This window comes from Spinacia oleracea, chromosome 5 (genome assembly GCF_020520425.1).
Source record: "Spinacia oleracea cultivar Varoflay chromosome 5, BTI_SOV_V1, whole genome shotgun sequence".
Classification (NCBI taxonomy): domain Eukaryota; kingdom Viridiplantae; phylum Streptophyta; class Magnoliopsida; order Caryophyllales; family Amaranthaceae; genus Spinacia; species Spinacia oleracea.
Genome location: NC_079491.1, coordinates 47082519 through 47154607, shown reverse-complemented (window position 1 = coordinate 47154607; position 72089 = coordinate 47082519). Strand labels below are relative to the sequence as shown.

Below are 72089 nucleotides of genomic sequence, written 5' to 3'. Positions count from 1 at the left end.
GTATGGGGGCTACCCACCTATTATTGAGATAACTATATATGTCACAATTATGTGGAGGAATTCTAACGCATTAGTAACTATTAAATCAAATTGTGCAGCGTCTTGTACCACGAAGGACATCCAAAGGGACAAAGTCTAGGGACGACCTCCCCCATATGTTCACTCTAGGTGTATACGTTCCAAGAGCTTTGAAACTTATCCTCTTTCACTTTACGCCATTAATATTTTATTCAAAGGCCGACTCACCACTCAATTAAATAAAACAACCAACACTCAAGAACATAAAAATTTCCCTTTATAATATCCTTTAAAGAGCTGTGATCAAATAAACACCTTGACTTCAATTAATTGTTTAATCTTCCTTGGCTTAACATGATTAGATTAACATGAAAGTTATGCCAAAAAGGCACAAATAAATCTTGTCTAATCTCCTTGACATGCTTTTAATTAAGAGTACAAGACACGATTATTCTCCTTGACATGCACGTAATTAAAAGTACGCAACATGATTATTAATATACTTGTAATTAAAAGTACAAACATAATTCAAACCATGATTGTAATTAAGAGTACAAACATGATTACTATACTTCACATGATTGTAATTAAAAGTACAACATGTATTAACTTGCTGGCATGCATGTAAATAATAGTACATACATAAATTAACTTGACTAATCATGCTTGCTATTAAATTCAACAAACATAATCCATTAATCAAGTAAACATGAATCACAAATTCAATCCACACTTAAACATGTACGACAACATGTATTATAATTCTCCCTAGACATGTACGTACCTTGAATAGGTAATGTAAGGGGACACAATTGCGATTCATTAATCAACTAGAAATCTCCTCCTATCATCAAATAATAAACCTTAATTAATCACCTATTTAATAAATTTCCAGCAACATTATTTAATTTCAAACCATCATAAATAATCTGAAATTATTAGTTTTAATATAATTAATTAATCTAATTGATCTCTTAAAACCCCATCATGAAAATCCATTAAAATCATACATTAAAACCCTAAAAATTGAAGCTTTTATACTTCAAATGTAATCTGAAATTTTAATCAATCACCACAATTAAAATATCATTTCAATCATGCTAATTAATCTATCCCAATACTTTAATTGAAATCCTAGAATAAAACATTATTAAAATTCAATTTAAAAGCTTAAATATCCATGCTTTTATGCATTCAAAGTAATATGAAAATTCAATCTAATATTATAATTAAAAATCTTAAATATCATGATTAGAAAATCTGATTTTTAATTACATTTAGAAAAAATAATATTTTTTAATAAAACAAGTAAAACAAATTAAATAAAAATAATAGGGAGAAGGAGAAAACTGATCGACCACTTGCAGGGGCACGACGGCGGTGTGAAGGGGCTGCGAGCCGCGGCGAGGCAGCAAGGACCACAACTTGGTTGTGGGGCTACTCGGCTTCGACGGGAGAGAGGGAGAGTCGCACAAAGGAGGAAAGGGAGAAAGAGAGAGTGAAAATATGGTTTTTAGTTTGTGAAATTTTGTGTGGGAATTGGAAAGAGGACTCTTGTATTTATAAGCTTAGGGAAATTTCATTAAATGAAGGAAAAGACTAGAGTGCTCTTGATCTAAAGTTTAATGACATAGCTTCTAAATCTAATTTAAACTTGCGTATTAAATTCTTTTCTCCTCCAAAAATAGAAATAACTCGCCTAAACTGTAATTAAAATACTTTTCTCCACAAAATAGAAATAATAAATTTTTCTGGTTAATAAATTACATTTAAATAAATTTAAATGCAACTTTAATTTAAAATTCCTTTAGAACAATTTATAAATATAATAAATATATTTATAATTTAATAAAAATAAAGGGTATTAGAGAGATGACACTATACACCTTTCGGGGTATGAGGGCCCTACTTACCCCCGGGCTAGTGTATCATCTCCCAAATGGAGAAAATAATATGGACGAAGGGAGTATAGTTTATGATTACTTTGCTCAATTCAATATTACATAGATAGCTAAATACATGTTTGTGAAATAGTGTATGATAATGATTTAAATGTTTTGTACAATGATATAAAAAAACCTTTCTATAACCAAGTACACATTTTTTAGGCATTCGTGAGTCATTTTTTCTCTGTTTCAAAAATATTGCAACACTTTCTCTAGCATGTTGACCGAGATATAATTTTGACCATAATTATCTCTAATTATCTTCTTTATAACCTTAAATTTAATTTTATGAATGTGTATAATAAAATCAATTCAAAGACAATTTTATTGATTGACATTTGCTTTTTAATAAATTAATAAAAATATATGGTCAAAGTTGGTGTATAAATAGTGATAAAACTAAAAGTGTTGCAATTTTTTTTGAAATGACTGTAGTATATGATATGAGGAGAAATCACGCAAAAGAAAAAGTTGAGTAAACAATGACTTGGATAATAGAAACAGGCAAAGTTTATTTTTTTTGGTGTGATAGGAACGGAATGTATTTATCAATAACCGTGATTTGTGAATAATGCAAATAACATGAAATTTTCGTAATTAAACTGGTAAGGAAAAAAATAACGTGGAAATAAAAACAGAAAAAAAATGAATAAAATGAATAAAAAATGAGTTTAAATGAAAAAAAATTGAGTTCAAATTTTTATCTTGAATTTTTTTTTTTTTTTTTACAATCGTGCCGTGTGATTTGTATTATTCACCAATAACAATTACTCCCTCCGTATTTTTTTAAGAGATACACTTGGCCGGACACGGGTATTAAGAAGAATAATTGAATGAAATAAAAATAATAAAGCAAGTGGGGTTGGATAGATATTTTAATAATTAAACATGTGGGGACCATGTCATTTTGGTGGGTGGAGGGTGGGGTGGGTTTATGAAATTATTTGTTTAATAGGATGGTGGGTGATAGGGTAAATTAGATGTATTATTTAATTAGATGGTGGGGTTGATAAGTTACTAAAAATGGCAAGTGTATCTCTTAAATAAATACGGCCGGAAAAGGCAAGTGTATCCCTTAAATAAATACGGAAGGAGTATTGATTTGGATAGAAACATACGAAATTTGTATGGATCCTAAGCTCGACTCAAACTCATAATATATCTCAAAGCCAAACTCGACTCGACTCGAAAACTCACGAGTTCAAAAACTTCAAAGTTGACTCGAGCTCGAAAACTCAAACTCAAGCTCGAACTAAACTCGAAATTCACTCGAAATCAACTCAAATACTCAACCTCGAGCTCGACTCGAAAATCAACACAAATTCCAATCACATCAAAATTTATACGCCCAAATGGAAAGTCAAATTAAAGCCTAATTGGAGTGATTTGTAACATTCTCAAACCCAAAGAGTTATATTTATAATCTTTTCATTATGTGCTTCCGCTTTTTACTATTGTGGGACAAAATGTTTCTTTAGTTTTGTCTAACTTCCTTTCTTCTTCTTCTCTTTTAAGTACGGTCATTTTTTTCTTTATATAAACTCAAATGTGATCAAACATCATAAAGTACCTGCATATTGCAAAGAAATAAAAAAGCATAAAATCTTGATCGTTGTTATGTGTGCAAATTCGATGAACTCTTTAGGAGGGTTGAAGGTAACTCATTCTGGGACTAATGTCATTAGCACTTTCTAATTTAACTTTCTTGCAAGAATTAGATTTGAGTGGTTTCCTTAGTTGTTTCTTTACTTTCTTTCTCTCTATTACACTTAAAGATTACGCACTTAACGATTATGCAGAAGATATCAAGACAATTGAAATTTTCAATTGTATATTAGTGCAGGAGGATATGTGGCTTGTCAAATTTGTATTTTCTCAAAATACTTTAACATGAGATATTTCACTAGAAGTTATCTAAAAATAATATATTTCGTATTAATATTTTTCTATAAAAATGAAGGAAAAAAGTCAAGTTCGCGTAGCTCGCGAGTTGGATGGTCTCATAAGTCATAAGCACACTAGAAACACATATCAATTATCTATTACTATATACTAAAAGAGACAACCACGTGCAGTGGCGGAGCCAGAAATTCAACATTGGGGGGGGGGGAGAGAAAAAAATGGAACAAAAAATAAGGGGGGCGAGGAAAAAAAATAAAACTAAAAAGAAATAATATGGTATAAGGATTTGAATCCTAGATCAAGGAGTATAAATGACTTATTAAAATAGAAATAACCATTGAGACAAGTAGTATTTAGTAATATATTTTAGTATTTATTACTATATATTAGAAATTTTTAAAATTCTTGGGGGGGCGGCCGCCCCCACCCGCCCCCCTATCTCCGCCTCTGCCCACGTGTCAATTCTTGGTGCGATTTTTTCCCGCCAAAAATCACTTTTCAAAAAAAGTGTATCTGTTTTATTTTATTTTTATTCTCTACCTTTTTTTATAAACTACTCCTTATTATTGTATGGAAACAAATTTTTGTTTATAAATTATGGCAATAATATAGATAGGAAAAATTGCTTTAAATAATCCAACCTTTTGACGATTTTCGGATAATAATCCAACTATTGGATTATTATTTAATAATCCAACCTTTGCACCCCATTAACTTTTATTGAACCCAAATGACTAGTAACCGGCTAGAAAGGTTAACTTTTTAATTTTTCTCTTTAAATTTTTGTTTTCTACCTCCTCTTTCTTCTTCATTTCTACCTCTCTACAAATTTCACATTTCTAACTAAACTTGTTTGGATGAGTCAACTTACTCACTCCTTCACTTTTATAAGATCCAGTCTCCACCCACCATCTCCGAATTCCTACTTTCCTTAAAAATGAGTCATTTTCCATCACCACCATCTCATCGCCACCCTTCTTATTCCTCACTCTTTCCTTAGTCCTGTGTCCTGCCCCACCTTCACCACCACCGATACACCCACCAACCGACGCCCTCCTAAAAGAGGTCAAAAACCTCAAATCCCCCTTCCCCAATGGTGTAATCCGCCTCAACAACAACTTCCTCGTCGCATCCTCTCCCACCCCACCGCGACCTTTCTTTCTCCTTCTTTAATCAATTAATCTCATACATTGTTGTAATCCCCCTACCCCAAATAACGCCTCTACCCGACCTCGAAAATCACCGATACGTACACCACCTATTTTGTCCTCGAATGAAGACGACCCTACGCCGTCGTCCTTCTCTTCTATCACTTCTGAATACTTCTCCTCATATATTAAGTTGAATTATTAAGAATTTGGTTGATTCTAGTTGAAAGACCTTGGTGTATTGTGAAGTGACATTTAATTTCTATTGATATTATAATTTGATTTATGTAGAGGGAGATTATAGATGATGACAGGGGGTTAATTTGATGGAGGGATCGATCTCATCAATATATGATTTAATCTATATAATATATTAAAAGGCGTTGTGAAAAATGTATATGTGGCACGTAGTACTCCCCCTTTACGCCACATCATCCACTCACCGAGTGTTATGCCATGTCATAGACAACCAAAACTAATGCAATGAGATTCGAACACAACACCTCATGTGTAGATGATAAGTTTCATTACCATCTTAACCAACCACTAATTGTTGTTTATTTATTCACATTAATTTATAAATAAATGTTAACATAAGTCTAAACACAACTAAATTTTTACATGACATTTTATTTTCTTTGGACTATTTTGAAAAAATTAATAATAATTATAGCATTAAAACAAGAAAAACATGTTGACGTAAACTTTATATATATATAATTTGGTGTTTAATAATTTGAAGAACTTAGTTCCACTAGAAAAAAAATTATACAAATGGTAAAATGATCTAATTGAAAAATTACTTAGCATGATAAATGACGTAGTGTGTCTTTGTAATTGACGAACTTCATGGATGTTTTCACTTTATGAAATACATGTATTTTGGTCAAATTTTGAGCTCAAGAAAAATCTAAAATTTTAAGTATTGAATGTAGTAACCGGGGAATCGCCCGGGCTACACACTAGTTTTGATGATTAATTGATGCTGATGATAATGGCAGGATGGAGGAGGGAGGAGGGAAAGAGGGAGGAAGGAAAGAAAGAAGTAAACTAAAAAAACCCAGAAAGAAGAAGGAAAAAAGAAAGAAAAAAGAATTAACAATAAATAAATTGTAACAAATGGTTGAATGACACGTGTATAGGTTACCTGTTGTATTAGGTTGATGACCGGTTGGGTGCAATGGAAGTTAATGGGTATCAAAGGTTAGATTATTAGATAATAATCCAAATGTTGGATTAATAACGGAAAATCGTTAAAAGGTTGGATTATTTAATGTAATTTTTCCTAATAGATACGACGTAATAATAATAATTAGGAAAATTTGTAATTATTAATCCAACCTTTGCCCGGTTTTCTTTAATTAAGCCTACCTATGCGATATTTCTAAATAATCCAACCTTTATGACCCAACTACTATTATTAAGCCTGGATGACCGGTTACCTGCTACAAAGTTAAGGAAAATTTGTAATTATTAATCCAACCTTTACCCGATTTTCTTTAATTAAGCCTACCTATGCGATAGTTCTAAATAATCCAACCTTTATGACCCAACTACTATTATTAAGCCTAGATGACCGGTTACCTGCTACAAAGTCAACGTTAAAAACGTTGACAACCTAAAGTTGGTTTCCCTCCTAAAATATTGGACACGTCATCATCACTTGCCACCTAAACAAGGATTTCATTTTCTTTTTCAAAAAATCCTTAACCCTTCTCTTCTCTGTACCCTGTTTCAATTCCTCTCTCCTCCATTACTGCTGCTTCAACCACAATTGTACTGGTTCATGACATCATCTGCGATTTTCTTGTGGAAATAGGTGACTTCATCCATGCACATTCAAATTTCGTCTCCAAAATCGTACAATTGAAGGTGAACTTACGAGCCTTAGCGTTTTTGTTCCTTTTTTGGTAAATTTTGAATTTTGTGCTTCCTTGATGGTCAGTTCGTAAAAACCCGAGCTGTTGCAATAATATAGTTTTTTTTTATGTTGTGGGATGTTGGTTATTGTGGTCTTGTTGAAAATTTAGAAAGAAAAAAAAAACCTTGAATTTGAAGAAGATCCAGATCTAACAGGCAATTGCTTTACCCCAGCCATAGCAATTGCTGATTATTTTTAATGAACTTCGAATGGAGAGGTATGACCGTATGAGGGATCGACAATGGTGGAGAAGAGGCAGAAGAGAAATAATGGAGAGGAGTGCAGAGATGAAGCAGAAATTCCCAGAGGAGAGAGGAACGAAAATTAAAATAGCAATTAAAGAAAATAAGGGGAAAAAAAATTAAAAAAAAATTATAATTGTTATATGCCACGTAAGGGTGAATACCGCCTATAGCAGGTTAGTAACTTGTTAGGCTTAATAATAGTAGTTGGGTCATAAAGGTTGGATTATTTAGAAATATCGCATAAGTAGGCTTAATTAAAGAAAATCGGGCAAAGGTTGGATTAATAATTACAAATTTTCCTAATAATTATAAGTTGGTAATATTTTAGTCAAATCGCTATATTAAAAATGGAAAATATATCACTCAATATTTTGGTCAAAATTTTCATATTAGCATTTTAAATATGCATATTAGATGAATAAATTTAAACGAGTATGTTAAAAAATTTATAACTATGTAAAAAATATCAAAATCCGTGCGTGTTCGGGATCTAATACATTTGTTATACGGAGTAATACAAAACTCCAAATAAAAAAATTAACCATATTGAAAAAGCTGCGTTTGAGAGGTTTCGAATAGGCGATCACCTTCTTCGTCACCATGGGAAGACCTCGGAAAACACAGCCCAAATCTTCTGGAAAGAAGTCGAAGAAACAGGATGAAGCTGTAATTCCTAAACCACACACTCGAGCAACTGTTAAGAACCACCAAGCTCCATCAATGGTGGAGGATGATGAAAATTCTGGAAAATCGATTGTAGACCCAGATGATTTGATTTTCGAGGAACACGAAATTCTTACTCCAAAATCATCATTGGTTGCTCTACAACAACGTTCACAGGTTCGAAATGATTTCAATGAATGGATTAATGGCCTTCAATCGGGTAATGATGCTCGTACCCTTTTTCATTCAAATGTAAGAATTGGCGCGAACACCCATATTTTGCCTGCGAAATCAATTGATCATAATACTGCAACTAATGTGCTGCCTGATGTTGAGATTACAACTGATAATGAAAACCTAATAACCCCTGCAATTATTGAACTAGATGATATTGAGGATGAAATTACTTTCTGGAAATCAGCCATTGTTTGTTATGTGTTGGGAGCTAACCCTCCCCAACATGTCATGGAGGGGTATGTGCATCGAATTTGGGGGAAACTGGGAGTAGACAAAGTAGCAATGGTGGGGAAGGGATTGTTCCTCATTAGATTTACCACTATGGAGAATTGCCAGAAGGTGATCAATGGAGGTACTCAGTTCTTTGATTCCAAACCAGTGATCATCAAGCCATGGTCTGAAGAGATTAACTATGCTAAAGACCCAATCAAACAGGTTCCTGTGTGGATTAAGCTGCCTGGACTTGAGGTGAAATATTGGGGAGAGAAGAGCTTGTTTAAGATTGCAGGACAAGTTGGACAAGCCATTAGAGTTGATCAAGCAACTAAGAATAGGGATAAGCTCATGTTTGCAAAGATTCTAGTTGAGGTCACAATTGGTCAACACTACCCTAAATGCATTCAGTTTGTGAATGAGAAAGGGACACTAATGGAGCAAAAGGTGGAATATGACTGGCTCCCCATTGAGTGCACCCATTGCAGGGGGATTGGGCATGCTAGCCATGCTTGTTCCAAGAACAACCCAAAGCAGAACAAGGTTACCAAGGTGGTGAGCAAGCCTGTTAAAAAAGTGTGGCAACCCAAAGCTGTTCAAAGAACACAGGTGATAGAAGAGCAAGTCAATGAACAAGTTGTCACTACTCTTGATGCTGAAGGGTTCATGCAGGCAACTTCTTTCAGCAGGCAACAATGTCAGCAACTGAAACCAGTGAACACAAGGAATAGATTTCAGACACTGGGGTTCCCTGATGATAATGATGGTGAACATGACTCTGATACTGAGGTGTTTGGGGATGGTCTATTAGATCAGGGGTTGACTGCCCCTGGGTCTAATGGATAATATCCTTTGCTGGAATGTGAGGGGACTGAATAGAAGAGCCAAACAATCTGAAGTGGGGAGGTTTATCCATTCTCACAAAGCTAAACTTTTCAGTCTCCTTGAAACAAAGGTCAAGGCACCAAAAATGGGTGACTTGTACCTCAATATCTGTCCAGGGTGGAATTTCACTACCAACCTTAGCTGTTCCTCTGTAGGAAGAATAATTCTGGCATGGGATTCTTCTACTTTTGATGTGGATATAGTGTCCATGAGTAGCCAACACATTCATAGTGTTATCAAACCAAAAAGAACTGGTGTCAGGTTTCAGTGCACATTCATATATGGGATGAATTTGAAAAATGAGAGATTGCCCCTTTGGAACTCTCTCTCTCACATTGCTGATAACTGTAAGCAACCATGGGTCATTATGGGTGACTTTAATGCACTAATGGAGATTGAGGATAGAATTGGTGGGCCTGTTAGGCTTGGTGATATTCAGGCTATGAGGAACTGTATGTTCCATTGCAATCTCTCCACCATTAAGACTGTGGGTAGACAATATACCTGGAACAATAAGCAAGAAGGGGAGGCAAGAGTTTTTTCAAGAATTGATAGAGTTTTGGCCAATGCTAGCTGGTTGGATCTATTTCCTACTGCAGAAGCAAACTACCTCCCTGAAGGTGAGTTTGACCATAGCCCTATGTTGCTTTGCTTTCACAAAAATGATAACTTAAAAAGGCCTTTCAGATTCTTTAATATGTGGGCTAATGCTGAGAACTTTATTGATGTTGTTCAAACCAACTGGGAGAAACCTGTGTTTGGTTGTACCATGTACAGAATCCTACAGAGACTCAAGTGGTTAAAGGTAGACTTGAAGCAAATGAACAAGGAGGGTTTTAGTAATGTTGAAGCTGAAAACACCAAACTCTACTCTAATTTACTTCAAATCCAAGCTAGATTACATGCCACCCCAAATGATGGAAGCTTGGCTGATGCTGAAAAGCTAGCTGCAGCTGATTATAAACAGGCTCACAATGCTTATATGTCTTATCTCCATCAGACAGCCAAGATTAATTGGCTAGCTTAGGGGGATGAGAACACTAGAGTTTTCCACCAGAGTATCAAGCAGAGAAGAAGACACAATACAATTCACTCAATTCAGAACATGCAAGGTGACAGAGTCACAACAATTGAAGGGGTGAAAGATGCCTTCACTCAGTTCTACTCTGATTTGTTCTGTACTCAAATGGAACACAGAACTCATGTCAATCCTGTGATTATTAGAAGAGGGCCAACACTTAATGAGTCTCAGAAATCTTTGCTGGATTGTAATTTCTCAATGGATGATGTGAAGAAGGCTTTATTTTCAATTCCTAACCACAAGGCTCCTGGAATGGATGGCTACAATAGCTATTTCTTTAAAACTGCTTGGCATGTTGTCAAAGATGATCTCTATAAGGCAATCACTGACTTCTTTACCACAGGAAAAATCCTCAAAGAAGTTAATGTAACATCAATTACTCTAGTTCCTAAAATCCCAGTTCCAGCTGCTGTGGGTGATTTCAGGCCAATAGCTTGTTGTTCTGTCATCTACAAATGCATTTCCAAACTCATCTGCAGTAAGCTCAGTTTGGAGCTTCCTGAGCTAATCTCTCCCAATCAGGGAGCTTTTGTTTCTGGTAGATCAATTCTGCATAATGTTTTGATCTGTCAAGATATAGTTAAGATGTATAACCAATCTCACACCCCCCCCCCCCTTGCTGTCTGATGAAAGTTGATATTAGGAAAGCCTATGACACAGTAGAGTGGGCATTCATTGAGGAAATGTTGACTGAGCTTGGGTTTCCTATTTTCTTCACCAAACTAATCATGACTTGTCTTTCAACAACAAGTTACTCTCTTCTCATTAATGGTAGCCCTTCTGATCTTATCCAGCCTAAAAGAGGACTCAGACAAGGGGATCCCCTCTCCCCCCTCCTCTTTACCCTTTGCATGGAGTATTTCTCCAAAGCCATGTCTACAGTTGATGAACACCCTCAATTTCATTTCCATACCAGGTGTAGAACTATTCAGCTGAATCATTTGTGTTTTGCTGATGATCTCTTGATGTTTTGTAAAGGGGACATTACTTCAGTTAGTTTGCTCTTGGAAAGTTTTAACCTATTTTGAAACACTACTGGCTTGCAAGAAAATCCCTGCAAATCCTCAGTATATTGTTGTGGTATTTCTAATGCTGACAAAGAAGGAATCAGTGTTGTTTCTGGCTTCAGCTTTGGAGAGCTACCTTTTAGGTACTTGGGTGTTCCAATCAGTACCAGAAAACTTCAGGCTGGTGAGTGTCATCAACTGGTGAACAAAATGGTTGCTAGAATTAAAATTTGGAGCTCAAGACATCTCTCTTTTGCTGGAAGAATGCAGCTTGTTAACTCAGTTCTAATGAGTGTCAGTGTGTACTGGTGCCAGATTTTCATCCTTCCTAAGAGTGTTATTAGGAAAATTAACTCTGTATGCAGAGCTTATCTTTGGCATGGTACATATGATGATAGCAGGCCTGGTCCAGTGGCATGGATTAACCTGTGTGTTTCAAAAACACAGGGTGGGCTTGGGTTCAGAAACCTTGCTATTTGGAACCAAGCAGCTGTTGGGAAACTGGCATGGTCCATTGCCTAGAAAGAAGATAATTTATGGGTAAAATGGGTGCATGCAGTCTATGTTAAACAGAAGAATTGGTTGGTGTACATGCCCTCTATTGCTGCTAGTGGGGCAGTAAAGTATATCTGCAAAGTCAAACTTGATTGTACCAATAGGCTGCATTCTGACTCTTGGCTGACAACCACAAAATATTCTATTGGAGACATGTATAAGCAATTAAGTGAGCAACATGCTAAGACCAATTGGTCTCATTTTGTATGGAATAGATTCACCATTCCAAAGCATAGAGTCATTCCAAAGCATAGAGTCATTCTTTGGCTGGCTCTGCAGGACAGGTTAAAAAATAAGGCCAGGTTGTTCCCTTATGGGGTTACTGATGATGATCTGTGTGCTCTCCGTGGCTTACATACAGAGAATAGCTCTCATCTGTTTTTCTCCTGTCACTACAGCACTGAATGTTGTAGGAAAGTTCTTCACTGGTTGGGGTTCAACACTCACAGAACAAGCTTGTTCATGATCCTCAAATGGGCTCATAGGCATTGTGTGGGTGGTTTTAGAAGGAGAGTTTGTTATGCTGCTGTTGCAGGGGTGGTTTATCAGATTTGGAAGGCAAGAAATTCAGCAATTTGGGATGCTAAGGTTCCATCTTTGGATAGCAGTGTTAACTGTATTCAGTCTGATGTTAGACACAGAATTAAGAGTATCCTAGGTAGGAAAGTGAGTACTAGAGATAATGATTGGTTATATTCCTTGTAATGTTTCTGGTTTTCTGCTCTTTTGAGCTTTGGTTTGCCTGCTAAAGTGGAGGGAGTCCTTCCTAGAAGGTTTGTCTCCCTTTAGTTGGGCTTAGTTTGTAATAGTTGGTTGATTAATATATAAAATCCTCACTTACTTGTCAAAAAAAAAAAAAAAAACTCCAAATAAAGCTGACAAAATCGGGTAAAGATAGGTACGGAGTATCACACACACAACACATCAGATTAAGTAATGTAAACTGAATCATCAATCCAATCCAAAAAAAAGAAATTTCCAAACTACTTGATTGTACAACTGTATAATTTATGACGATCAAATGCTCAAAATTCCACCATTTTTTTTGGTTACAACTTCTACCGCGTTTTACCCTAACCAAAAACTATGAGCTTATTCCGACAACTATGGCGGAGGAAGCCTCTCAATTCCGGCCACCGGTGGCTTTATTCTTACTCCTCTTCTCCTCTCTCTGTGTCGTCGACGGAGGCTGCTTCTCTGTTACGGCGTCCTGTTTTAGGGTTCCTTTCTCAATCGGCATTTTGTCGAGTAATTAAGCCGAATTACCAGGTTAGTTCATAATTGGTTGGTTAATTGGTTTATTTTAGATTTATTGCATTTATGAGCATTTTTTCTGTGTAATTTAGTACATGATATTTGTTTAACATTATTTTATATGTCGTTTAGTGATTTTCTGTATTTTTAGCGATTCTTACCAGCCTGTGAGATTTGAATGGGGAGGATTTTTGTTGTTTTGGTGTGTATTATGATATATTTTTAGCCGCAGCATAGTTTAACTGTGGCCAAACTCTGGTGTAATCAATAATGAGTGTGAAATGCATCAGACATTTTCAGCCTTTATGGCTTTGGCTCTCAGCATGCTGCAACCATAGGTTATTTGAGGGAGTAACTCGAAGCTTTATGGTTGGATAGTGTGGAATCAATGTGAACCGAATGTGATGTGGAGATCATTTTGAATTAATGACCTCTCTTGGGACTTGCTGTGCTGAATTATTGACTATTGTGTTTCTTATGTAAATCTCAATGTTGGTTATGTTGAGTTGTTGATTGATCGATTGTATGGCTGGATCCCAAAATCCATCTTAAATTTTTTTGGTTGGTTTTATACGATGGCATATTAGTGTAGCACCCTCATGATTAGTTAATATTTTTTGGAATGATTGTATACAAATATGGTAATTTTTGAGCTGTTTATTTGACATTGTGATATTTTTAACGAAATATGCACTATTTTGCAGAGTTACCTAACACGTGAGTATTAGATCCTGTACTATATGCAATTCGCTACCTAATTTATTAAATTGGGCAAACATGTTGCATGTTATTTCTTGGTTGGGTACATTGTGTGCTAGTGGTCTAGTACCATGCAGTAAACACCACGTCTTGCACAAACTTCACTACATCTGCGAGTATACGGGGTCGAGGTGTTATCTGCCTTACTCTGTTACAATATCGATGTAACAGAGACAAGAAGCTCCTCAATTTATTGTTACTAACACTGTACACATTTTTAAGATAATTATTTCAAAATTGAGCACCAAAACTAGAAAAAAGAACGGACCGTGAGTCTATAACAAATGGGAATCAACACAGCAAAATCTGCTGTCATGGAAATCCAAAATTGATGTTTAATGGTTTCTTGGACCAGGTTTGACTTTTAGTTCTGTTGGTAGTAGAGACTGCCTGTTAAAGTATTGGTTGTTGTAGTCCTGTAGATTCTTATTTGTATCTGTCAGCTGTTATATTTCCCCTTCTGACCGACAAACTACTCATCATGCTCTCTTCCTTTTTATTGATGTATTCTAGCTGAGTCTCCACTATTTCTTCAATGCTTCTTTCTTCACAACTCATGTTGCTGTTGAGCATTCATTGGGTGGATTGGTTGATGTACCTCTGGCGCAGACCGGTGAAGGTATTGCTGAATGTGAGCTTCTGAAGTGGTTTGTGCAGGAGGTAAGTAAACTCAATATATTTTAGCTGTTAGATTGGTGTTGAAATTGACTCAATGTCTAAATGACGGTTGAGATGAGTTCAGATAAAATAGGTTTTAGACAAAATAAGTTAACCAAACAAAGCCTTAATTCAATATTTGTTGATATGATGATCCTGAGCTCTTTATGCAGGGAGACCAAGTTGAAGAATTTCAACCACTTTGCGAGGTCCAAAGTGACAAAGCTACCATAGAAATCACGAGCCGATATAGGGGAAAGATTTCACATATTCTTCATGGTCCCGGGGACATTGTAAAGGTATGTGGTTTAGTTTATACTATAGTTTATCATCAAAGTACAGTGACATGGGGTGCCAGTAGACCATTTTAACCAACAAAATATGACTTGTTACGTAATTCATTATTGATGTCCTTCTACACAATCTAAAAAGGAAAGAGAAGGAAAAAAGTATCAAAGGGACAAGAAACATTGTGGCATGTAATGAGCAACTCATCGTAGAGTTATTGCAACGTTGAGCTCTTATTAAGTTGCTCTAATGGTCATGGATCGAAAATGCGGTATCGGTCGCGGGTTCGGGTGCGGTGTCTCGGTAACGGAAATGATGCGTTAGTCGCGGACCGGGTCGCGGTTGTCGCGTTAGGAATTTGATTTAATGACCTTTTAGGTGATTTTTTAAAGGATTTTAACCCAAAATTCTATTTAATTGTAACATTGATTGTAATACTACTTTTATCTTATGGTAATAAAATAATAATAATAATAATTGTATAAGACGTTATTGCTTCAATTTTTTTTAAAAAATTATAAATTGACATTTGAGAATACTAACAAAAATATTTTTTTTTAAAAAGTCAAGCTCTTTGCATGTCCTTTTTAGTGCTTTGAGCTTTCCAGTTGTCTTATAGAGTCATGGTCTAAGTAGAGTATTTCATTTCAATGAAACCCATCAGTCAATCACCCAGCCGCCCCTAGACCCTCTCCTTCCTTCTAACAATTTTCTCTCACCTTCCTCGTCGTCTTCTTCAGTCTTCACTCTATTTCAAATAGCAGTACTTCAAACTTCAAGAAATTCGTCCTCATTCTATTTCAAATAGCAGTACTTTTTTCTCTCTCCTTCCTCGTCGTCTTGCCCCGTCTACTCGTTGTTAGTCACAATATCAATAAAGCCCAACAACAACGCAAGTATGAAAACAAGACAAATTTTGGGGGTAGGAAATTTTGGTGTATACTCCCTATATAGGTTTATTTTGGATAAGCTAAAAATTACGTGAACTCGGGATTGACAGAAACACAATAATCTTATTTGAAGTTCAAAAACCTAAAAAAAAGTCATATAAACCTATGTATAAGAAAAGTACAAGTAAAGGAAGGTTGTATTTTGACATTCATCCCCCACTAAAGATGTCGACGTCCTCGTCGACTTATTTAATTCCAAAACATAAGCTAAAGTGAGTAATCAACATAGTGAAGCCGCTTCAATCTTCGGCCGAGGTGTTTGCGCGCAGTCAGAATTTGATGTTGGTGCGAGCGCGGATGTTGTTGTTAGAATCTTCTTTATATGGGTGGTACGGTTTGAGACGACTAACATGAAATACAGGGTGGATCTTCATCCAAGTGGGAGGTTCTACCTTGTATGTAATATTTCCAATCCGCTTAGTGATGTGGATGGGGGCTTCATATTTCTTAATGAGTTTTCGACCACCATATCACCCACATCGAACTCAACTGGCCTTTTTTTTTGATCGGCCCATTTCTTTATGCACTTTGATGCTATTTCTAGGTATTTTTTCCTCTTATTCTGTTGTGAAATCTTGAGCTTGACAGGTTCTTCTATCCTCCATTCCCGCTACCGTGTGTGGTAAAAGGGGTTGTTGGCCATTCGCTAGATCAAAGGGGCTTTTATTAGATGTTGTTCTTTTAGCGTTAGAAACAAAAGTTGTGCCACTTCCAAGAGTTTGACCTAATCTTTCTGGTTAACACTCACAAAATGTCGTAGATATTTTCCGAAAGCCCATTCAGTCTCTTTAAATATCGGTGTGAGGGTGGTGGCTTGACGACATGTTAAGAGCTGATCCCATGATCCCATGATTTGGAACAACTCTGACCTAAAGATGCTCGTGAATCTATGGTCTCTATCGCTGACAATGCTTTGCGGCAACCCCCAATACTTCACTATGTGTTTGAAGAATAGAGCTGCAGTTTCTTCGGCACCACATGTCTCTTTTATAGGAGCAAAGGTGGAATATTTGGAAAAACGATATATTACTATAATAGTAGAGGAGAACTGGTCCACATTTAGTAGTTCATTGATGAAGTCCATCGAGGCACTCTCCCATGGACGAGTGGGGACGGAGAGAGGCTCAAGTAGTTCTCATGATTTCTGTTTATCAATCTTATACTCTTGGCACACAAGATAAGTCTTCGTATAACCCATCACATCTTATTTCATTCTAGGCAGACTGAGAGTTCTCTACCAAGTTGTCATTACATTCTTTCAAGAGCATCCGGAGGAGGCCTCCAGATTTTGTTATGAATAGTTTGTAGCCTTTCGTATAGATGATGCCACTCTCTATCTAAAAGCGTCTTCTATTTCCCTCTTCTATCATCTTCTTCATAGTCTCTATCATAGGATCGCAGGCAAGGTGCTGCGTAACTTAGTCTTTGATGGAGGTAGCTATGTTTTTAAAGAGAATGGAGCAAGTCTGCGCAAGGGATCCAAGTCAGCATGCCGACTTAGTGCATCGGTCGCGGTTACTCACTCTAGTTCGGTATACGAACTGAACACGATCAAATTCTGGGAGTAGGTCCTGTCATCGAGCTTGTTTTCTTGTTCTGTGTTGTCAATGCGGACGATGGACTTGGACCCCACCAAGTAGTGTCTCCATATTCTCAGGCAATGGATAATGGCTAGAAGTTCTTTCTCTTGAGCAACATACTTCCACTCAGCCCCATTCAGCTTCCAACTATAGAATGCAACATGATGCCCTTTTTGGAGAAGCACCCCACACATGGAAGAATCTGATGTGTTTGTTTCTACGGTTTGTTGATGTCGGGGATAGCCAACACTGGTTCCTTCATCACTGCATCTTTAGCCTTGCGAAATGCCTCTTGATGAGTTTGTGCCCATTGCCAAGAGCTATCTTTTGGCAAAAAGAGTTATCTTTCCGCAATAATTCCGTCAGGGAGCTAGCTTTGTCCGAGTACCCCTTTATGAAGCGACGATAGTAATTGGCCAGTCCCAAGAACGAACGTAATTCTAATGTGTTCGTTGGAGTCTGCCAATCACGGATAGCTTGAATCTTCTTCAGATCATTTCTGATACACCCATCCCCACGAAGCATCCAAGGAATCCAATTTATGCCTGCGTGAAGGCACACTTCTCTTGCTTCACAAACATGTGATGTCCCCTCACTTCTCGAACACTTTTCTTAGGTGCTCGATGTGTTTTTCAAATGTCTTGCTATAGATTACAATGGCCCGCATGTCCTTACGAATGCCCTAGCGACGTTATGCACCCTCATGAACCAAATCTACACAAAATTAAAGGATTTGCTTTGTTTGACATGCAAGTTGTAACCAATCAAGGCATGTGGGCCATGTGGCCAATTATAAACCATTTGTTTTAATTTCATGAATAAAATAATGTTATATTTATACTAAATTACTACGTGATGCTTCATCTTTATAGGCTCTCCTTTCTCCCTTCTTTTATTTTCACCGGTAAACATGGACCCTCCTCCTTTTTCCTCTCCGATTCCCTTCTCCTCCTCTCTGCCCGTTTAATTTAAGCTTTGCGACGACTGTGAAACATAAATTCGTTCCCTATATCCCTAATTTAGAATCTCTATTTTTAGATTTTGTTTTTCGAAACCCTGACTAACGAGTTTGTTTTCCTCCCGTTCCGAATTCTGTGTCCCACGCCGTGTCGTGTCGACAGTGGTACGGCGGGGTGGTGGGGCAAGTCCGAGCATCACAGAGTACAAGTAAAGGAAGGTTGAATTCTAACAAATAGGCTCCGTTCTATTCAACTTATTTAGTCTGAACTTATCTTAACTTGTTTGAACTTATCTGAACTTGTTTGAACTTATCTGAACTTGTTTCTTGTGTTATTTTGTCTGAAATAAATTATTTTTGTGTGAAAAACTCTGAAAAGAAGAACATATTTTATCTTAACTTATCTTAATATAATTAAACTTATCTTAACTTATCAACTTATCTTAACTTATCTTATCTAAACTTATTTTGTCTGGAATAAATCAAAATAAGTTAGAGCCTTGTTGGTGTAATCAACTAATCTTAAATTGATGTGCAATGACATCTGGTGCTTCACAATTAATAAGAAGTGCAACCACTTTAATGAGCCATTTTGGTATAGTTTATTAGAATCCTAACGTCAAAGTGTAATTGACCTTTCAGTCTTGACCGAACTTTCCAGTATTTACAAGCTCTTAATTATGTTGTTCAAATTTAACACAGTTCGCTTAGAAACGCCTGTGTTTTTTCAAAGCAAGATGCTGCTTAGCATAGAGTCCACACCTCGGAACCAACCCAAACTTGGAACTGTTATATTATAATTGAACAAACAGCAAAAAACATTAGTCTATCGGGTGGCTATCTTAGTTTTCTCATGTCTTAAACCTATTTATTCCAGATTTAAAATGTTCTCTCCCCTGAATATGTATTTTCTCAGATTGTAACATATAGCAAAATCAATTCAGTGGAATAGTAAAATAAATTTCCCCAATATACTAACAGAGCAAATAATGAAAACAAGTAAACAATATCAGGAAGGGGGTCTAACCAGAATTTCCTGAATGAATAGAATAAAATAAATTAATAAAGACGTCCTTTTCATAAATTTATTTTTTCTAGGTGAAAAGTAATTTGAAAGGGAGTTATTAAGCTTCATTTTCCTGAGAGATGAATTTGCTGCTGGCAGGTCTAAGGATATTCTTACATGCTTATGACAGCCACTCCGTAATTATATGTTCTGAATACGAGATAATTTTCTTGTTGTAAAATGCTTGTGCCTTGCTCGTGTTCCCCAGTCCTTTATGCATATTCCTTCAATGATTGACCCTAAACACATGAAAAGCTACATACTATTCTTGACTCCAGAGTTGGTAACTTCTTATCACTAAACGTAAATGTGCCCATTACACAGTTAGGCAAAGCTTTAGTGTCTACCCCCCCACCCACACAGACACACCCCTACCCACCACACCCATACACACAAATGAAATTTTGTCAAGGCTCAACATAATTTCTTCCAGTACTGTGCTTGTAAGTTTTATGAAATTTGAGATCCTTTTTTTTTTCTTAAATATATGTTTTTGTTTCCCCTCTTTAGTCCTGTTCTTGACGGTAATATTCTGGTAAGCAGGTTGGAGAAACACTTCTGAAGATGGCTGTTGAAGAATTTTCACCTTCGACTGTGAGTGGTGGCTTCTCTGAATCCAACTTATCTGATCCTAGTAAAGAAGATGAGTCAAGTAGTCAAGTTTCATTCACAAGTGAGAGTAGGTTGAGTGCCATACTGTGCACACCAGCTGTTCGTAACCTAGCCAAGCAACATGCAATTGACATTAATGATATAAAAGGAAGTGGTAAAGATGGAAGGGTTTTGACAGAAGATATTATCAATCACGTTGTTGGCAAAGATGTTGATACTGAGCCTTCTGCATATTGCTCTGGCAGATCAGTGGCTGAGAGTTCACTGTATGAAGACAAAACTTTACAGCTAAGGTAATGTTTAATCTGCAGTACCTCGATTCGTTGGACACAATGTGCTCCTTGTTACCTAGTGTTATTCTTTCCCCTCCCTGATGCACAGTTATTTCCTTTTGTTAGAAAAATTTATGTTTATGAAACACTCTCAATAACTATGGGTTTGTATCTAGCTATTAAATTTTTACGAGTTACAATTTATTAAAAAATAATTGATGGCTAAGGTTACTTTTGATGTGCGACACCCTGAATCCTTGGACACAACATGCTCTTAGAGTTAGGTCTTAGGGTTTCAGTGACTAGTGTGTGGTGTGGTTTTAATGACTAGTGCATGTTGTGATTGCGTTTTCTCTTTTGGGTATCTTTAGCTTATTTCTTGGAGAATTACTAGTCTTACATAATTTTTTTTTCTTCGAGCTCAACAATCTATTTTACTTCTTAGTTCTTACTAAACATTGTGTATATGCAATTTTTCCCTGCTCGTGTTTGGGTTAAAGGCTTGTCATGTGATGGGGATACATTCTAGCATTATGTTATTGTCATTTGTTACTAGTTCCCTAAAATTTATGTACGAAGTATTTTTTTTTTTGTAGTGTGGGTGATGATTAAGCTGCAGCTATTGTATAATGATACTGAAAGTCAAAACGTGGTACTACTTGTTTAGCTTTACAAGCAGCAATCCCGTCAACTCCTCGTCTTGGACATTTATTCTTACTGTTCTGCTTGTTCTTTGACTTCTTTCTGTCTTTTGTGATTTGTGAAGAATGGGCTTTGGACAAATACGTAGAAAATCGTGTTACTTTAATGAAATTTTGAACTTCTGCCTTTTTGGTGAATAGATATTGGAGTATTTCAAGTTCTTTAATTACTCTATACTTTCTGAATGCATAAAACATGGTAATCTGAGATTGTTTTATATATTTTGCAATCCTTTGAAAATGTTAGTGACAGTTTTCCAATTGTTCATGCATATTTTGAACTGGACTGTTTTCTGCTTCAGGGGATTCCAACGCGCGATGGTCAAGTCCATGACACTGGCAGCCAGAGTTCCACATTTCCATTATGTGGAAGAAATTCATTGTGGGGGACTTGTAGAACTTAAAGCATCTTTTCAGAGTGAAAACCCAGATCCAAGTATAAAGCACACTTTTCTTCCGTTTTTGGTCAAATCACTATCAATGGCAATGGGAAAATACCCCCTTTTAAATAGTTGTTTCAATGAGGATGTTCATGAAATCATTGTCAAAGGTTTGTACAAGAAACTGGCAAGTATTTTCTGTGATAAATTTTTGCTGCCTTCATGATTTATCTTCACTTTGGCACTAGTTCATGTTTCTGGTTATTCCTGGCCTGGTTGTAGGAAGCAAGGAGAAGCTTATAGGATGTATCTGAGTATGCAATCTTGTCAGAAAAGAGATGCTCCTAATATGTGGAAAAATGAAAATTTGAAGAAATTAGCAAGTAAAAAAAAACAAAATAGAGCGAAGATGCTATTTTTTATGCTAAACATGGGAACGCAGTGGTAGTCAAATGTTTAACAGAATGACCTTTTTATTGTTTTTTATTTACTGGTTTGTTTTAGAAGTGACAGTTTGGAATTCTCAAGGGAGTAAACATTGGTGAGATCTAAATATGTCTGATCTGTCTAAGCAGTCATATGTCGCTCTAGTTGTTTGATTAATGGATCAAAACACATAGAATTCTCAAGTTGATAATGTATATCTACATTAGGTTTATTCAGGACTGTAAAATTCTAGAGTACATTAGATGCAAATAAACTTTGATTTAGTGGGATGGAAGTGGATTCCCATACACCTCTATGCTTCTTTGTCTTTTCAGATTGCCAATTAACTGTAAATGTATTTTTTGATTACTGAGTTGGCTATTTGATGTTTTGAACTTTCATACTGATAAATTATGATTTTTTGTTCCGTAATACAGGCTCTCATAATATTGGAATTGCCATGGCTACTCCCTATGGTCTGGTTGTACCAAATATCAAGAAGGTTCAGTCTCTTTCTATATTGGAGGTAAATGTTTCGTCTTTCTGTTCTTTTTATTCAGTCACTTCACTTTGACTGTGTTCTCCTCAATGAGCTGCCAAGCCTTTGGAAATTTTCCTTTATTTATGTCTTCCTTGAATTTTTTTTTGAAGCTAAGTGTAGTGGTAATTGAAAAATTTAAGTTTTATGTTTAGCGTACTCATTGTACTTTCATTCTTTCAATAAAATTTTGCTTGCCCATAGCCTCATAGTGATAAATGATTCAAAATATTCCTATTTGCAATTTTGTCATTCCCATTATCCAAAATGGTTTATATAATTCCCTTGGTTTTGTATAAGTTTATCCTCTACCCCCCTTTTTCTTCCATTCAGCCTATTGATCGTAGCTCAGAGCTCCCACAGGCCCCACTCCTATTTTCCCTTCTCTCCCTGACCCAACACCAAAGTGTCCCATTCTCTGTCCTCTGTCCTACTCTCCTGCCCTCTTTCTACTAAAACTTATGCACCTCTAGTTAGGGCCAAATGCACATACTAGATGCTAACAAAACTGTGTAAAACTTCCACAGGCTAAGTTTTCTTTATTTTCTCGGGTGAAGGAAATGGGATTAAGCGTTCTTGTTCTTCTAATCAACAACACAAAAAAAGTAGGTATTGTTCCTTTGTCGTGCACAAGCAGCACAACTCACATATCTTATTTCCAAGGTCACCAAAGAATTGCATGGCATGCTTTTATGGCAAATCATCACAAAGATCTCATTTTTATTGTATCAACCAAAGAATAAGGAAAAATTACTTAGAAGTTCAGCCGTTGAAGTTGGTATGTTTTGGGATAATTAATGGTGTAAAGACTAAGTTTGATCTTTAGGACAGTCGCAACATTGGTGAATGAACTGTGTGAGTATGACCAATGATAAGAACACTGGATTTGAACTTTGCATCTTGTTTGAAAAGTTTTCTCCCTTTGCTCATCCTCTGAAGGATTGAGCTAGCAAGCAAGGCTTTTCTCATCACTGTAGCTATATTTTCTTTAGAATTAATGCTAACTTCTTGCCCTTTATTTCTACAGGACCTGAACTAATTTAGAAGCTCTGTTTGGAGTTTTAACCTTAGAAGTCGAACAAGTCCTTGAGTTCACAAATTGACTTTATTGCTACTCCCTCCCTCCTTTAAAGATTGCCCCATCCCCAACTTTACTTGTTAAGAGTTGTATTGCAAACTTCGGTAGATTTGTCATATAACATTAACATAAAATGATGTGGAGCAATCATTTAGGGACGGAGCAGGTACATCGTACATATTACACTTCTTAGACAACCAGGCTACAATATCGAAGGAGTCCTTTTCATGTCTAATGTATGGTTCAAAACCACCCTCAAAAAAAGCAAGCATCTTGTGCTCAAACATTGACCCTAGTTGAATTCATTTTGAGATGAGCACTTTGTAAGTAATTTTTAGGTACAAAAAATTTGTCCGCATGTTTCTTCAATTTCTCCCAGAAGTCAATTTAGGTTCCCCACTTTTAATATAATTGTTGTTAGTAGTTCACCGACATTTAAAGAACTTGTGGAGATGGCGATGACTTTTTAGATCCGAAAAGTTGAGCTTGATATGAGGATCGTCCCTATGAAACCTCCATTGCCTCCTTCAAGCTCCCCTGTGAATGCTTGAAATTATTTCCACTTCTCCTTATTCTCAGTTTTTCGGTTAATAGAAGATTCACCACCCACCCTAAAACCACCATTATTGCTCATATCATTTCTACCCTAACCTTACGGGATTTGTGATTGAATAGTATGATCTTTAACTTGTTTTTAAAGTTTTGGTTTATTCCATTACCCCGTTGTAGAGTTTGGGCTGAGGTGTTTCCATGAGAATGAATCCATCCGAGGATTTTACAATTTTGTAGATTGATAATTGTTCCGTTTATAGGGCTTCCAAAGAAAAAAAAAGAATTTGAGGGGGGGGGGGGGGGAGGGAGGGGGGTGGGGTTTGAAATTTTGGGCTTCTGGTTAAGATAAGCAAGGTGAGATATGAAAGATTATGATATTCAGGGGTTCGGGTGTGGGCTTCTGCACAAAGCCGAATCAATGAGGAAGGAGGGAAGGGGTGGGAAGAATATGCGGAAAAAGGTTTCAACCATGGGATATGACTTGCTCCAGTTGCCATTAATCTTCAAACTCCATTTGAAATCCTTCAAAAATTGTTTCATGCAGGGGTCTCTTTTATTATATTTTTGTTATGGTATGAGGTCACCAAATACTGAAGTTTGGATTTCATGGGTGACTTTTAGTTAGTATTTGTAGGAAGAGATTAAACAGAGGGATTTACTTTTTCTTTTATCTTTATTTGATAAATTCTTTCAAAGACAAGGGTACTTTTATTAGGATTAGTTGTTTTTTATCACCTTACAAAATTGACAAATTGTTTTTTACCACCTTAAAATATAGAAATTGTATTTTGCCTTAAAAAATAAATTCTTTTACCACCTTTTAATGCCAAAGATCACATAAATGTTATGTGGGCCCCTTTCAACGGCTATATTTCTAGTATCTTTCTCTTCTTACACAATTTCATGTATATAATAACTACCGGTTACCCAACTTCCTTCTCTTCCCATTTATTCGCATAATTTGCTTCCCATTAATTCCCATTATTTCACATAATTGGTAATATTTCTCAAATTGATAGCGTCTTTTCTAACTTTGCAAAGGAGACTCAAGCTTCTTTAAGGGTATGATTTGTGATTTGCGTCAAAAATAATATCAGTAATTGAAACGATATGTTAATTGTGTTTGTAAACCAATTTGTGTGTGTGTTCGGTAACGTGATGTATGTTAATTGATTTGCTAAAAGGGTTCATAGCATAACGTTTCTGTGATCTTTGCCGTTAAAAGGTGGTAGAAGACAATTTTTTTTTGTTGGTAAAATACAATTTCTATTTTTTAAGGTGCTAAAAAACAATCTGTCAATTTTTTAAGGTTGTAAAAAACAATTAATACTTGAAAATTTTCATGTTTACTATCGACTTTTTGAGAAAGTACCTTAATGGAACTTTATTTGGGCTATACCTTAAAACTTATAATATTATTGAAAAGACCTGTATCAAATCAATTTTCTGGCTCTGACAAACATTTCCCTCCATTTTTGTTTGTGCATGTGAAACACCTAATCCCCCATACACCATAAATGTCACTCGCCTACTTCTAGTTGTCCTCACATCCATTATGCTTAATTGTGTCACCCAATTCAATGAAATCCCTACTTTTACACTTAAATTTTCTTGTGATAGACTGATGGTTGTTGCTGTGTGCATCTTTGAACATGCATGAATTAATAAATTCACCTCAGCTTTGGTTTTTATAAACTTGTTGATAGATTCCATCAAAGTGAAAATAATTCATAGAATTAAGGTTCTTTAATTGGAACTCAAAGATATACTGCATTTCATGTAATTTGAGAATTATAATAATTTATGCATAATTGGAATTTCAAATGAGGGAGGATGTTACTTTCTCAAATTGATTTTTCTTCCATTGGAGTCTTACTTGTCATGAATTCAAACAAAATGCCACCTTAGTACTTTTTCCATGTACTGTATCAAGAACAATGATTGGAAGAATGGCGGGTGGGTGAAATAAAGAAGATGAAAGATTGTTTGGGCGGAGGGATATGAACTAAAAGCGGGCAGATTTGGGAGGGGAAAGAGATATTGTAACACGCGCTTCATCTAAAATTGAGGGAGTGGTGTTGGTCAAACGACGACAAAGTTGATTAAGATGTTTTAATAAAAGTCATAATTTGAGGTATTAGTTAGTAAAAAAATCAGGTAAGATACATGCTCGCAAAGTGGATGGAAAACACGGTACTCTTTGATAAGTTTTCCTGAGTGGACCCATGAGGTGGGGTAATGAGGGTAAAAGAGAGATTTTTCTTTGACGAAATTGGAATAAAGCTGAAGTATGAAGAACTTTGATAACGGAAAGTAGAAAGAACTTTGACGGCCGGACATACACGGAAAGTAGAAAGTAGAACCAATCAAGGTCGACTGGGGAGGATTGAGTTCTTCGGAGTTTAGGGTCAATAGGAAGCTACTTCCTTGGGATTATAGGGCTAGGGCTTAAAGGGCCTCTACATTATTGTGTTTTAATTGCAATTTGTAAGGTTACATCTCCTTGCCTCGGATGAAAGCCTCCCTTCCTCGGTGTAGAAGAAAATGGAGTTTGGCATGAACAGTCATGCTGCTTTGACTATTTTGTCTTAAATATGCCTGCAAAATTCGGACAGTCTATACTTGTTATGGGTGTGAAATCTTTACTCGATAACTCAACTTTCAATTGACACCTCAACTACCTAAAACAACATATTGGGAGAAAACAAGGGGAGGGAGAAGAGAAAGCTATGCAGTATATGCTCACAATTCACAATTGAGCTTGATAAGATGTTTTACGATCACCCAGCAACTAAAATGAATCTGTAACGTTAACACCAATCACGCAAAAATGTTTTAGGATCACAAATATATTTCACGAATGCCATCTCTCCAAGCTCGTGTCATTCTTTAGACAGTTTTCCTGCCACTGAGATTCTCTGTCCTAACTCTAGTCATACCCAGATATACATAACTTGAAATTTGTGTCTAGGTAACATATATGAATGTTGTCGTTCTTTAGAAATTGAACAAGGAACAAGAAATTTAGCAATGGATTCAAGAACTTCTGAAAGGCAGTATTAGGCCTTCGAAAAAAAATTGGATGAATTTTTAAGGCTTTCAGTTATCTGATATTTTAACTGGAAATATGATTTGCATGAATTTTCCCAAAGTTTCATCGTATCATAGAGTTATTATTTCTGGTTATCCAGGGTCACACTGTTTAGGCTTCCAATACTTGAGTTCAATATCTTTGTTTGTTTGGTGCTAATAGTTTCAGCTTGACGTTTATGTTTTCTAGATAACCAAGGAAATTTCAAGGCTGCAACAATTGGCAATGGAAAACAAGCTTAGTCATAATGACATATCTGGCGGAACAATAACCATTAGTAACATTGGAGCCATTGGTGGAAAGTTCGGTTCTCCTTTAATTAATTTGCCTGAAGTTGCAATTATCGCAATTGGTAGAATTCAGAAAGTTCCTCGGTTCACAGATGGTGGGACTCTGTATCCCACTCCTGTTATGAATGTGAGTTTTGTTTTACTTATTCTGGTTTTCTTTCCCATAATTATGAATAAACTTGATGCTTTGAAATTATGAACGATGGTGGAGACCTCCCAATAATCCGAGTGCATATATATATATATGTATATGTAGTGAATGTTAGATTATAAGCACGTCTATTGAATTAGGGTTGGGGATGATTTGAATATTAGTACTTCTCATAAGAATAGAATTGCTTCTGTGTGGAGATTTCTAAAGTTGTTGATAGGCACGTGATATGGGCAGAGTATACTACTAATATTTGGTTATTTGGTTGCTGTGTTCTGCTTGTTTGAAGAGGAAGTTGTAATGCTTGACCTAATGTTGAGTGAGATTGCACGTTTGATATGCTTTATCTGTTTGAGAAATAGAGATGCTTGAATTAGTATGCTGAGTGGGATAGGTGCACTATAAATAGAAGTTATAGACGAAAGAAGAATGGCAGAGCGTGGAAAATAAAATGGTATGATCTGTATAATGACTTGAAAAATTGATCTGTCACTTTAATTACTGACAAAACCTCGTAGATTATTCTTGTCCTTTGGGATTGTAAGTAATCAGCCATCTGCTCCTAGACTGAATAGCAGAGAAAAGCGAAAAAAACAATAACAATGCAAGTCATGATATCTATTATGATGGGATGAAGCACAGGATGTTCCAATCTCTCATCCTCGGGTTAAATATGATCTATTCCATTGCTAACAGAGCTTGAAGTCCTTCTGGATTTTCTGACATTCTCGATCAATTTTCAGGTAAATATTGGTGCTGACCATAGGGTGTTAGATGGAGCAACAGTTGCAAAATTCTGCAACGAGTGGAAATCATTTGTTGAGAAGCCGGAGCTGCTGTTGTTGCATACGAGATGATCATCATGACCTTGCATTTAGGATTTCTGGTAGGTTGTAATGATTGCATCGTGACTAAAATGTATGTAGTATCCTCCTTGTCAAATAAAATAAAATTGTGTAGTATCTGTATTTTCACCATGCCCCCCCCCCCCCCCCCCCCCCCCCTACCTATATCTATCTGAACATGTATGTCATACACACGAGGAAGAGTAAATAACTCGGTGTACATTTTTTTCTTTTTTGGATAGCAGTCAGAGTACATTTAATCATTGCTTAAATGATTGTGCTAACTACTCCAACCTTTCTAGTGGTGTAATCGCATAAATACACAACAAAGTGGGTCAGATTGTGCTTGGTACATCCAAGTATACAGTAGAATTTGCAACGTAGCAAGGCTCAAAAACAGTCAATAACCAATGAGGAATTCTCATGATACAATAATGGAGAGATAACACAGACCACTGACCAGACACTACTAAAATTTCCCTGTTTTGGCGATGCATTTTGGGCATATAAGAGACACCATTTGGCGTCGAGAAAATAGCCTCGACGCCTGCAAATATTGCCAAGAAAAAGTGAGTCGGGAATTCACGATGTCTTTATGCGTCGATAATTGGGACGATGTTTGCTATCCATGAAATGATCAGGCGTCGAGATTCTCACCAGTAAGTAGTTAAAATCCATACAACATTTATGTTACTAATTGACTATGATCTAGCAATAAGTAGTTAAAATCCGTAGTAATTTTCATGTTGCTACTTAACTAGGATTTAGCTATATGTTTATAGATGATAGTTCGAAATAGCTAAATGAAACTAAAGCCTAGAAAACTAAAATCCATAGTAAAAGAAACTAAAGCGTAGAAAAATAAAATTCAAAGTAAAAGAAACTGAAGCATAAAATAACCAATAAACTAGGATCTAAATATCGTGGTTTTCGGTTGGACTTGGAAAGACAAATTTTTATTTTTTAAATTGGTAAATCATATAATTCATGTTTGGTTAAAATGTAATTTTTTCCTTGATTAGGTCCTTATTTTCTTAGGATAAACAATTTGATTATAACTAATAATTGGTAGATTCTTAAACCTTAATTAGTTGTTGCAAATATTATGTGATGTTTTTTTCCTGCTAACTTGCTAAGTAGGTCGTTCATTGATAATTGAATGGGTGAATGGAATACATTGCATATATATTGTTTTGCAGTTTGCAGAAAGTGACTAGTATGGTCCAACTAGGATAGAAAATATGGTATGCAGACCATTAATTTGAATGTAAGTCTAATGTACCATAACTTTTATTTAAATTCGGTATGCGTACCGTTAGCATGTTGTAATAATTAGAATAGTTATTTCAATTTTGCAATTCCTATTTGGTGAAAATGGCGCCTCCCATATTGAAGTTCAAGTACGTAGGTTCAATCTCATTTTCAAGACGGGGTTTGAAGTTGAAGCTTCAAGGTGAAGTCGTGCCATACTAGATAACTTTTATTTATTATGCATGATTTGAGATATTTATTGCTTTTAAATTTGTCTTGAATTATGCATGAGAAATGTGACTTGAATATGTTGCATGATTAAGGATTTTAGTTCAGTTAAAATATAATCAATATAGTAAAGCTTTAAGTTGCTAACTTAAATTGAGTTATAAGGTGTCATTCCAAAATAACACTTACTTTTTACCTTTCTATCAAGTTAGTGATAGTTTTCTGCAAAAGTGAGGTGTCACTTCTTGATCTCAAATGGGTAAGGTACACATTAGTTGTGAGTACATGTTGATTTTGGTTGAACTCAACGATATAGGTAAGGAGTCATTTTATGTCGTGTCAAATATGATAGGTTTTCCTAATAAGTTCTTAGATGTACCTATCAACCAAGAGTAGTTTCTTGACTATTAGCAACAGATTGCTTACCTAAAATATTTTAGAATTAAGACAAGCCAAAGCATATTTAGTTCTTTAATGATTTTGAGGGTCTTGGATTCATTTTATTCACACCTGCCAGAACACATAACTTGAATAAAATGCATAATAAATTTTATTTATGCATGATGCTTGATTTTAAATTATTAAGAGCATGTATTAGTTGTTATTTATTTGTTTATTCTTTTCAATTGTAGTTTTAATTAAGGGAAATAACAAATCATTCAACATTCGGTCAATTCTTGACAGAGAAGTTGAACGAGAAAAACTTGCTTGACTGGGAAAGGAACTTGCAAATTGTTCTAATGCAGGAAGAAAAGGAGTATGTCCTAGATGAGTATATGCCCTAAGCGGTGGCGACGGGGTCAACAAGGATTGATGCCAACAAGGATGTGAAATGTCTACTGCTTGCTACCATGAGTGCGGATCTACATAAAATGTTCATCAACTCACATACTTTCACAATCATCAATGAGTTGAAAAACATGTTCCAATATCTTGCTCGAGTCGAAAGATTCGAAACTCATAGGCAGATCCTCGAGACTAAACTCAGGACAAGAGAGCCTATAAGTCCACATGTTCTCAAGATGAATGGATTAATTGAGAATATGAGTAGGCTCGATCAACAATTCCCTCAGGAGATGGCAGTAGACACCATCCTCCATTCTCTTCATAGCGAGTATAATTAGTGCAAACTGAATTATAGCATTAATAGTTTGGACAAAATGTTCATTGAGCTTCACGGTATGTTGAAAAACTGCTGAAAAGACGCTCAAAATGAAGGAAATGTGTCCTTTCACACAATGTGAATTGATCTAATACCAAGTTCAGATTAATCACGAATAATTAATTCAGTAAGATCAAGTGATCAGAACAGCTAGATGGAGTAACGTTTCCGATCAGTGAGTTCTTAACCTTATTAGGCTCACAGCTTACTCTTGACTGAACGTACAAGGTCACACCAATGATATAAAACAAATCGCCAGATTAAATGAATTTTCTTAGTTCGAAAAAAATAAATATAAGATTAGACGTTGGATCGTAATCGTATATCGTATTGCGTATATTCGTAAGGTAGGCAAAACGAATAATCGTGTCGTAGGACATTGGATCGTCAAGTGCTATAAGATAAACATTGGCCGCAAGGCCAATCGGACGCATACGAGGAGCTACAAAGCCCACGAGTCAAGTGCGCAAGCGCTCAAGGCCCATGGGCAGCAGCGCGCATGGCCGCAAGGCAACAACAACAACATCAAGCCCATGGCTTGGCTGTACCGCGCGCGTGAGCCTGCGCATCATCGCCAACAGCTGGCTTGGGCGCAGCCTCAGGCCCAGCGCTGCGCATGCGTGTGTGCGTGTAGTGTTGGCCGGTCATAAGGCCTTGTGTCTTGGTCGGTCAAACATAATAAGTGCCCTAGGTTATTCTAATAACTTAACTCCATCTCCGTTTTCCATTCTAACACACAATCAACCCTAGAGACACATAAAACCTTAATTCTATGTGTGCCTCCAAGTTGAACATTTCCCAAAAAGCTAAACACCCTTGTGGAAGATCTAAGCTATTGGAATCAAGGCGGATCTGAAATTCTGAACGTGTCGATGGACGATTGTAGCGGAACTACAAGTGGAGTTCTCGTTCGTGTTCGTAGAGCAAGTGGGGGTACACGCATCTAACGTATGTATTGCTTAATCTATACTTTTACATGGATTCTGGTTTCGGGATTCTTTCCTCTTTGTAATTTGATTGACATTAAATCCCAACAGTGGTATCATGAGCTTCATGTTTTAAAGTATATTTTAGCATATTATTCATGATTTATTTGCTCGAACTTTCTGCCATTTTTTTGAATTTTTTTTCGGATTATTGGATGAATCGGTGAAAAATCGCTGTTTACGAAAAGTGTTGGATTTTCGATTTTTCTTAATGTATTTTGGGTGGAAAAAATGTTTTCAGTCGGACTTTTTGAGGGTTTTTCGTTTCGAATTAATTAAATCCTGAATAAAAACGACTTTAAAATTAATTATGATTGCTAATCAATGTATGATTAATTGAGTCTGATGACCATCATAAGGAATGTGGCATTTTTTTTAATTGACTGCTCCATGAATACGTCACTGCAATGGTGTGTCGGAACGAAGAAACAAGACCTTACTCGATATGGTCAGGTTAATGATGGGTCAAACCCAACTTCCTTTACAATTTTGGGGACATGTGTTGCCAACAGCAACACTCACATTGAACCGTGCTCCGTCGAAAGCTGTTGAAAAGACTCTAAACGATTTATGGACTGGGAAACTGCAAATGTTGTCTTTTCTCAAGATATGGGGTTGCAAAGCAATGTCAAGCAATTAATTTCGGACAAGCTAGCACCAAAATCTGAAAAATGTTTCTTCGTTGAGTATCCAAAAGAAACTAAGGGGTATTATTTCTACAACAAGTCAGAGAATAGAGTATTCGTTGCTCGTGACAATGCCTTTTTGAAAAGAAATCACATTTCCAAAATGACAAGTGGGAGAATAATAGACCTCGAAGATATTCGAGGCGAACAACTAACCGAGAAAATCTTTGGAAGCAGTTTAAGATGAATAACCTCCCTGGCCTTTGAAGAGCCAGTGGGATTAGTTCCTCAACACGTTGTTGCCCCTAGTAGATCACATAGAACTAAGTTTTAGCCGGACAGATGGACTAGTGTCTTCTTGACTGAAAACGTAGAAGTTCTCATATTGGATAGAGATGAACCTATGTCCTACAAACAAGCTATGACGAGCTCAAGATCCGCAAAATGGTTAGAGGCCATGAAATATTAAATAGAGTCCATGTTTGAAAATGAAGTCTGGGATTTGGTTGATTTTCCAGATGGGTTTACACCTATTGGAAGCAAATGGGTCTTCAAATTGAAGAAAGACAAAGATGGAAATTTATATGTATACAAATCTAGATTGGTAGCAAAAGGTTACAGACAAGTTCAAGGCGTTGACTACGATGAAACGCTTTCTCCAGTAGCGATGCTTAAGTCTGTTTGGATAATTCTTGCAATTGTTGCATTTCATGACTATGAAATATGGCAATTGGATGTCAAAACTACCTTCTTGAATGACGTTCTTGAGGAGACTGTGTTTATGACATAACCGAAGGGTTTTGTTGATCCATAGAATGCGGGAAATGTACCCAAGCTTAAGAAATTCATTTATAGGTTGAAGCAAGCATCCAGGAGTTTGAACATACGATTTGATTAAGCAGTCAATGCATTTGGCTTCATCAAAAATTTAGACGAGTCTTATGTATACAAGAAAGTCAGTGGGAGTAAAATTGCATTTCTAGTCTTGTATATTGATGACGTTCTACTTATTGGAAATGACATTCCTATGCTGGTGCCTGCAAAGACTTGGCTTGGAAAATGTTTCTCAATGAAGGACTTATGAGAGGCACAGTACATCTTGGGCATCAAGATCAATAGAGATAGATCTAAAGCGATGATTGGATTAAGCCAAAGTACTTATATTGATAAGGTGCTAGCTCGGGTCAATATGTTGGAAGCCAAGAGAGAATATCTACCCATGACACATGACATATATCTAAGCCAGACCCAGTGTCCCAAAACATCCGATGAGCGTAGAAAGATGCGTACGATTCCATATGCTTCGGCTATTGGATCTATTATGTATGCTATGATTTGTACAAGGCTGGATGTTACGTTCGCACTCAGTACAACGAGCAGGTAAAAGTCGGACCCAGAAGAGGAGCATTGGACTGCTGCCAAGAATATCCTAAAGTATCTGAAAAGGACAAAGGATCAATTTCTTGTCTATGGTGAAACTGATGAGTTGATTGTTAAGGGCTTTACGGACGCAAGCTTTCAAACCGACATAGATGATTTCAGATCACAGTTTAGTTTTGTGTTATGCCTTAATGGCAGAGCAGTAAGCTGGAAAAGAGCTAAGCAAAGCATTGACACTGAGCGGTATCAGTTCACATAAATGAAAGAAGTTCTGGAATTGATTTTCCGCCACAGCTGCTCACATTCTGGACTGGCAGCAGCAACAGTTTTCCAAAGACTGCAGAAGAGCACTGGTGTCATCATTGCTATCACAGCTCACGGGAAGCCCATCCAATATTTCACCTTCAAAATTGAACCACGCACAAGTCAAAACGCATAAAGTACGAAAAATGTTGACATATTCACTGCAAATAATTGGAAAAGAAAACAATTCACCATTCAATTAAATAAAGCAAAGTTTTGCCTATGAACAAGTTCGAGTTAACAGAAAGCAAGCATCTCAGAGCCATCTCCAGTCTCCAAAAGACGAAAATTTTCAAAATTATAAGCAGATAATTCTTAATTCTTTTACATCAAAGTCAAAATAGATATCTCATACCACTACTGGAAGACCACTAATTTGCTATCGAAAAAACTTAATAGAAACACACAACGAAAATCAGTGAACAATAAATATCTCATGAACGTTCATCTGCCTAAATTACCAAAACAACATTCACAAATTGATTATATATCCCAAGGAACAAAGACTTGGTTAGAATCTCTTTTATTCAGCTAGTTCTAAGAGCATGACTAATGAGTAATGACTACTCTGTATCTATGAGAGCACTTACATCCATTCCAGGATTTTCTCCGATATCAGTTAGTAGCTAAGTGTAGTTCGTCAGACATAATTGTAGCTCCAAATGCTCTGGAAATGCCAAAGAGTCACTTCCGCAAGTAACATCATCATAGTCCCCATCAGACAAGCTTTCAGAAAAATAAAGAAAATCTCTGAATGCATCACGGTCTGAATCGTCATTAAGAAACAATTGGATCTTGGTTAATCGAGGTGCAGAGGGGCTTGGCAGAAATGGAAGATTCCCAAGCTGTCTTTGAGCTTCTGAACTTGATGAAGATGATAAATACAGGTTGATGCAGAACATAGAAGAACGAGAAGGTGCACGCTTAACATGACTGTCCCAACTAGATGAGAATATGTCAGTTGGTCCAGATGGGTGTCTTAGTTTTCCTGATTGCTTCAGAAAAGGATATGAAGATTCACTTAACAGTTAACACTGAACCTTGGCAAGTTTCAACACATGAGAAGTCAACCTATGCCAATAAGCAGTTAGTAACTGTTATGGGTCGTTTCGTACCGCGCGTTTCGTGGTCGGTTCCTGTGTTTAAGGAGCAGTTGTAGCTGAGTCATGGAAGACTTGTTGGACAAGGTCAAAGAGGTTAGCAAAGATAAAGCAAACGGTTGGAGGAGATCAAGGAGTCAGTTGAGCGATTCAAGGAGCACTACTAGCACAACTCTCTCAACAAATACCGCACCTAAAGTCTTATATAAAGACCAACCGGATACCTCCCTAGAGAAGACAGGGCATTATCATCACACTATTCCCCTAATGCTACTTCTCCCGTAGCTCTGACAATTAACAAGAAGGAGCTTGTTTCTATTACCTCCACATAAGCATTCCACCATCACTTTCCATACATTAGCTACTATATTTTATTCCCACCATTCTCCTAATCATCACTGCCTAAGTCCCTTGGATGGAAAATACGTACTAACCAAATACTTTCTTCCTGATATATACTTCATGCCTCGGAATACCTAGCTTCTATCGTATTACGAGCGGTATTATCCCAATCTACCTACGATCCTATACGACCTTTTACTTATGGGTTATTATCAGCTACATTTATAGATACACGCAAATAAACATTGTATTTGTACTCAACTAGGCTTTTTACGCCCGCAACATAGTAGATTGGTGGACTCATTGCCACCCGCGGTTTTTATCCCTTTCGGGTTTTCCGCGTCACCATCTCTTGTCTCATCTCTCTTTATTTTCTGCCCTTTATTTCCTGTCATTTATTTGCTATATTTAATCTAGTCGTCTATGTCCCAACCAAAGGTCGTCCATACGAAATTTGGCATAAACAGTTTGGCGCCGTCTGTGGGGAGATGGCTAGATTTATCTTCAAACACATATTCACAAATATCCTCTCAAACACAATATTCGACCCACTTGGGCTCACCAATAAAGTTACCGCCAGGCGAGGGATTGTTGTCATACTGTGTCGCCACCATGAAATGGAGCTGCGTCAGGGCACATGTCGTCGACATGACAGGTGTCGTCGACGGGTCAGGTGTCGTCACGGGTCAGGTGTCGTCGGCGGGTCAGGTGTCGGCGACAGGTTAGGTGTCGTCGACGGGTTAGGCGTCGTCGACGGGTCAGGCGTCGCCGACGGGTCAGGTGTCGCCGACGGATCAGGTGTCGTCGACAGTCAGGCGTCGTCGACGGGTCAAGTGTCGTCAGCAGGTCAGGTGTCGTCGCCAGGCTCGTTGGTCGATGGAATATGGTATGACGTCAGGGTACATGTCGTCGCCAGATCAGGTGTCGACATCAGCAGGTGTCATCGCTAGAAGTGATGCGTTGCAGTGGTCGAATTCAACCTAGATGATGCATATCGTGACAACAACGACACCAACACTTGATGACATCGAAAATAGGTACTAATATTTGTAATATTCAACTCTAATCGTTTGGCCTCGTTTTCGAATACGTGACAGGTTTCGGTCTAGACGTCACAGACCATCGTGCAGATGTCATCACAAACAAGATACAATATGAGTTGTCTCGTACCTTGATAAGATCTCGAGACGATTTGATCACTTGACGTCGCGAGAAGTATGGTATAAAACTCAACCCCAGTGATTTTAATTTAAACTAATATTGTTTCTAGTCCTTGTTGTCACTAAAACAGATGCGAACACGTGACGTCATCCACCAATGACATGACGTCAACATAGTTTCGTCCGACGTCACCTCCACATCAGTCGACGACGTCTCCAAAAACGAAGGCGACAAATGGAGATTCAACAACAAATTGTCGGCAATACTAGATTTTGTGGCTAACTTCAGTCCAAGTATCAAATTGGAGAATTTGTAGTTGTCCTGAAGTCGCCACAGGGGAGCATATAGTATACTCTATCTCATTTAATTTTCATATAGTATACTTTACTTGATTTGCTTTTTAGATAGTATACTTTGCTTGTTTTAATTTCCAAAAGCACTTTGAAATATATGCTATACGTTGTTATCCCACTTTTTGTACTAACGTCGTCACCACTTGTCGTTTGATCATGTCGTGTCGCCAAGTATTGTCTTCTCTACAGGTACTGACGTGTCACTTGGCAAGGTCGTGAGTAAAGCAGGCGACCAACGTTAGAAGGCCGTGAGAATATAGTATACTTTATTTGATTTAAATTTCATACGATATTTTTGATGCGATTTAATTTTCGAAAATATCTGAATTATTATTGCCATGTTGATGCATGTCGCTTGTTATGATTTCAAGTTTAGTTAAAAATAAACTCTTCATATGAGAATGTGGTTATATACAAGATGTTAGCCAGGTACATGACATCGGGGGCTCAACATCAAATGACTATTCACACAACCGGACCCAAAAAACATAACACCTCAAAGTGACTTCCCACATCAACATTGCCAAGCCTACAACACAATCACCTCTCGAAAAATTAACCTTTCGCCATCACACTTTCCATGTCATCATATTTTCACCCCACACCAACATCAAACCACTTGACATCATAAACGCAACGACGTGTCCTTTTCCCATGTCCTCATCACCAAGTTCTTCATCAGCACATCATAACGCGTTGTTACAACAACATGTCACGACAGCAGGACGCGATCAGCCACACAAGAAGATAAGAAATCATTTGGCATCAAGTATGACACATAGAAATAAATATCTAACATTTTTAATTTCTTTGGTGATAGTGTTACACGAGGTCACGACACGACATGAGGTCACGACGGCACAACATGACGCCACGGCAGCAAGTCACGACAGCAGGACACGACCATTCCGGTTACCCCCATGACGACAAGAAGTTTCTTGTCGTTAAACATGTATGTATGACAACAAATTACCTTGATCATGACGGTACGCCCCGACGCCACGAGATGGCAATGACCGATGACACGACGCCACCAGCCTCTACTGAGAAAGCTAAGGAAATCGGAATGTCGAATAATCATCATCAATGACCATGATGACACATGAGTAACTTCTAAACTATTTTTCACACAGTTTCTCATTTCAATTCATTCATTGTTGTTCTCTTGTATTAATATGTCTCGTATTCAACATTCATCAAGTTAACTAATAAACTATTGCATCGCACCATGAATATCTCGATTTCTCTAATGACTAAATCATTTTATCAAATTGTTTCGAGGTAATTTGACTTGACAGGACGTTTAGAGGTTGCATCATGCTGGCACGCATGTACGACGTCAAATATATACAAACGTCATCATATCTGTGGCCGACTTCAGTCATGATATCTTCCTAAAGCCGCCACAGGGAGGCAAGATAATACATACTCCAGTTCAATTTAATATACTTGTTACAACTTTGAAATTTAACTAACGATGTGATACAATTTATTTTCATGGTGATCTTGTCGTGAGATTTTGGTAACAGGTACGACGCTAAGACAAATGTACAAACATTGGGGGCTCAACCACTATCACATGTCGAAATAGGCGGATAAAGAGAAGTCATTGGGTTTCCCAAAGACGACAAGTGATAGGACGTCAACCGATTAACAAGAAAGGATCAACCAATAAGTCGACCAACGTTAGAATGGACAATGTCAAGACCAGCGATGTGTCGACCTCATTCAACGTGACGGGACGACGCCAGATGTGACGACGGTGGTACAAGCGATGACAATGATCTCAGGAACGAAAACAAGATCGTCGACGAGAGGTGTCACGACATCAGGACAATGCTGCTGATTGTAGAATTGTCATCAAGGGACAGTCAGCGACACGACGTAATTTCGTTACACGAGCCCATATTAAGTAATATCTAACACTTACTTCGTGCGTTAATTAATTTATTACATTTTTCAAGACACTACGATTAAAGTTCAATTTCAGTTTTTGTTATCTGTCGCATTGAATATATCTTTCCAAACGCCATTATATTATATTTATGTTTCATCTTATTTATTTGAAAATCAACGCTAACATCGCATCAAGCGAACGTCCACCTCTACCTTTTCTATTCTCTACAGATCACTTGTTGACGATATCACCAACGACAACAGCAACGAACGACATCATCAGAAGACGACATCAACGAACGACGCTATCAACTACAAGCGACAACGTCTCCATGGTCACGACCCTTAAACTAATTGGATCCCAACGATGACATGTCGCTTCTAAGCGCGAATACTACAGACGACCCAGGTACTATTTATGCGCACATAACTTCGTTCTTTGAGTACCTCATAGGTGACATCTATTCCACAGCGAACAACAGAGACAGCGTAAAAGCTACCGACATGTATGCACCCCCGACGCTTGTCCAAACGCCTAACCAATCGCCAAATACAAAATAGAAAAACACATGTCTTTCCCCCTCAACACTGACCAAAAACAAAGCAAGCCCAGAATGCTCAAAACCTACTTAAATTGCTGTTCTAAGAATCCCATAGGCTAAAGTCTTATGCCATAGACTACACCATCAAAACATCTTATCCCTTGTCCTCGTGTTATAGAAAACCTTGCAAGCCTTCGACTCTTCCTGACATTCGTCATATGGCTGCTTCGAACCATCCACTTCATTCACCTGTAACCTCAACTTAATCGCCTGCCACCTACCCTCACACGACATTACTTCCGACTAAAATAATTCGACCTTATGCCCACTCGACGCGACTTCCCTCTCCAAATTCTTCGCATGACTACGAACAAACGAAGAGGATTATATCTCCTGCATACAATGGATGTCACACAACAGCGACAATAGAGGCACGCCTGTAAACATCAAACGGCCAACTAAGATACAACAGTCGGCCATGGCGCTCGTAAATACCAGACGACAGACTAAGATACAATAGTCGGCCATGACGCCTGTTAACACCAGAGTACAAACCAAGATACAACAGTTGGCCATGACACATGTTAACATCAGACGACAGACTAAGATACGACAGTTGGCCATGACGCCTGTTAACATCAGAGTACAAACCAAGATACAACAGTTGGCCATGACGCTCGTAAGCATTAGATGACGGACGAAGACACGAAGCTGGCCATGACGCCAGATACCTAACTAAAGTTACATCTTAACGTGTTTCCGAGCAGGCTTCTTAAGAATTACATTTTGTTGTCTTATGTTCGTTAAGCAAAACGATCCTTTCACAAGATGTCAGGTTTACATCAAAGTTGATGACACCAACGTCGACATGAAGACGCCAATATACGCATGACGACATCAAGTGTCAGAAACCATGGATGACTCCAAGTGGCGACGTCATTGATCATGATTAAGTATGGAAGACGACGGACAGGACGAAGACAATGACAGATTAGCATCGACAACAAATGAACGCGGTGATAGGCTTTGAAGATTATTTTCCTAACTTTCGGCTCGCTACAATTAGAAAAATGGGGGCTACTGTTATGGGTCGTTTCGTACCGCGCGTTTCGTGGTCGGTTCCTGTGTTTAAGGAGCAGTTGTAGCTGAGTCATGGAAGACTTGTTGGACAAGGTCAAAGAGGTTAGCAAAGATAAAGCAAACGGTTGGAGGAGATCAAGGAGTCAGTTGAGCGATTCAAGGAGCACTACTAGCACAACTCTCTCAACAAATACCGCACCTAAAGTCTTATATAAAGACCAACCGGATACCTCCCTAGAGAAGACAGGGCATTATCATCACACTATTCCCCTAATGCTACTTCTCCCGTAGCTCTGACAATTAACAAGAAGGAGCTTGTTTCTATTACCTCCACATAAGCATTCCACCATCACTTTCCATACATTAGCTACTATATTTTATTCCCACCATTCTCCTAATCATCACTGCCTAAGTCCCTTGGATGGAAAATACGTACTAACCAAATACTTTCTTCCTGATATATACTTCATGCCTCGGAATACCTAGCTTCTATCGTATTACGAGCGGTATTATCCCAATCTACCTACGATCCTATACGACCTTTTACTTATGGGTTATTATCAGCTACATTTATAGATACACGCAAATAAACATTGTATTTGTACTCAACTAGGCTTTTTACGCCCGCAACATAGTAGATTGGTGGACTCATTGCCACCCGCGGTTTTTATCCCTTTCGGGTTTTCCGCGTCACCATCTCTTGTCTCATCTCTCTTTATTTTCTGCCCTTTATTTCCTGTCATTTATTTGCTATATTTAATCTAGTCGTCTATGTCCCAACCAAAGGTCGACCATACGAAATTTGGCATAAACAGTAACTTTGCTAGAGTCGCTTGCAGTCAAGGATGTTCAGAAGTCAACACATGATGCAGAATCTATTTATTTACAAGCTTTGACAGATGCAAATTACTCTGCAGAATACTTCTAATGCTGCAATTTTATCGTGCAAAAAATGTTTTTAGCATCAATACTCTGGATAATGCCAATAATCCAATATTTTCCATAATGGGTTTCTGAATCAGCGTTTACTCAAAGGCTTCTTTTATCCCACTCACTCTGGAGTCAGGTCCATCTATAAAGCAGGAAAACATGCACAAAGCTGCTAAAAGATTAGCCTCCTGCTTGTACTCATATCACTTACTCTACAACATAACATTTTCCCCTAAAACCTCGGTACCAATATTTCATAACATGCAATAGCAGTTATAATGATGAAGCTGCTAATTAAAATTTAATTAGATTCCGATTTTTGTTTTTGTTTTTCGTTTCAACTTGTTCCAACAATTTACGTACAAGATATGCATAATTGTGATTGCATTATCGAGACGACTAGATCACTTGATGATTATACTCTGCATACTTTTTTTTTTCTTATAGTCCGCGTAGTAGTTACTGATACACTATTTAACATAACTGATTTTTTGCAAATATTATTAATTAGTAAAAGAATAAAAAAAATCCTCTTTAATTAATTAATTCCTTAAATTAAAATCAAGAAACGGTATTTTCTGTTTCTTGATCACCGACTTAACAGTTAACACCCCTACTACTGGTCTACTACTATAAAACAATCGGACAGAGAAAGATATTCATCAGTTTGGATAAAGTACAGCAACCCAACCCCTAGAAAGATATTCATCATTCACAATTTGATTTATATTTAGAAATTTCAAGTGCTTTTAAAATAAGTGTTACACCCTCAGAGGCAGTTAGGCAGTTACAGGAAATTCCCCGCCTAAAAGTTGCAGTTGCTGCTTTGAAAGAAGCATTAAAACTCAAATTACTGTCACAAAACCTCTAAATTTCTCTGACAATGGTCATTCAACATCAACTTGTGATTTATGGCTTCCTACTAGTCCTTTTCGCCTTCAGTCCAATTCTTGGTGACCCAAGTACTCATATTTCAGAATTCAGAATTCAGAATTCCCAAATGTCAGTAAAACAAATGTGTTCTCATATAGAAGATACTTATTTTTGGTTGCATTATGTTTTGCAGATGATGAATCGAAGCCGGCGTTCGTGTTCAGTTGGTTGGAAAACAAGGATACGTACATTGCAGGCGATACCATAACCATGAACATCAAAATACTTGGGAATTTTGATCCCCATTCTTATAATGTATCATTCAACCCTACAGTTTCCGTGAATGAAAAGGCGGGAAACAGCACTTATATATCTAGCTTATATTACAATTTTGGAGATGATCTTAACTCTTGGAGTATTTGTTTTGTTCCTATTCTTGCTGGGGTGTTTAATGTCCTCGTCACAGATGATCATTTTGGAGTTCTTGATTCTTCGCTTCATTTCTTTGTTAACCCAGGTAAGTCGCAATTTGGATTATACCCCCGGGTGCACAGTGTTCATCGTGCACCCTGTTGAACATTTATTGAAAATCTAATGAACATGGAGAATGATTTCAATGTACATGTATTAGTGAAATATTTAAACTATATGTTCTATGGATTTGAAATATATGTTCATTATCTATATGTTCTTTGGGTATGAATAATATGTTCTTTGTATTTGAACTATATGTTCATTTAAAACCAGGGTGCACAGTGAGCATTGTGCACCAGGGTGCATAAACCATAGTTTATATTATCTACATGGCTTTATAAGTGGACTTATATCACATTCGTTATTCAAGGTATAATGCACCCAGCTGTCTCTATTGTATCATGGATGGACTACGTGGATGAATTTGAAGCCGGAACAAGGGCTATGGTTCTGATACTTCCTAAAGATGCCTATGGAAACACCATTCCTTCAACAAATGCAGACCTGAATTCATATATCTTTAACCTTTCTGAATCCTTTGCAAATAATTCTGCTGTCAATGTCCTCAGTGTAACTTGTCTGGGTTGGAATAATCATGGTTATCTTAAGATTGAGTTTATTGCTTCATCAGCAGGAGATCTTTTGCTACAAGTACAAAGGCATAATCAAACTTTGCGAGGATCTCCCCTTCCCTTCAAGGTGCACTCAGGTTATACTACTCTTCCTGCTATATTGCTATTGAATGTTCTTCTGTTATTTAGACCTTGCTGAACATTCAACCCCATTAATCAGATGTTTGTCACTGTTGATTTATGTTTTCTGTAATATGTTACATGTTCCTACTTGGTTTTTTATGATACTGTCATCAATTCTTAGATGTTTTTACTGAGCTATTGTAGTTCATTTTAGTTGTATTGGTTTTGACACTAAATAGTGACGGAACAGGTCCAATTGATGTTTCCAAGTGTACAGCAAAGTGGAAATATGGCACAAACATATCACAGTATCAATCTGAAATGGAAATATTCATTTACCAGCTTGATCAATATGGAAATCTAGTTCCTGGATTTTATCCATTTGATGCAGAGATTTTCGACAAGACCACCAAACTGTCTATACCTGTACCAGATCTCAACTTCAGAATATTCTCCCCAGGAATCCAATTACTTTCATTCAGAGCATTGGAACCGGGAAACTTCCTACTCACAGTTTATGATGCAAAGCATAACACCAGCATCTCCAATATGCCTTATGAATTTATTGTTTCAATTGGTACGAAAGTGATATTAGCTAAAACTGGTTGAGTTGTTTTGTTTTCTTGTTCTTGAAGTTTCCTTCTCTTCTGGCATATCCTCTACGCTTGCAGTATGCTGCTGGTTCATGCACTGAAGCACCTGAGATTCCAATACTTTCTTCTTTTCTGCACAAAAGTCTATGAAATTCCTTGTTGTCAGCAATTACTAAAGGAACTTGTTTTACCTGTTTAGTTTAAATTTAGAGTTATGTTATATGAACAGGTAGCTGCGATGGGTTCAATAGCATCGTCAATGGATCTGGTTTGAATCATTCAGTTGCTGGACAAGAAGCAAGATTTTCAGTTTATCTGAAAGATGCTTATCAGTATCCCTGTCCAATAGAGATTAGAATGCTTCAAGTTCAAGTTGCATGTGTAGAAGAATCATATATGGTATTGCCTACAATTTATCCTCTAGAGGAATCAAATGGTATGGCTAATGCTATGAGTCCTTCTGAAGTTTCTCCTAGTCCATCCGTTGAACACAATCATAGTGTATGTTGAACAACATCTCAAGAATCGTATCATAACAACACCTTCCTATTGCTTTTCAAAACTCCAGACTAATAGAAGTTTTTTATTCATTGAAGACTATAGGTAATAAGGAAATTGTGGCACATACATATGGTGTACTATATACGCCTGAAAAGAGTGGACAGTACGACATTCTCATACTGTGTGGAAATATTCCATTGAATGGCGGTCAGTTGTGGAAAGAGAAAGTGATAGCAGGTACCCCCCATCTATCTGTGGTTTTCATAAAATGCATATTTGTGTGACTGTGAGAACAAAAAAGTCTGCAGTAGGAGATACTCTTCTCTCATCTTTTACAACTGAAAAATTGAGATAGCTAATATATAACTTCTGTCAGTAAGCAAAAACAATGTTATGTCCAGTGTAGTTGTGTTTCCTAGAATTTAAGATATTACCTTATCGTTGAGTAAACTTAATTTAGTATGTTGTATAGAATTAATCCATTTAATTTATGCCTCGTGAAAGCATGATATTTGTTATTGTGTACATAAATAAGCTCTTGATCGGTTACATTAGAGTTATTTTTTTAATTTTGGTTATAATCAAGGAAATAGAACCTGTAGGCTGTATCATCCTAATCTGAAACTACTGTTTTTTGGAGACAAGAGATTGTTTTCCATTTTAGTTGAGGATACATTATCTTGTATTCCTGAGTTTGAGTTATTTTAACAATGCTAGTTTCGGTATATGCAACAGGTGAGGTTAATATATCATTGTCAGGAGTAGTGAAATATGCACCGAAAGTACAGAAGCTAGTGAGGAATGAGGTGATCATTCAGCTTATGGATTCCTTTTCCAACCCAGTTTTGTCCCAGCAATCAAAGCTAAAACTGGAGATAGGTTCCATAAACCACTCGGATTTTATAACCTGGATGTTCCTGGACAATAACAATGGGTTGTATACAGGCCAATATCAGGCTAATGATACTGGCACCTATGAACTATGTGCAACATTTGATGGCAATAAGTTCTTACCTTGTCCTTTTGGGATCAATGTATACAGCAGTAAGTGCAGAATGACTAATTGTACCTAACTTTATTTGATACATTTATCAAAGTTATTTTTATTTTATTTTTGTTTAAAATTTTTGTTTCGTTCCTTTTTTTTTTTATTATTGTTGAAACAGATTCTTAGTACCTTATATCTATTTCTTATACTGTCTTGCAGGTGAATATTTTCCTAAAGCTCATGATGACTCAGTCTATGTATGGGAGGATGAATCAGTTGCTTTCAATCCCCTTGAAAATGATTACTTTGCTGGTGAAAATGCTACAATCGTTGAATTTTCTAATGTAGGTTTTTTTTTTATTTAAATGAGAATTTGTCTTTGATTAAGATTTCTGCTAGTGCAGTATGGATAAGATTTTCTTAGGATTTCTTGAATAACAAACCAAAGTTATCAATTCCGAAGATTGAAAAGGGAATAGCCATCTCTACATCCAGTTCAATCTCACTGAATTGGTCCTTATTCAAAATTTATAGATTTGGATAATCTTGATGTACGATATATAGTATCGAACATTTTCTTTCCTGGCTTGTTGCTCATTTTTTTTTTCTTTTATAATATGGCAGCCACATTCTGGTTCAGTGTTGCAGAGTGGTCTGCTTTTTAGATATACACCGTACAAAGGATTTTATGGAAATGACTCTTTCTCATATACTATACATGACCTGAATGGAAATACTGCTACTGCATCAGTAAACATTTCTGTACTTAGCATCCCACCTCAGCTCTTATCTTTGTCTACATCATGGAAGGGAAGTGAAGACGTTTTGTGTCCTAAATTTGGGTAATGAACTGCTACATTTTATTACATGATTGTTGTTAGTTACACAGTGTAGTTGATTTAAACTAACATGATTTTATTTTCTGGCAGTGGATTTCATGGTATTGAGGTTATATATCCTGATTCAGTGGAGAATATCTCTGTATCTTTAAGTGCAATCTCTGGAACAATATCCCTTTCCTCAATGATGATGCAATTTTGGGAACCAATATGGAGTGGATTTGTTGTGACTAAGGATGGTGAAGAAGCTAAGGCATTGACTTTATCAGGCTACGTGGATGTAATAAACATGGCCCTTCAGTCAATTCAGTATCTCGGGTATTTGGTTTCAATCAATATTATGATTCACGCTTATTTTCTGTCAACTATGTTGCCTATCTATAGTGTTTGCTGTTTTCAAATGGTTCTCATTGTTTAATCAAGTCCTTTTCCCTTCACCTATTGTACTTAAAGTTGTTTATTTATCCCCTTATGGAAATTATATTTTTATTTTGTACATTGATCAGGGATGAAGACTTTTATGGCGATGACACAATCATAGTCTCTGCAAGAAACAAAAATGGAGTTACTGATTTGAATATCACAATTTCTGTTGAACCTGTCAATGATCCTCCTTTTATCATAACCCCTGAACACATCATTCTGTATGAGAATGAAGATAGTGGATCATTGATATATGAGATGGGAAGGAATAAATTTGAGTTCTTAATTGGAGATCCAGATCTGCCTCACTTTCAAGGTATGTTTGTTAATATTCAGATTTGCCAGTGTGCCTCGCTAGAGGTTTCTTTAACTTATGATGAATGAATAATAGATAAAACCCAGGAACATACTCTAGGGTGTAACTGTATCAAAGGTTGGGTGCAAGTACGCTTATCTTTTGGTTCAATGTTGATATTCTTGTTTTTAAGGTTAGCCTAGATAAAGGAAAATCTTTTAGGAGAACTGCCCAAAGCCTAAATAAACTTTCGTCATTGTCATTAGTATTGTCAAACTACTCTTGGTCCCAACTACTTATTTTCTTCCTATTTCACCGCTCTATGCTTTACAATAAAATTTTAATCTCGGATTATGAAAAGGAGTAAATGTCAGAAGTTTATAAACATATCAGCAAATTGTTCTTCACTTCAACAAAACCTTAGATCCACACGGATTTGTAAGTTGAGTAAGATCTTCTCTTCTCAAATCTCACTATCCCATGATTAAGAGTAGTGGGATGACATCTTAAAACTTTCTTTTTGTTGTCTCTCTTTAAGAGTTTGCCTACTTCTTGTCTTAGTTAGAAAGAGTCTAGCTAACCAAAGTATTGGTGTTTTTAACTGTCTCTACTAAATTGTAGACATGTCTTTTTTTTTTCTTTTTTTTGGTCAATCAAAAATTGCACACAACCTAATCTTCATCCGATTTGCAAGCAAACCTACTAGGTAGGACACTTAGGAAACAAAGGGAAAAAACATACTAAGGCCAAAAAACAGACCAAGGAATGTTTACAAAGATGTAAACCAATTCCTATCGTTTGCATTCACTTTCCTACCTATCATTCCTACACTACACTTTATAGTCAGGTATGTTATTATTTGCATCACCTTTCCAAAGAAAACTTTTGCGGATGCTAATGATTTTATGTAGAACAACTTTTGGCAAAAGAAATATTTGAACCCAATAGCTATGGACACTAATCAGAACATAGTTTATTAGTTGAACTCTCTCTGCAAAGGAGAGGTTCCTTGTGCTCAGGCCCTGATTTTAAATACTATTTTTTTTTACTGACTTCTCACAACCGGCTGCTCTGAGATTTATAGTACAAATAGGGCAACCCTAGGAACCTAAAAGGAAATACTCCCGTGCTAAAGCCTGTCAAATCAGTCATTTTTGTAAGTAGATTTTACATTGTACATCTCAGATTTGCCTTTCTTGGCATGAAGGCCATAAGTGGAGTAGAAAAGTTTTAGACCTTTGAGAAATAAGTAAGTAGATTTTACTTCACCTTTACAAATGATTAAAAGATCATCTGCAAAGCAAAGGTGATTGATCAACTTAGTTATTATCTTGTACCAAAAGATTCCAACATGCAACTGGCCTATATTCACCGACAAATGCAAAACTTTTACCTTAGGCACCATCGTGATAATGGTGTTATTGATTTCTAAAGAAATCTTGAACAACATTGACAATATTGGGCTCCACCACTTCCCAATAATCCTTTTAACGTTTAACATTCTCTTGCTAAACCCTTTTAACGTTTTCTATGAATTTTACAAAATTCAAAGGTCCTTTTTTCCACTGCTCACGGGGTAAACTCTTAAAAGAGTTGGACTATGATCATATTCCCCTTCTGTCATGAAGGACACTTCAGCAGTAGGTAGAAGATCCTTCAAAGCATCATTTGACAAGACTCTAACAAGTTTACAAAACACTCTCCTGGCATCACCTTTCTTATTTTTCCATGTAAAATAATTCCCAGAAGCTTTTATGTCGATAATTAAACAGTAACCCATGCATTCCCTTACCTCATTCAATCTCAGCAATTTGTCCTTGTTTTTTTGTAGCTTGGTCCATTTTGACAGGTTCACCAATAAAGCCAACCATTTTGTAAACACTCTTCTCACCCCAATACAGATAATCAAGGCCAGCAAGTTGTACCCACATAGGAACAGTTTTGACATCTTCCTTGTGAACACTAATGTCTGGATTCCATGATTTAACCAGAGACTTCTTGTCAAAAAAATGAAAACCCCCCTTTAGAACTTGGGTATTGCTCTCCATGCTCTAATAATGTCAATTTTTTCACCTAATTTAATGTTTCTCAAATCTAATAATATTCCTGCTTGTAATAATACAGGGAACAAGTCTGACTTTATGGTTATATTTTCCATGGAAGTAACTTCTGGAATTTTAGAAGCCATCCTTCCAGTACAACTTATCAGTACCACTGAACTCAAGCTTAAAAATAGTTACCAGTGGCAGCCGCTTCAGACTTTTGTCACCATTTCAGATCACTTGGTGGTCAAGGCTAGAGGTTTGAGATTTCAGGCAACAGTTGATGATTGTAATAACATAGTCAGGCAATTAAAATACCATGTAAGTCTATACTTGTGCTCACTTTTTTGTTGTTTTTTCATAGTTTAACTGATAAAAGGAAATTCTTGATTGATTCAGTTCTAATAAATTGATTACATAGTAGAATTCATTAGTTTAACGAAAGAGAAACTATAGCATAAGGTGAATTATAAGTCGTACTACCAAGTGAAGTCACCAAGTATTTAGAGATTGTATATGCTCATAGAATACGAAGTACTTGATCATGTTATCAGTGATTATTAACTGAGGAGTTGAGCATAACTCCTAAAACTCGTGTGTAAGAGAATTCCTTTTCACATTCACTAAGTCGTAGTGAGTCTATTTTGAAATTTTCTTTCATATTCTCAGCCATGTTAATTGTTGTGACGAATTTCAATCATTTTTCTAGCTTTTTTTTATCTTTAAATGTGTGACTAAATTATGTCCTTTTCTTGTATTGACTTATAAGTATAACACAATATGTACCTTTAATTTTGTGCCAAAAAAGCAAAGACATGTCTTGTATATTGTTAGACATTTATTTATACAATTGACTACATCTTTTTTTACAGGCTATTGAATATGTTGCAATATTAAAAATGGTGATGAATGACATGGGAAACTACGGATGTTTTCCTAATTGTGCAGAAAATATATCAAAGTTTCTTCTTACAGAGGTTAATGTCAATCTTATCAAGAGAAGGCCACTGAATTCTAAGGCAACACACGGTACTAAACATATAACTGTATCCATAATATATACACTTTTCTCGTGTCTATAGTTAGCAGGCATTAGTGAAATTTGTTCACATAATTAATCGGTAAGCCATTGTTGAAGTTTTCTTTCCCATTTAGCACCTTGATGAGAATCTTAGCAGCTAAGGCCCACATTGTTCAGATATAATTGGTTATTGTTGTGTTGTTTCTAACACAAACTTGATTGGTTACTATATCACAGCTCTTGGATTCATGATCATTTTGGAATTTATTGGGGTGCTTTCCCTTGGAGGATTATTGCTATTTTACACATGTCGATGTGGAATTTGTCTAATAAATGAGTGACGAGGCCATAAGACCAAGAAAGATGACAGAGTTTGCATTCAAACATCTAGTAAAGGAATGGTGAGAGCTTTGTTAGTTTTCCTCTTAGCATCTGTGCATGATCACGATCACTACTGACACACGGAGTAAAAGATTTTGCAGCCCTGATCCCTCCTTAAAATCACGTACCTCCCCTTGAAATGGTGCAAAAGAGCATCCTCGTTATAAATATTATAAGTCCTTGAGTCGGTTCAAGTGATTTGCATGTTCATGTTAGTCTGTTAGAATACAAGATTACTTTTGTTGTCATTATTTGTAGAGTTATTCTTCAAGTGATTTGCTCATTCTCAGTTACTTTTTTTTGTTGTTGTTGTTGCTGAAATAGGAAAAGAAAACAGAAAATGAGACCAATGCTGCTGGAAATTGTCCCTGTCTACTCTTGTCAAGAGCTAGGCCATTAAATTTTCGCCAAAGGTAACAACTACAGTAACAAATTGACTTATTATAGGATGTTCATCTAGAATAAAATGTCGCTTATTACTTGTGGCAATTGCAACTTCATTCATCAAGCCTGATGCCTAATGGTATATAAGATTAGTATCAAAACAACTTACCAGTTTATTTTTAAACATTTACATCGTAGGATATGATTGAGGATTGAGGATTGAGGGTGCTTTATGTTTCATTGTAAGGTGTTTATCACTTGGTACATTGCTTAATGTTTGATTGTTAGTTGAAACATTCAGATCACGGTACCAAAGTATTCATGGAGCTTTAACGGAAGATAGTAACAAGAGTTGGCCAAATCGCACAAAAGAATTCCAGTCACTTTCTATTGAGAAAAGTACAAGTTTAAAGGTGTAATTGCCAACAATATTAGGAGGGGGGGAAATGTGTAGGAACACATGGATATGAGTGTTGTAGTAGTTGTTTGTTAGTAGTGAAATTATATAGGATTACAATGAGTTGTATCTTTTTCTTTAGGATATTATACTCCTAATTACTCACTGATAGAATATGTATTTATTTATTTAGTAAATATCATGTTTAAATTAGTTTCTAATTTTCATAATTAGTAACCTTAGATTGCGCTACATTGTAACTGATAGTTTGTATATATTGACCTTAGATAATCAATAATAATTCATGGAATTATTTCTCACATGGTATTAGGTTAGGTTAGCATCCTAAACCTAGTCGTCGCCCTCCTCTTCTCCTTCTCCATTCTTCGACCTCCATAGCCATGGCAGAAGCTTCAAAGTTACACCCATCCCTCACCGTAACCAACGTAAAATCCCTCATTCTGATCACTGCCACCGGAATGACGGATTTTCCCTCCACCAGTGCCTACATCAAGGAAAAAACCCAAAAGATCACACTGAAAATAAAATTAATCTAACTAGTTGTTTTTCGAAAAACAGTAAGTTGAACTTGTAATTTGACATTCTTAACTTTACTGGAACTAATCACTAGAGTCGAAGACAAAGCTTCCAAGTTCTTGATTTCAACTTCGTTATACACAAGATTGTCCACGTGTTGCATCTTTTTCTTCTTCAAATTCAACACAGAAAAAGTGCTTATTTCAATAAACAGGAAAAAAAAACTTTCAAAAAGAAAACATATTGTGAAGTTAAAAAAGAAACACAAAAACGAAATAAAACCGCACACTTGCAGAAAACAGAATTACCACATCAACATTGGTGATGAGAAAGCCATTGTTGGGACCATCAATCCACTCTTTCCAACAAACCAGAAGTTGATCCATAGTAACAATGTCATTTGAATCTTGCCAAAGAAGATATAGAGTTGACTAACAAAAAGGAAAAAGAACAAATTAGAACAAAATGAACATGTCTTAACTTTTACTAAAGATTTCTTAACTTGTACTAAAAATTTCTTAATGTTTACTGAACTATTGAAAAATAAATTCTAAAAATTATATGAACAAACAGAATAAACAACAAAATAAGAAACTCAAACTTGGTCGGACACAAAAGAAATTTAGAAGAAGTTGAGGAATAATGCACTTCTTTGCATTTACCATCAAGGCCCAACACTCGATAATTGACAAAAAGATCTCTTGATCTTCAGCAAGTGACACCATATCTTCTCTTTCAATGATATATACTAGATCGAACCAGACCAACTTTTCACTAAAACAAAATTCAAAAGTAAAATTTAGCATTTATGGAGTAGAAGTTAGCATTAATAGAATAAAAGTTAGGTTAAATAAGGTAACAAGGTTAAGAGGCTTACTTTTCATTAACTGTGGCATAATCATCAAGAAGGAAATAATCAGCAACGTCTTGGTACATTTGAGGCATACGTTATATGCGCTTCTTGTAGGATTGCATGAAATGTGCAACAAGGAGTGGTGCAACATTAAATGGACCACACGGAATTGAAATTTTAGCCTTGCCATTATATTAAGCAAAATAAATAATAGAATGATACCAAACGGTTTCACTATACGCTATTATTTCATTTCCACCAGTCAAGAGTTGCAATAGGCTGCTGAGTTGGGCCTGCATTAGTAGTAAGAACTGAGTTCTGATCAGGATGTCCATCAAGCTCGTGAGTTGGGCCTGCATTGGTAGCAAGAACAAGATTTTGATCAGGCTGTACATCAACCTTGTCCCTTGGGCCAACATTAGTAGCAAGAACGGGATTTTGATCAGGTTGTACATCAGCCTCGTCCCTTAGGCCAACATTAGCAGCAAGAGCGGAATTATGATCAGGTTGTACATCATCCTCGTCACTTGGGATGACATTAATGTTATCAAGAACATCTTGAATTTGAACATGTGGACTAGCATTCGGCTTAGGAACTGGAATCTGATTTGTTGCATTAGGATTTTCATGACAAGCTACATTCTTCAAACCTCCTAGTAGATTCTGAACTGAAACTATAATCTCAGCCAAATCTTGCATCACGAGATAAAACTTTGAATTCAAATTTTGAGTAAGCAATGATAGAGATGAAGTGTCTTTCACTCCTCATATATCTTCATGTTGTTTCAAATAGAAACCTGTAATAACCTACAAATTCCTCTTCATCTTCAAAATATTTTCATGCATTTCCTTCAAGATTCAGTAAAAGTTAGTATACATGAAATAAAAGTTAGACTTTTGTATTAAAAAATTTCCTATTCAAAGTAAAAGTTAAGTTTAATACAGGTTCATTTTTCATAACTTTTACTTCACTAATTTTAACTTTTACTTGACAAATCTTAAATTCAACAAATATACATAAAAAAAAACTTTAAATAAAATATAAAATGTAAAAGTTAAACTATTTGATATAAAAGGTGGCTTATAAAAAAGTAAAAGTTATGTTTAATATGAAGGTATATTTTCTTAACTTTTAGAACAATGTCCTTAACTTTTTCTTGACTAATCTTAACTTTTACAAAAAATTTCATAACTTTAACAAAAATACATAAAAAACCTTAATGAAACACAGAAAGAACTGTACAAACTTGAGAAGAAACTTACATCAGATGTGACAGAATGAATTTTAGAATCCAACATGTCACCATCAGGAATAATGAACCTTATATACCGACTATCATCATCAGCATCATCACTATCATATAAACCAGCTACAACATTATCCCCAGAACCTATCCGATTAAACCCATCTTCAAAGCCCAATTCCCGACACACAAGATATGTACTGGTTCTTGGATACCACAACCGAAGCAAAGCGAATCCTTTTCCAAAACAATCGTATCGTGAACTTTGTTACCAGACCAATGCTTGATCAAGGGCAGGCTACAACTCTCAGCAACGCCCCTAAATTGAAGGCAATGGAAATTAATACAAGACTTCTAAAAGCAACAAGCATCCACCTACATTACCCTAACTCCCAGAATCATTATACTTCCTAATTGCCCGACATAGCCTCTCATGAACATATTCACATCAATCATAGTTCATAATTTCGTCTACATCCTCTAGTACTTTAACTAAACTCAAATCAACAGTCTTATTAGCTACACGTGCGAGAAAATTGCAAACACAAGCATGACAAAAATTCTTTTGAACATATACCCACCATCAACTAATGCAAGTTACTTCAGCCTCCAACTTATGTACAGGAATGACTCCATTTTCCTTAACATTAAAGTATTCCCCTCATTTGCTTTTCAATTTAAGATATTTACTCTTGGTGTTGTCTACAATAGACCTATAAGAACGAAATGGGAGAAGGAAAACATCATGCAAATCATAAGAATCGAGAATAAAGTCCTTATGAGCTATTACGAATAGCCAACTCACGGGGTCAAAGTTATGAATCAACCAAGGCATCATGGTTGTATCTAACCTACTACATTGTACGGGTAAAGACAACAACCCACCAAACGTGATTTTCCTAAATTCTTTCTTTTGGTACGATAAAACTTACAGATGATTGCTTCAGGAACATTGGGTCTTAACTGAGTACTGATGCTTATGTTACATCAATCCCCTAGCTTCCAAGCTGAAAAAAGGGTAAAATATTAAGTTAAGACTATTTGCATTAAAAGTTAACTTATTAAAAGTAAAAGTTAGGTTTGAGATGAGGTAAGACTTACTTAACTTTTATTCATAACTTTAACCTACACAACTACAACTTTAACCTACACAACTAGAAGTTTTGAAATAAAACATAATAGAGGATCTCACATTTGAACATCGAGGTCAGATTCAACATCATCATCAACAGCATGAACCTCAAGCTTCACCCTCACCTTCTTCTCAACCATCATGTCTTCTTCCCCATCACCTTTTTTGAACAACATGAACCTCAGCCTTCACCCTCGGCTTCTTCTCAAACAACCCCGTCTTCTTCTCAGCCATCCCTATCTTCTTCTACATCACCCTTGATTTCTTTGTTGCACCCGCCCTTGCTAAAGACGATTTCCTCTTCCTCCCGGTAAAATCATCATCAAGATCAAACTCATCATCGTCCCTGCGACCTCTTGTCTCCTCACCATCATCATCGTCATCACCATTATCATCAGACTCGCATGTTGTCTCACTACCAGTATCATCAGCATCACCATCATCACTGCCTCCAGAATCTTTAGCATCATCACTGCCTCCTCTCTCACCATCAGACTCGCCTCCATTGACCTCCTCCGGACTAATATTACCCTCCTCCTAATTTACTTCCTGATCATCTACATGTTCCTCCTGTAAAAGAAACATCCTTACTCAGTAAAACACGCCTCCTGTTAACAAACTTACCAACTCTAAACTTAATTCGCCATAATTCATTTAAGCCCTAAAATGTAAAATAAAACCACAGAAATTAACAAAAAAAAAATCGCAACAAACAAGCACAGAAAAACAAAATTGCAACACCTAAAGAAACAATCAATAAAACCTATTAGAAAACCTAACCAAAACACAACATTGAAATCATAGACAAATATGCAAAAATATGAAGAACAATCGATAAAACCTAAATCAAAACTAAAATATCAAAAAACCAGAAGACGGTTTTTTTTTTAAAAAAAAAAAACTAACCTTGAAGAACAATCAAGGAGCAAGACGCATCCAAATTCGAAGAAGAAATCGCAACAGAATCGCAGAAAAAATCGCCTTAAATCGCTAGATAAAAAGAGAGATAAAGGAGAGAAAAAAGAGAGATAACTCGTTGAGGAGAGAGAAAGAGCAACTGAGCGTTGAGTAAACCACCCCCTTTGAAATTGAAAATAAATAAAAACAAAAATAATTCAAAAAATGGATTCATATTGTGAGTCAACTGGACTTGTCTAAAATAGGCTTGATGTACGCAATACAATAAATTACTTTACACCCTTTATAACAAGATTTTATGAGTTGTTTAATCTATACTTATTCCACTTAATTCTTTGTTTAATAAAATCAACTCACCCAAATAATAAAATACAAAATACAGAAGAATATTGTTTTACTTCATCTGTATTTTATTAGGAGTCATATGTTGACAGACACACATATTAAGGAAGGAGAATTGAATCTAATAAAAATAATAAAGCAAGTGGGGAGAGAGTAATAAACAAATAGAAAAAATATGATGGAAAAAGTATTTTAATCAAAGTAGAGATGAGGTTTATTGTATTGGTGGTCCCTAGAGGAAATTTAATATCTCTATTCTATAAGGGAACACCTGAGGTTATTTTAGTAAATACACTTTTGGTGTCTCCCTATAGAAAAATCTAACATGCCCCTACTAACCATAAATTATATTAACAATAAGTATTAAATACAATAAAAATGAAAAAAAAATCAGTCAATAGTCACAATAAATAACGTCATAAAGGGAAAAAGTCAGAAATAAATAAGGAAAACTACAAAAGAATAACTTAATCACAATAAAGATTGCGTATGCCCAACCACAAATTACGCCACTAATGAAACATCAAGTAACAACTAGCAAAAAGTCAAAATTAAAAAAGATTTTTTTTACCAAATACTTAATTACAACTAACTTAACCACCAAATTCAGGACCAATAATTAAAAAAGATTTTTTTTTTTACCAAATACTTAATTACAGCAACTAAACCACTGTAATGACACAAAAATAATAATAAAAACAAAAAAAAGGTCAAAAAGTCAATCAATTATCCCTTAATTTTCTCCCCCATAATGTATGTTTGTTAATGTTAAATTGCTAATAATTTGGGAAAATATGACAAAATTCGTTATTTCTCTCCATTTTAATTCATAACCCCTTAATTCTATCCATGTTAATTTATATATAGAAAACCTATGCTGCAGTCCAAATGGTGGAACAACGCTCAATGGTGCAGTCCAAATAATTCACTCAACAACATTCTTTCTCTACTCGCTATTAAAACCTAATTTTCGAATTATTTTTTCAATTTCTTTAAGAAAAAAACCAATCAACTTCCGAAATGCAATTTTCCAATTTCTCTAACAAACATACTATTTATATGTTAATTTTCTTTACTTTAGTACTACAATTTAGATTTTTTGTCATATAATATGTGTATTATATTGTTTAACTATGTAAATGCTTTTAACTAAAGATTATATCTATTTTTTTCTTCATATGAAATTTTTGAATAATTTTTCTACTATATTATTTATTGTGATTATACGTCATAACACAATTTTTAGTTTTTATATAATCGTGCACGTATAGCGTGCATATAAGACTGGTATTAAATATGAGAAGATGAAGTAGAAAAGTTATATAAAAAATATAATGAAATTCTAACTCATAATAAAATAGAGAGATTTCCTTCAATATTGCCTAAAGAATGCTAAATTCCCAAAACACACCACTTTATAACTTATTTCCCACCATACCGACCAAGTCAGCAATCAAACCGGTCTATATTTTTTTATTAATCGGCGATAAACCGCCAACTGAAATAGCGGTTGACACACATAAACCGCTATTTCAATTAGCGATTTAGGCCTTGTTCTCTTCACCTTGTCATTGTTACTTATTGGATCAGATTTTATTAAATCAGACCAGACCAGACAAAACCATGCCTTTCTAATTACTTATTATTATTATTATTATTATTATTATTATTATTATTATTATTATTATTATTATTAATAATTAACAATTACTCCGTAGTAACTAAAAATTAACAATTAATAATAATAAGTAATCAAAAATTAATAAATAATAATTGTTTATTTATAATTAATAATATAAATTATTATTATTTATTATAAAAAAAATTAATAAAATAACTACTAATTACCAATTTTCAATTATACATTATACATTATACATTATTAATTATCAATTATCAATTATTAATTATTAATTATTAATTATTAATTATTAATTAATAATAATTAATATTATTACTTATTAATTATAAATTACTAATTACTAATTGTTAATTGCTTATTATTATTCATTAATTATTAATTATTAATTATTATTTATTACTCATTATTTATTATTTATTATTTATTATTATTATTATTTATTATTTATTATTTATTATTTATTATTTATTATTTATTATTTATTATTTATTATTTATTATTTATTATTTATTATTATTATTATTATTATTATTTATTATTTATTATTTATTATTTATTATTTATTATTTATTATTTATTATTTATTATTTATTATTTATTATTTATTATTTATTATTTATTATTTATTATTTATTATTTATTATTTATTATTTATTATTTATTATTTATTATTTATTATTTATTATTTATTATTTATTATTATTATTATTATTATTATTTATTATTTATTATTTATTATTTATTATTTATTATTTATTATTTATTATTTATTATTTATTATTTATATTATTATTTATTATTATTATTTATTATTTATTATTTATTATTTATTATTTATTATTTATTATTTATTATTATTATTTATTATTTATTATTTATTATTTATTATTTATTATTTATTATTTATTATTTATTATTTATTATTTATTATTTATTATTTATTATTTATTATTTATTATTTATTATTATTATTTATTATTTATTTATTATTTATTATTTATTATTTATTATTTATTATTTATTATTATTATTTATTATTTATTATTTATTATTTATTATTTATTATTTATTATTTATTATTTATTATTTATTATTTATTATTATTATTTATTATTTATTATTTATTATTTATTATTTATTATTTATTATTATTTATTATTATTATTTATTATTTATTATTTATTATTTATTATTTATTATTTATTATTTATTATTTATTATTTATTATTTATTATTTATTATTTATTATTATTATTTATTATTTATTATTTATTATTTATTATTTATTATTTATTATTTATTATTTATATTTATTATTTATTATTTATTATTATTATTTATTATTATTATTTATTATTTATTATTTATTATTTATTATTTATTATTTATTATTTATTATTTATTATTATTATTTATTATTTATTATTTATTATTTATTATTTATTATTTATTATTTATTATTTATTATTTATTATTTATTATTTATTATTTATTATTTATTATTTATTATTATTTATTATTTATTATTTATTATTTATTATTTATTATTTATTATTTATTATTTATTATTTATTATTTATTATTTATTATTTATTATTTATTATTTATTATTATTATTATTATTTATTATTATTATTTATTATTTATTATTTATTATTATTATTATTATTATTATTTATTGTTTATTGTTTATTGTTTATTGTTTATTGTTTATTGTTTATTGTTTATTGTTTATTGTTTATTGTTTATTGTTTATTGTTTATTGTTTATTGTTTATTGTTTATTGTTTATTTACTTCCTCCATTTTTTTTAATTGCACCATCTAGGATTTCACGTTTGCCAATGCACTATTTTAACAATTAATATCTCTCATTCTACAGTTTAAAAAATAATAAAATTTTGATAATTTGAAAGTATATTTCGATACAAATCTAACAAGATCCCACATGAATATATTTTTCCTTACATATAAATCACAAAAAATAACTATATAAGAATATGTGAATAATACTAAAATCAAGATGGTGCAATTATTAAAAAATGGAGGAAGTATTATTTATTATGTATTATTTAATATTTATTTTATATATATATATATATATATATATATATATATATATATATATATATATATATATATATATATATATATATATATATATATATATATATATATATATATATATATATATATATATATATATATATATATATATATATATATATATATATATTTACCAATATATATATATTGGTAAATTAGAGATTTTATTAACCAAAAAATAGGAAGTTAAGTACAACCATCAGAAACATCAGGTGAAACCTAAAATACAAACTACCTTTCAAAAAAAAGAAAGGAAGAAAGACATAAAAAAAACACCAAACACCAGGCCTAAGAAACACCAGCAGACCTAAGAAACAACAGAAGGTCACAACTAACAATCATTACCTACATCAATAGTACTGAGGCACCAACGCTGAAGCTTCTTATTCATTAAGCTTCTAGCACAAATTTGCAGCTTAATCTAAGTAGACAATCTCTGAAAATTCTGCTTAATCTTCTTGAATTTTCTGTAATTTCGTTCTCTCCAAATGCTGTGAACAGTGATGCTAAGAGACATCCTGTAAACTTGATGAAGAGGAGAGTTGGAGTTGAACCTGGTATTGACAATCTGCAACTCAGTAGCCCAGTCTTCCGCAGCTCTTGATATACCAAGCCATCTCAAAACATGTGATAAAAACACTCTTTGGGGGGGCAGTGAAGGAAATAATGCCCTTGGTCCAAGTATGCATTCTATGTTAAGTCTAATAAATGCGGTTCAATATTAATTAACAAGTTAATAATTCAGTGAGATCAAGTGAGCTGAATGCCTAGCTAGAGGCCGCTTCAGTTCAAGTGGAATTAATGATATTAATCCACAGCTTACTCTTGACTGAACCCGTAGGGTCACACAAATAGTACGTAAACGGATCAAGTATTTAATGGCATTAAATACTCCATCTATGGATATTCGGAATCGACGGATCTTGGTTTCAGTGGGAGCTGGGATCGTCACAGGCAAGGAATGAATGCTCCGGAAACGATGATATTGCCGGAAACGGAAATATGGATCGTATCGGAAATATAAATATTATCCAAGTCGTAGATGTTGCCGGAAACGGAAACATGGTACGTATCGGAAAATATTATCGGAAATGGAAATATTGCCGGAATCGGAAATATTGCCGGAAACGTAAATATTGTCAGAATCGGAAATATTATCGGAATCGGAAAATAATTCCGGAAACGGAAATATTAAATATTTGTTCGAAACGGAAATTAATTCCGGAATCGGAAATATTAAATATTGTTCGTATCGGAAATGAATTCCGGAATCGGGAAATTAATCGGAAGCGTTTCGTACGAATTAGCAACGGACGAGGCCTGCCAGACGAAGGCCCAACACGAAGCCGGGCCATCGCCCAGCAAGCCAGCGCGCCACAACGCACCAGCCAAGGCTGCGCCAGGCCCACCGCAAGGCAGGCCCAGCGCGCGCCAACGCTGCGGCAGCGTGTGGGCCTCGCAGCAATGGGCTGCGAGCTCGCGGGCTGCGCGCGCGCGTATGGCGCCCCTCGTGGACTGCTGTGCGTGCGTGTGTGTGTTGGTGTGCTATACGAATCCTAAAGCCATCAGGTTTCGACTAATGATTAAATTCCTAAACCTAAAAAAATGAATTAATTAAATAAGAATTCTATTAGGATTCTAGTTTAATTAATTCGTATCCTAATAGGATTACGATTCCCTTTCCATACCTCTATAAATAAAGGCCTAGGGTCATTAATTTGTATAGAGTATTCAAGTATTCAAAGTGATTTTTGAGAGCAAAAATTCAGTCATACAATTGCCTATACTAGCCGAAAATTCTAAGTACCTTAAGGGCGATCCTAGTTGGTCAAGCTTAAGGCGGATCCGGACGTGCTGTGGACTATCTACGGAGGGACGACACTTGGAGTCCTAAAGACTTGTTCTTGTTCGGTTCGGGCGCAGCTAGGGAAGGCACGCAACAAAGTGTATGCATCTAAACTATGCTAAATGATTATGTGTAAATAATATGCTTTCCTGGATTTATGGTTTTTCCGCATGATTTATGTATTGTCATATGTATCATAACCTAACAGTGGTATCACGAGCCTCTTATTATTTTCATAATCTAAATTGCATGAACATGGTTAAATATTACAAATTTGCAAGAATTAAAAGGGGTGATTAATTTTCGTAATTGTTAATTAATTGCAAATTGCGTTTATTTAATTATACGTACGCAGTTTTTCGGCAGTTTCTTCGTTACTCATCCAAATCGAGTGATTTTTGTGTCAATTCCGCATGTAAAAGGCATTCTAAAATTTTGACAAAATTAGTATTTTTCGGCCGAACCCAGAATTCTCAAATTCGAAGCCTAACTATGACTTTTCGGAGGTTTTAGTTTTTCGAATGCAAAATTTCGTAAATTTAAGATGTTAAATTAAATATTTGCGATTCTTGTTGATAAATCTTGAATTTTTGATTGACCTACTATATATGTTTAACAAGTTTGAATGCCCAGCCTTGTTAATCATGCAATCTAATTTGTAATTATGATTAATTTGTTGAAAATTGGAATAATTTAGAATTAATTTGATTTTCATAATTAGTTATAATTTAATTAGATACCTATGATTAAAAACCACCATAAAAATTGTAAATTTATGTTAAAATTTTAAATTTTTATGACCTAGACTTGAATCCATGTTAATCGGAAATCAATTGAATAATAAATTTTCGATTTTTCGCCCTAAAATTATGAAATTAATATTATTTATTAATTTGTCATTAATTTTGAATATAAATTTTAAATTTTTATGCGATTCGCTCATATAACTTGCACGCACAAAGCAATGGACGCTACGTGTTACCCTTAAGGGCTGTTGTATAGTGTGGGCATGTGACGACGAGCAAGGGAGCTCGTCGCCCATGCGGCACGAATGCAATGAGCAAGGCCATGGTGCACGAGCACAAGGCAGCAGCCCTGCCTTGTGTCGTGGGCTATGTGCGATGGGCGAATGGGCGAGGGCGAGAGCAAGGCACGAGCAGTCGCGTGTGGGCAGCAAGCGAGCTGCGCCACAGCGCGCACTGCCTCACGCAAGCGTGCGGAGCCTCGCGCGCAGCGAGCGCAAGCTCGCGTGCCACGAGTGCTACGCCCAGCATCGATCGCTCGCGCGCAGCGAGCGCTATTGTGCGTGCGACAAGCGTTGCGCCCAGCGATGGCGTGCAGCGTGCTTGTTGTGCGTGCGACAAGCGCTGCGCCCAGCGATGGCAAGCAGCGTGCTTGTTGCGACGTGCGACGAGCGCTGCGCCCAGCGATGGGCTGCGGCAGCATGCTTGTTGCGTCGAGCGCTGGCGCGCGCAGCGAGCACCAGCTCGCGTGATGCCATGCGATGGTGAGCAGCAGCGATGCGACGCAGCGCATGGGCTGCGCTCACATGGCCAGCGATGGCTGTGTGCGTGTGGCCCATGGGCGTGCGTTGCGTGGGATTGTTGCGTTGCGATTAGATCGTTTTGAAATTTTAATTTGAAATTTTCAGTTTATGTAATTTTAATTAATTTTAAAATTAATAATTTAAATTATTTTCTTGGATTTTAATTTTGAATATTGTAATTATATTAAATTTTATTTATTCTAATTATTTTACTAAAATTAAAATCATGAATTAATTTAAATACGACTGAAATTAAATTAAACTTTTTGGATTCAATTATAAATTTATATGAGCTTTAAATTTTAATTAAATTTGTATGTTTCCGGTTAGACTAGAAATACATTTTTATGTTTAAAATTAGTAAAGCATATGAATTTATTGGTTTAAGTGGGAGCCCTTTTTAGTCATATACTCTTGATTAGGTCTACAAATCCTTAAGGTTAAAACAACTTGATTAGAATTAATAAGGACTGAATTATTGGTAGATTATTGGTGCCCTTGATTAATTGCTGCAAATGTTTACGTGATGCATAATGTGTTTTACTAACCAGCTATGTGAGCCATTCATGTTAATGAATGGGTGAATGGTATATATTGTATATGTACTGTTTTGCAGGTTATGAAGTGACTAGTATGGCCCAAATAGGATAGAAAATATGGTTTGCGTACCATTAATTTGAATGTAATTGGTCTAAAGTACCAAAGTTGTTTTTCAATTCAAATATGGTCTGCGTACCATCAAATAGTTGTAATTAGTTTTAATTATAGCTTATCCTATTTGAAGAAAATGGTGCCTCCCACGGAGATTTTCAAGACGGACTTTGAAGTTAAAACCTCAAGATGAAGTCGGGCCATACTAGATCACATTTATCTTATGCATGTTTTAAGTTATTTATTGCTTTTAAATATGTCTTAAAATGCATGAGATCAAAAGCTTGATTATGTTGCATGATTAAGGATTTTAGTTCACTTAAAATCTAACCAACATAGTAAGAGCCTTAAGTTCCAAACTTAAAAATTGAGTTAAAAGGTGCCATGCCAAAATATACACTTGCTTTGATATCCTTTACATCAATCTAGTAATAGTTTTCGCTCAGCGAGGTGTTACTTATTGGTACTAAAGGGGCAAGGTACACAAATAATTGTGAGTACATGTTAGTTTTGGTGAAACTCAACGATATAAGTAAGGAGTCCTTTTATGTCGTGGCAAAATCGATAGGTTTACCTAATAAGTTCTTAGACGTACCTATCAACCAAGAATAGTTTCTAGACTATTAGCAAAAGGCTTTTGCTTACCTAAGATGTTTTAGGACTAAGTCGACAAACTGTGCTTAGTTCTTCAATGATTTTAGGATCTTGGAATCATTTTATTCACACCTGCCGGAACACATAACTTGAATAAAATGCTTAATGAACATTGAATTATGCATGTATGCTAGAATTTAAGTTTATTAAGAGAAACTGTGAATGGTTATTTTTTTGTTTATTCTTTTCAATTGTAGTTTTAAATATGGCAAACAACAATTCATTCAACATTCGATCAATTCTCGAAAAGGAGAAGTTGAACGGGAAAAACTTCCTTGACTGGCAAAAGGAACTTGCAAATAGTTCTTATGCAGGAAGAAAAGGAGTATGTCCTAGAAGAGGCGATGCCCGAAGCCGCAGGCGACGGGGTCACTCAGGCAGCCCTCAATCGTTGGATTGATGCCAACAAGGATGTGAAATGTCTAATGCTCGCCACCATGAGTGCAGATCTGCAGAAAACGTTCATCAACTCAGATGCTTTCACAATCATCAGTGAGTTGAAGAACATGTTCCAAGATCTGGCTCGAGTCGAAAGATTCGAGACTCATAGGCAAATTCTTGAGACCAAGCTTAAGAAAGGCGAGCCCGTAAGTCCACATGTTCTCAAAATGATTGGACTCATTGAGAATATGAGTCGGCTGGATCAGCAATTTTCTCAGGAAATGGCTATAGACACCATCCTCCATTCTCTTCATAGCGGGTATGATCAGTTCAAACTGAACGACAGTAAGAATAGTCTGGAAAAAACGCTCACTGAGCTTCACGGTATGCTGAAGACCGCTGAAAAGACGCTCAAAAGTGATAAGCAGGATGTGCTTATGGTGCGTGGGCGCAAGTTCAAGAAATCTGGAAAGAAGAGGAATGCTAAGAAAGGTGGCAACAAGGCCAGCCCAACTAAGCAAACTGGCGCCAAATCTGTAAAGAGGAAGGTCAGTCAACCCACTTCTGAATCCGAATGCTTCTACTGCAAGAAGAAGGGGCATTGGTAGAGAGATTGCTTGAAGCTAAAGGAAGATCAGAAGAACGAAACAGTCGTTCCATCTTCAGGTATTTTCGTTATAGACTGTATACTTGCTAATTCAACTTCTTGGGTATTAGATACAGGTTGTGGCTCACACTTATGTTCCAATCCACAGGGACTAAGAAGAAGTAGAAAGTTAAGCAAGGGTGAAGTCGACCTACGAGTGGAAAATGGAGCACGGATTGCTGCATTAGCTGTAGGAACTTATTATTTGTCGTTGCCCTCCGGGCTAGTTTTGGAACTTAAAGAGTGTTTCCATGTTCCAAGTCTTACTAAAAACATCATTTCAGTTTCTTGCTTAGATGCTAAGGGATTTTCCTTTTTAATAAAAGACAATAGTTGTTCGTTTTATTTTAAAGAGATGTTTTATGGATCTGCTAGATTAGTCAATGGACTTTATTTATTAGATCACGACAAACAAGTATATAACATAAATACCAAAAAGGCCAAAAAGGATGATTCAGATCTCACCTATCTGTGGCATTGTCGATTAGGCCATATAAACTTGAAACGCTTAGAAAGACTTCAAAAGGAAGGAATTCTAGAACCATTTGACTTAGAGGATTATGGTAAATGCGAATCATGTTTACTTGGCAAAATGACAAAGCAACCTTTCTCTAAAGTTGGAGAAAGAGCAAATGAACTATTGGGTTTAATCCATACAGATGTATGTGGACCAATGAGTACAAATGCTAGAGGTGGTTTCAGCTACTTTATCACTTTCACTGATGACTTCAGTAGATATGGTTATGTCTACCTAATGAAGCATAAGTCTGAATCCTTTGACAAATTCAAGGAATTTCAGAGTGAAGTAGAGAATCAATTAGGCAAGAAGATTAAGGCACTGCGGTCTGACAGAGGCGGTGAATATCTGAGCTATGAATTTGATGACCATCTGAAAGAATGTGGAATTCTATCAGAATTAACTCCTCCTGGAACACCACAATGGAACGGTGTATCGGAACGGAGGAACAGAACCTTGCTAGACATGGTCAGGTCAATGATGGGTCAGGCCAAACTTCCATTAGAATTTTGGGGACATGCACTAAATACAGCTGCACTCACTATAAATAGGGCTCCGTCTAAAGCTGTCAAAAAGACTCCATATGAATTATGGTTTGGAAAGCCTCCAAATGTGTCTTTTCTTAAGATTTGGGGATGTGAAGTATACGTCAAACGATTAATTTCAGACAAATTTCATCCAAAATCTGACAAATGTATCCTTGTGGGCTATCCAAAGGAAACAAAGGGGTATTACTTCTACAATACATCTGAGAACAAGGTATTTGTTGCTCGAGATGGTGTCTTTTTGGAGAAAGATCACATTTCCAAAATGACAAGTGGGAGAAAAGTAGACCTCGAAGAAATTCGAGTCAAACAACAAACTCTAGAGAATGCTCAAGATGACATTCAGGATGAAACTCAGAGATCTTTAGAAGAATCTGGTGAGAATCATGGTCAATCTAGAAATGTTACCCCGCGTAGATCGCAAAGATATAGATCTCAACCGGAAAGGTACTTAGGTATTTTGACGAACGAGAGCTATGACGTTCTATTACTTGAAAGTGATGAACCTGCGACTTACAAACAAGCTATGACGAGCCCTAGCTCCAAGCAATGGCAAGAAGCCATGCAATCTGAATTAGACTCCATGTCAGAAAACCAAGTATGGGATTTGGTCGATTTGCCAGATGGCTACCAAGCCATTGGAAGCAAATGGGTTTTCAAACTGAAAAAGGACAAGGATGGGAAACTTGAAGTTTTCAAAACTAGATTGGTTGCAAAAGGTTACAGGCAAGTCCACGGTGTGGATTACTTTGAAACCTTTTCACCAGTTGCAATGCTAAAGTCTATTCGGATAATGTTAGCAATCGCTGCATATTACGATTACGAAATATGGCAGATGGATGTCAAAACTGCTTTCTTAAACGGCGTTTTAACAGAAACTATGTTTATGACACAGCCTGAAGGTTTTGAGGATCCAAAGAATGCTAAAAAGGTATGCAAGCTAAAGAAGTCAATCTATGGATTGAAGCAGGCATCCAGGAGCTGGAATATACGTTTTGATGAAGCAGTCAGTGACTTTGGTTTCATCAAGAACGCAGACGAATCTTGTGTATACAAGAAGGTCAGTGGGAGCAAAATTGGTTTCCTAGTATTATATGTCGACGACATATTACTTATCGGAAATGACATTCCTATGTTGAACTCTGTCAAGATTTGGCTTGGGAAATGTTTTTCGATGAAAGATCTAGGAGAAGCACAGTACATATTGGGCATCAAGATTTACAGAGATAGATCTAAAAAGATGATTGGACTTAGTCAAAGCACTTATATCAATAAGGTGCTTGATAGGTTCAAGATGGCAGACTCCAAGCGAGGCTACCTATCCATGTCTCATGGAATAACTCTAAGCAAGACTCAGTGCCCAAAAACACTTGATGAGCGTAGACGAATGAATGGGATTCCATATGCATCATTGATTGGTTCAATAATGTATGCTATGATATGTACACGCCCGGATGTTGCGTATGCACTCAGTGCTACGAGCAGATACCAGTCAGACCCAGGAGAGGCGCATTGGACTGCTGCCAAGAATATTCTGAAGTACTTGAAAAGGCACAAAGATGACTTCCTGGTCTATGGTGGAGATGATGAATTAATTGTTAAAGGCTATACAGACGCAAGTTTCCAAACCGACAAAGATGATTTCAGATCACAGTATGGGTTTGTCTTCTGCCTCAACGGAGGTGCAGTAAGCTGGAAAAGTGCTAAGCAAAGCACCATTGCGGATTCTACAACTGAAGCGGAGTACATTGCTGCACATGAAGCAACAAAGGAAGCTATATGGCTAAGGAAGTTCACAGGTGAACTTGGTGTAGTCCCCTCCATTAAAGGACCAATAGCCCTGTATTGTGATAATAACGGAGCTATTGCACAGGCAAAGGAGCCTAGACACCACCAGAGAGTCAAGCATGTACTTCGTAGATTTCACCTTCTACGAGAGTTCGTTGAAAGAAAAGAAGTCGAGATAAACAAGATTGGAACTGATGACAACATATTAGATCCATTAACTAAACCTCTGCCGCAGGCGAAGCACAACTCGCACACTGCAGCTATAGGAATCAAGCATATTGGAGAATGGCTTTGATATCCCTGTTTAATGTTTTAAAGTTTTAGAGTTTAAATCTTCGTAAAACATTATTGGTTAATCATTCACAATAAATGAAAAGAATTCATTTTTCCATTTAATTTGTGGTTTATTAAATGATGAGTCCCTTCAATTTGACGATATATTCAAGATAGGCTGTCAGGACCAGTCCTGTGACTAAGAAATGTCTATCAAGTGAACTTGAATGTCAAAGGTTGAAAATGGTCCCTAGTCGGAGTTTTCTATAAAATTGGACGCATAGAAAACGTTAGACGATTAGAATGCAAGATGACTAGTAGTTCTGTTTCTTGAACTATGTGGACATGGCAATGTCATAATCATTTGCATAGATACTTACTTTGGGAAGACTAGTATCGGACAAGACCTATGAAACTTTACTGTAAGAGATGAAAATCTGTCATAAGTAAATTTCATTAAAATTATTAGACACTAAATCCTCAATACCTGAGTGATTTGAGATTACTTGTTTGAGAACTGGTTGCTTTGACGTTGACCAACCGTCGCACCGTAAAAGGAGGCTATAAAGGCAACGCTCAGGTAATCACCTATCAAACGAAGTCTAATCTCAAGATCGCAAGATTGGGATTGTCCTCCCATAAATCGGGATGAGATGCTTAAAAGTTGTACAAGGCCACTCGGAGAGCTAGAAACTGTGAAATGCATGGCCGTGCTCGGATGAATCATAGGCTATGATTATCTGTTTATTTGATCAGTTGAACTCTAAAAACCGAGGAACACCTCTGAACATAATAAGGATGACAACTCTTACCTTATGTTCAAGAGCAAGCATCGAGCGACAAAGGAATTAGGAAATGCACACTTGTCCCTAAGGACAAGTGGGAGACTGAAGGAAATAATGCCCTTGGTCCAAGTATGCATTCCATGTTAAGTCTAATAAATGCGGTTCAGTATTAATTAACAAGTTAATAATTCAGTGAGATCAAGTGAGCTGAATGCCTAGCTAGAGGCCGCTTCAGTTCAAGTGGAATTAATGATATAAATCCACAGCTTACTCTTGACTGAACCCGTAGGGTCACACAAATAGTACATAAACGGATCAAGTATTTAATGGCATTAAATACTCCATCTATGGATATTCGGAATCGACGGATCTTGGTTTCAGTGGGAGCTGAGATCGTCACAGGCAAGGAATGAATGCTCCGGAAACGATGATATTGCCGGAAACGGAAATATGGATCATATCGGAAATATAAATATTATCCAAGTCGTAGATGTTGCCGGACACGGAAACATGGTACGTATCGGAAAATATTATCGGAAATGGAAATATTGCCGAAATCGGAAATATTGCCGGAAACGGAAATATTGTCAGAATCGGAAATATTATCGGAATCGGAAAATAATTCCGGAAACGGAAATATTAAATATTTGTTCGAAACGGAAATTAATTCCGGAATCGGAAATATTAAATATTGTTCGTATCGGAAATGAATTCCGGAATCGGGAAATTAATCGGAAGCGTATCGTACGAATTAGCATCGGACGAGGCCTGCCAGACGAAGGCCCAGCACGAAGCCGGGCCATCGCCCAACAAGCCAGCGCGCCACAACGCACCAGCCAAGGCTGCGCCAGGCCCACCGTAAGGCAGGCCCAGCGCGCGCCAACGCTGCGGCAGCGTGTGGGCCTCGCAGCAATGGGCTGCGAGCTCGCGGGCTGCGCGCGCGCGCATGGCGCCCCTCGTGGGCTGTTGTGCGTGCGTGTGTGTGTTGGTGTGCTATACAAATCCTAAAGCCATCAGGTTTCGACTAATGATTAAATTCCTAAACCTAAAAGGATGAATTAATTAAATAAGAATTCTATTAGGATTCTAGTTTAATTAATTCGTATCCTAATAGGATTACGATTCCCTTTCCATACCTCTATAAATAAAGGCCTAGGGTCATTAATTTGTATAGAGTATTCAAGTATTCAAAGTGATTTTTGAGAGCAAAAATTCAGTCATACAATTGCCTATACTAGCCGAAAATTCTAAGTACCTTAAGGGCGATCCTAGTTGGTCAAGCTTAAGGCGGATCCGGACGTGCTGTGGACTATCTACGGAGGGACGACACTTGGAGTCCTAAAGACTTGTTCTTGTTCGGTTCGGGCGCAGCTAGGGAAGGCACGCAACAAAGTGTATGCATCTAAACTATGCTAAATGATTATGTGTAAATAATATGCTTTCCTGGCTTTATGGTTTTTCCGCATGATTTATGTATTGTCATATGTATCATAACCTAACAGGCAGGGTTATTGCAGATTAGTCTCTTCCAGTTAACCTTCATGACATCCCCTCTCATGGCACTATAAACCTTCCTGATTGAGAAGCTAGAGTTCTGAAGGACAGACAACCCATTAGGAAGACTAAGAAAAGTTTTCATGGCGCTAAAAACTTTCTTTAAAACCCATGAAGCTTGAGGAGGAGTGTCCATAGTTGTAATGTCATTGTTTTTCACATAGAACTCATGAACCCATCGTACCCAAACCTTGTCTTTCTTTTGAGCCAAGTTCCATAAGAGTTTACAAATGGCTGCTTTGTTCCACATCTTCAGGCAAGTAATATTCCACCCACCAGCAGACTTGGGCAGACACAAGTAATCCCAAGCGACTAACGCTCTCCTCGAGGCACCAGATTTGCCGGTCCACAAAAAAGTCCTACAAGCTGTCTGAATCAAATTAAGGATTTTTTGAGGAAGTAGGAACACCTGGCACCAATAGGTTTGAATACTAAACAAGACAGACTTGATAAGCTGCAGCCTCCCAGCATAAGAAAGCAGCTTGGAGGACCAACTATCAATTCTCGCAATAATCTTCTTGAGTAAAGGTTGGCATTGCATAACTGACAATTTCTTGGAAGAAAGAGGAACTCCAAGATATTTAAAAGGCAAGTCACCTTTGACCAAAAAAAATTC

The 72089-nt window shown here is 35.9% G+C and overlaps 2 protein-coding genes across 7 annotated transcripts; both read left to right on the top strand.

Moving 5' to 3' along the window:
* The first annotated feature begins 12735 nt into the window (after positions 1-12735).
* On the top strand, positions 12736-28386 carry LOC110790034 (lipoamide acyltransferase component of branched-chain alpha-keto acid dehydrogenase complex, mitochondrial). 2 transcript variants are annotated; one of them, XM_056828555.1, is made up of 8 exons: positions 12736-13090; positions 14348-14494; positions 14653-14790; positions 19877-20238; positions 21221-21468; positions 22162-22250; positions 27173-27400; positions 28168-28386. In XM_056828555.1, exons 1-8 carry the CDS (start codon positions 12908-12910, stop codon positions 28279-28281), a joined length of 1509 nt encoding a protein of 502 aa, XP_056684533.1. In that variant the 5' UTR covers positions 12736-12907; the 3' UTR covers positions 28282-28386. The 2 variants fall into 2 exon arrangements, with proteins under 2 accessions (XP_056684533.1, XP_021850471.2); XM_021994779.2 differs by having other exon boundaries at positions 12740-13090; positions 14665-14790.
* Positions 28387-42294: 13908 nt separating this feature from the next.
* Positions 42295-51736, top strand: LOC110776107 (protein GAMETE EXPRESSED 2). Of its 5 annotated transcripts, none has more exons than XR_008921914.1 (16): positions 42295-42571; positions 42676-42999; positions 43327-43665; positions 43902-44228; positions 44474-44745; positions 44841-44982; positions 45481-45789; positions 45953-46077; positions 46358-46575; positions 46663-46890; positions 47079-47311; positions 49415-49653; positions 50281-50361; positions 50591-50754; positions 51059-51147; positions 51420-51736. XR_008921914.1 is itself a non-coding variant. In XM_056830200.1 (14 exons), the coding sequence occupies exons 1-14, from the start codon at positions 42493-42495 to the stop codon at positions 50692-50694; spliced, it is 3096 nt and encodes a 1031-aa protein (XP_056686178.1). In that variant the 5' UTR covers positions 42295-42492; the 3' UTR covers positions 50695-50755. The 5 variants fall into 5 exon arrangements, 1 of the variants encoding a protein (XP_056686178.1); XR_008921913.1 differs by having other exon boundaries at positions 50205-50361; XR_008921916.1 differs by lacking the exon at positions 42295-42571 and having other exon boundaries at positions 42689-42797; positions 42949-42999; positions 50205-50361.
* The last annotated feature ends 20353 nt before the right edge of the window (positions 51737-72089 follow it).

Bases quoted from the DNA above. Each gene is read 5' to 3' on its own strand.
- LOC110790034 (XM_056828555.1), top strand. From the start codon at position 12,908: ATGAGCTTATTCCGACAACTATGGCGGAGGAAGCCTCTCAATTCCGGC. The intron at 14,791-19,876 runs GTATGTGGTTTA...TCTGGTAAGCAG, and splicing joins GTCCCGGGGACATTGTAAAG to GTTGGAGAAACACTTCTGAA. The intron at 20,239-21,220 runs GTAATGTTTAAT...TTTCTGCTTCAG, and splicing joins GACAAAACTTTACAGCTAAG to GGGATTCCAACGCGCGATGG.
- LOC110776107 (XM_056830200.1), top strand. From the start codon at position 42,493: ATGGTCATTCAACATCAACTTGTGATTTATGGCTTCCTACTAGTCCTT. The intron at 44,746-44,840 runs GTATGTTGAACA...TATTCATTGAAG, and splicing joins CCGTTGAACACAATCATAGT to ACTATAGGTAATAAGGAAAT. The intron at 46,576-46,662 runs GTAATGAACTGC...ATTTTCTGGCAG, and splicing joins GTTTTGTGTCCTAAATTTGG to TGGATTTCATGGTATTGAGG.